This window comes from Hevea brasiliensis, chromosome 14 (assembly GCF_030052815.1).
Source record: "Hevea brasiliensis isolate MT/VB/25A 57/8 chromosome 14, ASM3005281v1, whole genome shotgun sequence".
NCBI classification, from domain to species: domain Eukaryota; kingdom Viridiplantae; phylum Streptophyta; class Magnoliopsida; order Malpighiales; family Euphorbiaceae; genus Hevea; species Hevea brasiliensis.
The window spans coordinates 41,704,803-41,776,891 of NC_079506.1; positions in this window are offsets into that span (position 1 = coordinate 41,704,803).

Genomic DNA, 72,089 nt, shown 5'->3' on the forward strand with positions numbered 1-72,089 from the left:
GTACTATGAAGAAAGAATATTCAAATAACATGTGAGAACAGAATTTAAAAACTAGCTCTGATACACTAAAACATGTCACACCCTACCCCTCTGTAAGGCATAACATGATCCCATAGTATACCTAATGAATTACCAACTTCGTCTACCGATAACCCATTAAATACACTACAAGGGATTTTAAGACTTTGCTTACTTCTTTTTACAGTGGTGAGCACTATTTACAGGTGTTAAAAAATTTTTTGAACTTAAGTGAAAGAGCTAAAACATTTGAATTATTAGGAATTTCTGTAAAAATTTTGGTGGAGTGCCCTCTGTATTTTGAAGAAAACAGTTCTTCAAAAACCTGTAAAAAGCACTTCAAATATATTTCTCAATCTCAAACTCCAAAATTTAATCAACACAATATATTTATCAACTCAAATCCACAATAACTTTTTAATATTTCCAAAGGATAAGATAAAAGAAATATAGTATAAATTTTTACAAGTCAAAATAACTCATAATTATTTTACAACTTCAATGTACAATTTTAATTTACAATTGCTCAAAACCAAGAACAATATATACATACAGTGAACATACATTATAGTACAAAGTACAATATGTGGTATACTCAATATACTCGATGATCTCTCACTGAATGCACTAGCAGCCTAGTCTGCTGCCCTGTCACTGCCTACTCACGACAAAGAATGAAAGCTATTCTTTGAGACAATGTCTCAGTGGTGCACAACATTAACCAAATACAACTTTAAATCACAAATCATAAGTGATAAAAATAGTGAATACGTAAACCATAGTTAAATTCAAGACAATGAATGTCATAAAGAGTTTGAATTCTATTTCACAAATTATCAAAGCTCATAATAACACAATTTAGTCATATGGTTTAAGAACACAGTGTTGCCAATTCATACACAACTTAAGCCATGACACAAATTTTCGATCAATACCGCGTTGTACACCACGACAAAGCAATCTACAACCCCACTAATCGAAATCAATGAGGGAGGAAGCTAGCTATATAATGAGTACTCATCCGATCTCAACCTCAACTGGCAAGCCAGAGAGGGAGGAAAATAAACGATTTCAACCCCATAAATGGAGGAGGAATAATGTGATACTGTCATGCTAAGTGTGAACACAAAATCAATTCCAAACATTTTATTCAAATGATTTATGAGAAATCCAATAAATTTCCAAAGTCATAATTTCATTCACAAGATTGCAACACAATTCATGCTAAATCAAATTTTCCATAGTTTCAAACCATTTACAATGCTTTTCAAGCAATAAGTATCCATTCAAACACATTTCCATAATTGAAAATAATGATATACAAATAGTCATAATTTATTTCAATTGAAAAATTAAAAAGAAATAACTGTTGTGCACAAACCTCTGATAACTGTCTCCTGGCCTTGACTCAATGTTTCTTTCCCTTTCCCTGAGTCTTTGCTAACTGGGAAACACAATTTGAAGTGTTTCAGTACTCATTTAAACTGTCTCTAACGATAATGCTTAATAATTAATTCACTGAATTCTATTATTTGCTTAGTCAACCTAATATGTCGACCCTCGATGCATTCTAGGTAAATTAAGTTTTAATGTTACTAATATGTCACATCCAATAGTCTTTTAGGGTTGCTACATTTTACCAAATTCATTTCCATGTATATCGCGTTTTCTTGCAATTTGCTGGATTCCGGGATACTAGTTTGACCTAGCCGGATGACCTAGTTTTCTCGATTTTCGGCTTTCAGTCAAAGCTAAAAACTTGTAGATCTATGTCTTATTGCACGCGGGGCAAAATTTCAGGTCATTCTGAGTTATGTAGACCAAGTTATGGTCATTTTACTATTGCTGGTCAAAATGCATCACAATTGGTCACTTTAGGTCATTTTAGGTTCGGCCAGTTTTTGGACCTGAACTTGTGCAAGCTGTTTGACTTGCTTATGGTCATTTCTGGGCTTTGGTGTCTTCATAAGACTTGTAGATATAGGTCTTAACTATTCATGGTCAAAATTTTAGGTCAATTGGACCTGTTTTGGGTGAGTTATGGCAAAAAAACTAACTGCTGCCCAAATAGTCAATTTTCAGGCCTTAATTGCACTAATCCGGATTTGGTCATTTTTCAAGTTACCTTACAAGTAGAATTTTGGTAAGCTTCCTTCATGAAAGTTGGCACATTTTGTGCCTAGTTTCACCTCCAATTGGTCTCATACCAATTGGAGTCACAAAAATTCATTCATAACCTACAATGTATACTGCCCTTACTAACCACACTTTGCATTAAAATTTTACATTTCTAATGGACACCATACACATTGTATCTAGGTCAATTGTCCAACAATAGTTTAATACAACCAATATCCATCCACAATATACTTAATCAAGTGTCCAGCAATTTAATCAATGTCCAAATACCAATTCAACTCAAGTAAGTCTCCATCACATTCAATTAATCAAATCCATATCTAACAACAATTCAATTGCTCAAACCTAATCTAACTAACCAAGATCAATAACATACAGCCCATTGTTCTTAATCAACATTAAATATACATGAAATTAAGGTCTTCCTAATCATATCAAGGCTATCCCAAAGTTGTCCAAATTTACACATATACATCAAGCTTCCAATTTCAATTCACAACCTCACTTCACATACACAATTCAAACTATACCTATGGTAATCAAACTCTTATACATTTAAACACTCTAATAAACATCATTCCCCAACAAATACATGTAAAAACAAACCAAACTCTTTTAATCACCATGGCTGCCAAAATTGAAGTCCACCAATTACCCATCTAATTCTTCAAATTTCTCCATAAATCAACTCATTACAACATTAACTCAAAGATTAATTAAGAAAGGGAAGGAAAATTAACACTAACCTTGATTTGAGCTTGACAAAACTTCACCAAATTTCTTCCTTTTTGTTCCCTATAATCTACCCAAGAGGTGTGGACCAAGTTTAATGAAGAGAATTTATGGTTTTATGTTGAAAATGGGAGAGAATTAAGCTTTGCATGGAAAATTTTCCATGGAGAATTGGGAGTGACAATCGGCCATTGTTGGAAGCTTGAAGGAAATGAGTTAGTTAGTGGAGAAATCTGCCTTAACATGTGTATTTATACTCCCACTAATAATGGTAATATTATTATAATAATCAAGTTTTAGTATTTCTAATTATACCCCCTTTATTTCCCTTAATGACACTTTATACATAAATTTCATTTCATTTCATTTTTTTTATGGCATTTTCAAGATTTTAACACTACTAATGTTTTTCATGGACATTTAGGTCAAAAGTCAACTCTAGGTGTCAAATGACCAAAATGCCCCTATTCTGGTTGTATTCTCGATTTTTCGGTAACACCGATTTTTGTTATTTTCTCGATTTCTCACTTTTCTTTGTACTAATTAATTAATATTTATCTGATATTTCTAATGGTATTTATACTTCAATAAGGGTCTATTTAAGTCCTAAAAATATTTTCTAGGGTTCCCCACAGTCCAGGGCTAGTCAACAGTCCACGCCGTGACTTCCCGGTGCGGTCACCCATCGCTAGGGTTCTCGGCTTGCTTAACTTGGTTACATTTCTTTGCTATTATTTTTCCTTTGGTTTTCTTGTATTTTCTTTTCTTGTATTTCATTATTTTATATCTCCTCACTCATATCGAAGTGTAGTTCTAGGCATCCTAGCTGTCCGGACAACACTGGTCACCGGAACAGTAGAATGCACTACCGAACATAGGGGTGTTACTTATTCCATCGGCACAGACAAAGAGATCGGCTCCTACTGCTTAAAGGGGTAGGAAGCTCGGGAGATATGAGGTAGTAGGGGGCACTGTGAGGCCTGCATCTGAGATAGTGGAAAGGCTAGATACACGAGTGCCAACACGTGCATATGACATTCGGGCCAAAGAGGAGTAGGATGCACCTGATGTCATAGGTGGTACATTTCTTTCTTTGACTCAGTAGTGCATGCATTAATAGACTCAGGCTCAACTCATTCTTACGTATGCACTGCCATTCCAGTAGAGAGGGGTTTAAAGGTTGAAACTATTAAGCAGGACATCCTAGTTACTAACCCTTTAAGCCTTATTGTGATGGTGAACAAGGCCTATAGGGATTGTCCCTTAAGGATTCAAGAGTATGAGTTTTTGGCAAACCTCATTAAGCTACCTTTTTATGAGTTTGATGTGATTTTGGGGATAGACTGGTTGTCACGTCACCAAGCTATGGTAGGTTGCCGTTTAAAAAGAATCACATTGAAGACTCCTGATAATAAGGATATCACTATTGTGGGTGAAAAGATAGATTATCTGTTTAATGTTATATTAGCCACTACTGCAAGGAGATTGATAAGAAAGGGTTGTGAGCCTACTTAGCACATGTGGTTGATGCTAGGAAGGCTAGGCCTGACCTTTATGACTATAACACCCTCATTTTCGTAGTTCGTACGTCCTATTATTTCGACGGTTAATGTCTGCCCCGAAAAGTCAGAATGTCTGGAATTACACTCCAGTGATAGTAAACAAACATAAAATAATGAAATATGAGATGAGAAAAATTAAGGAAAAATAAAAGAGAGAAAATGAAACTAAGTCAAACGAGCCGGCACCATAGTGATGGGTGACCGCACCGGGAAGGCCATTGCCGACCCTAGGACCTCGAGGAACCCTCGGAATTAAATTTTGGGATATAAGTAAAGGTTTATTGAAATGTAATTGACACTAGAAATTTCAAAGGAAAATTAATAAATTAGTACAAAAAAAAGCAAAAAAATTGAGAAACAAACAAAAATCGGTGTTACCGAAAAATCGGGAATATAACCCGAAGTGGGGCATTTTGGTCATTTGACACCTAGAGTTGCCTTTTGACCTCAATGTCCATTAAAAATAAATGATATTACACTTTGAAAATGTCATGAAAAATAAAAATAAGGTACATTATATAAATAGTGGAAGAAATGAGGTAAATGTGCAAATTATGGAACTTTAAGTAATTAAATCATTAATTTATGGTTAGTGCTCCACTAACTCAGATTTTACGACACAAATATAAGCCAATTTGGGACAGAAATGTTTATCTTCAACCTTGGAAACAAACCAGCCGAGAGAAACACCATGGAAATCCTCCATGGCCAAACCTCACTCCACCACCCTGCACTCATGATTCAAGCCTCCTTTCCACTTGGTTTCTTCATTAAAGCTTGCACACACACCTTGGGCAGCATGTTGGAAGCAAAAAGAAGAGGATTTGATGAAGTTTTGGTGAAGCTCAAAAAAAGGTTAGTGCTTATATTTCCTCCCTAGCTTTAGTAAACCTTGTGTTTAGGTTGAGGTGAGTACTTTAGTGAAGAGAAATGAAAAAAAATAGTGAGATATGAATTTATCCATTTTCGAAAGCCATGAAGGTTTGTGGTATTTGAGTTTTCTTACCTTTAATGGATGGGAATTAAGGTTGATTAACTCAAATAAAAGTTGTAGTAGGTTAATGTCCAAGTATGTGCATGTTAGTGCTTGAATTAAGGGTTTGAAATGGGACCTTGATGCTTTGGCAAACTGCCATGTTTGGCAGCTTATAATATCATGAATTTGTGTGTGTGAATATGAAGTTTATTAATGAAATATGATGGTGTTGAATTGTGGGCAGTTTGTATAATTTCCATGGAAGTGTATGTGTAAAATAAGTGTTGATGTACATTGAATTTGGGTGGATGTGAATGTTGGACTTTAATGGTGAATTGTGTGCATTGAGCACTTGAGTGTTCTGCCCAATATGCTTGCTGGAATTGTGTTTAGTATTTGTAGAAGTGCTATGAATGAATAATGAAGTCATAAGGAGGAGAAGGGATGTCAAATTGGAAGTGTAATTATCTTGTGCAGGTTGTGTGTTGTTGGCAGTACCTAAATTAGGTTATAAGTGCAAAATTGTGAACCCAATTGGTATGAGGCCAATGGGGGGTGAAACTAGACACTAAATAGGCCAACTTTCTTGTAGAAATGTTGCCAAAATTCTGCCTAGAAACTGACCTTAAAAATGACCAAATTCGGATTGGTGACTTGAAAGCCTGAAAATTGACCATTTGGGCAGTAGTTAGTGTTTTGGCCATAACTCACTCAAAACAAGTCCAAATGACCTGAAATTTTTACCATGAATAGACTAGACATAGAGCTAAAACTCTTATGAAGACACCAAAAGCAAAAAATGACCATAAGCAAGTCAAAAGGCTTGCACAAGTTGGGGTATAAAAACTGCCAGAACCAGAAATGACCTAAAAATGACCTAAAGTTGCCATTTTAGTGCAATCTGTTCAGCTTTAGTAAATTGACCATATCTTGGTCTATAAAACTTAGAATGACCTGAAATTCTGCCCCGAGTGCAATAAGACATAGAGCTACAATTTTGCTTCTTTGACCAGAAGCTAAAAACCAAGAGAAATAGGACTTTAAGCTAGACCAATTTAGCACACAAAAATTGAGAACTTTACATTTACATACAATGATGCTTGAAATAATTTGGCAATGAATTCCAACTTGTAAAAATGGTAAATTGCACTATATTGGTAGCATATTGAAATGCAAAATGTGACATATTGTTAACATTAAACCTAATTCACCTAGAGTGCATCAAGGTTCAACATTATAGGTTGACTAAGGAAAATAATAGAATTAAATAAATTAATTATTGAACCTTATTGACAGAGATAGTTTAAATGAGTACTGAAAGACTTCAAATTATGTGTTTTAGTTAGCAAAGACTCAGGAAAGGGGAAGGAAACACTGAGTCAGGGCCAAGAGGTTACTCTTCAGAGGTCTGTGCATAATACTTTTTATATTTACTGCTTTTACTAGAAAATTTATTTGGAGAAATGAGTTGTGAGTTTATAACTGTGACACCCCTTACCCGTCTACAGTGTAGCCGAGCAAGATATGCCACACAGTGTACCGGAACACCCTATTTTAATTCATTCATTTTTATTCTTCCTAATTTATTTATTTTTTTTTTCATAGTTATGGAGTTTAATTTGTGAAATATAATTCATTTCAGTCATTTATTAAAGTCATAAATTTATTTGAGGTTCCGCAAATTTTATAGAAAATCTGGCAGAGTACCGGCTAAAAATGGAGAAAACAGTTCTTCGGAACCTGTTAAAAACACTTCCAATAATCATTTCCAATCATTCTCAAACTCCAATAATTATCAAAATCTCAATATTTTCCACAACATTTCCATTTCTCAATCATCCATTTCTCAATCATTCATTTCTCATGGTATTCATATATAAGCGATAAATAAATACTATATTTCCATTCATAAACACAATTTTCACTATTTACATTAAAACCAAAATACATTACATAAGTTTCAATTACATATGAGAAAATAAAAGTTAATTACAAAATATCAAAATAAAATCTAGTGTCCTACCAATGCACTGACGTCGGTGAGGTGACACGGACACTATGCAGAGCTGCAGAAGGTCTCACCCAGTCTTTGGTCTACTGGGCTCTTGGTCGATCTCTCCAGAACCTACGCGTGGCAAAAGCAATGCGCTAAGCAATAATGCTTAGTGGTGCCAATAATAAAATGAAAAGAAATAACGTAAAATAAATATGCAGTGAATGTATTGATTTCTTATTGCAAATAAATTTTCGATGAGTATTTGTAGTCTTACTTATTTTGTACTTGTTATATTCATTATTTCATTAAATTTGTCCACTTTCATTTTTGGTTGCCCAAGTAACCTATAATGGACGACTGGACTGGATAAACAGGTAAACTGGCACTGGGTATCAAGTACCTCAGGCCGTCACACCATCGGTCACATATGTGTCTCCCAGTGTGCAACAGAACAGCTAATAAACTGTAATAACATTAGGCACAAGGCCAAGTATCAACATAATGTCAGAATGAATAAAAGCCATGAAATCACAGAATGGCATAATGCCATGTGCAGTACTGCTAACTGAACCCTATTGGCATGCCAAGCTATCCAAACCAATCTTGTTAGGTATACTAGGGCATTTCACACTTTTAAGTTTCATAATTTTTGGAATTTAAGTTTTAGTGTTACTATTCCATTCATTGGTCAACAAAAATGTTGACTTTTGCATAGGCAATAGGTACATTGGTTTTAATATCATCAACATACCACATTTTACGTTCAAAATTTGTTGGTATTGTTTGCCAATACCATTTCTAAGCTTAAAGTTAGTTGGGCAGAATTTTCAGTTTTTATGCTTTATTTTTACTGTTCCATTGGTCAATTTTGCAGTGGGAATTTGGCAAAATGATCAACATGAAAGTTGTTCCTTATTTTGTCTAGTTGAATTTCCTTTTTTGAATCACTCCATTTGGAGTTTTTTAGCTCAAGTTATGATCCAAAAACCACAACTGGCCGGATTGGAATTTTTCTAGACTGACCATATCTACAGTGCAGTGAACAGTGACTGTAACTCCCTTGTTGGATAGGTTCTGGTCATAATTTGGGATAGGTCTCTTCATGAAAGTTGTTGGTCTATATCTTAGCTTGTTGCTGGTAAAATTTCAGGTTAATTGGACCATTCTACATTGAGTTATGGCTAAATGAACAATCACTATTCATTTGGTCATTCTGCAGAAACAGATTGCAGGTCACCCGGATTGGGGCAAGCTTTTGGTCTACTTGGTTTGGTTTTATGGGCATGGTTTCTTCACCAAAGTTGTGACATTATGTGTCTAGTTTCATTTCCAATTGTCCAAACACTAATTGAACCTCTACAATTCATGTTATGGCTGCCCAAACCTGCTAGACTCATGTCCAATTCTGCAGGTCACCTAGGGCAACCACACTAAACCTAAATCCCATCACTAAACACACTTCATTTCTTGATTACCAATAACCAAATGGTCAGTAATTGATCATTAAAACTTTAGTTTATGTCCATTTTCATCCACCACCAAAATTAAATTTCAAAACCCTAACCCTAATTGACCAAGCCTCCAATTCATGCATCTTACTCCTAATTGCTATACTAATCATATAATTTATAAGAGGGGCAGCTAATATGTCACTTTAAACCAAAGAATTCTCCTAACTCTAACTCATGTCAAGGCTGCCAAAATTTCATGGAACATAACCATGCTTCATTAATTCAATTTTTATCAAATTTTCAACTTAACTTAACTCAAATTCATGATTAGAAAGATGTAAAAGCAAAGAATATGGCACTAACCTCTTTGGTGATTTTCTAAGCTTGTTCACACCTCACTTTCTTCCACTTTCTCTTCTTCTAATTGCTGCCCAAGTCTTGCTCTAGTGGTAAGGGAAATTTTTAGTGAAGGGAGGACAAGGTTTTGAGGTGGTTTGGTAGAGATTTGGAAGCTTGGGTGGAGTTTTTAATGGTGGAAGGGTGTGGGAAGTGAGTGACGCTGGAAGAAGGAAGAAGAAGCAAATTGTTTCTTCAATTTTTCTGTCCATTTTACTCATTTTAAATGGTTTATGGACATGTGTCACAATGTGATTGGGTGAGAGTGCTTAGTGACATAAGCATGAGATCAAAATTGCAATTTTAATTCATTTTCTTTTCTTTTCTTTGCTACTCATTTTCAATTTAATTTTTAGTAATATTTATTCACATTTTATGTCATAATAATTATTTACTTAACTGGACAAGTCGGCCAAAAATCACCTCTGAAGGCGAAATGACCAAAATGCCCTCCGTTTGGCTTAACGGACTAAAATTGTCTGTACCGATTGAAAATTTTTTCTAAGTATTTTCTTGGCATTCTAATGCCATAAGAACCTCAATGACCCTTCTCTGGAGTCCCAAAAATTATTTTATAATTTTTCCCCCGGGTCTAGGGCTCCTAGTTGCGAGAACTGCAACTTCTCACTAGGTTACCCATCACTTGGGCACCGGCTCATTTAACTTGGTTGTATTTTATTTCTAAAATTTTTTATAAATTTTTCTTATTAATATTTGAGTTAATTATGGTTCCTCACTTTAGTTTAAATATTTTTCCAGATGTTATAGCTGTCTGGAACAACACCGATCACCAGAACAGTAGAATGTACGGAATTGCTATAGGGAGGGTGTTACAACTCTTCCCCTCTAATTTAAATTTCGTTCTCGAAATTTACCTGATGTAAACAGTTGAGCGAACTGTTGCCTCATCGTCTCTTCACTTTCCCAAGTTGCCTCCTCGGTGTTGTGGTGCCTCCAAAGCACTTTCACCAGTGGAATCTGCTTATTTCTCAACTCTTTCACTTCCCGAGCCAGGATCTGTATGGGTTCTTCTTCATATGTCAAATCCGATTGTACTTCAATTTCTTCCATGGAGATGACATGTGAAGGATCTGAGCGGTATCTTCTTAGCATAGACACGTGGAACACATTGTGGATCATGTCCAGCTCTGGTGGTAAAGCTAGCCTGTAGGCTACTGGTCCCACACGTTCAATGACTTCATATGGGCCAATAAACCTAGGGCTCAACTTACCTTTTCTTCCAAACCTCAGTACCTTCTTCCACGGTGACACCTTGAGGAACACTTTGTCGCCAACCGCATATTCTATTTCTTTTCTCTTCAGGTCGGCATAAGATTTCTGTCTATCTGAGGCAACCTTCATATTGGCTTTGATTAGTTTTACTTTCTCCTCAGTCTGTTTCACCAAGTCGGGCCCTACCAATTTGTCTTCACCCAATTCAGTCCAGCACACTGGAGTTCTACATTTTCTCCCATACAGTGCTTCATATGGGGCCATTTGGATGCTAGCTTGGTAGCTATTATTGTATGCAAATTCTGCCAGTGGAAGATATCTATCCCAACTTCCCTCAAACTCAATGACACAACTCCTCAGCATATCCTCAAGGACCTGACATATATTTCATGTTATTATTATCATTTTAGTTCAATATTTGTATTAATTCAATTGGTTTCAATTATTTACCTAGATTACTCTTTCTGATTGCCCATCCGTCTAAGGATGGAAAGCTGTGCTGAAGTGGAGTTGCGTACCCAAGGACTCATGCAACTTCTTCCAAAATCTCGATGTAAACCTTGGGTCTCGATTAGATATGATGGAAAGTGGAATTCCATGCAGTCTAACTATCTCATTGATATACAATTCTGCTAACTTCTCCAGTGAGTAGTCAGTCCTAACTGGCAGAAAGTGTGCTGACTTCGTCAATCTATCTACCATCACCCATACTGCATCATGTTTCTTCTGGGTGAGAGGTAGACCACTCACAAAATCCATGGTGACCCGATCCCATTTCCATTCAAGTATGCGTATAGGCTGTAGCAAACCTGATGGAACTTGATGTTCTGCCTTGACTTGCTGACATGTTAAGTATTTAGTCACATAGTCAGCTATGTCCTTCTTCATACCAGGCCACCAATACTGAAGCTTTAGATCATGATACATTTTTGTACTTCCTGGGTGCATAGCATAAACACTGGCATGCGCCTCTTTCAGAATACTGGCTTTTAATTCCCTATTATCTGGTACACATACTCTTCCTTTGTAGTACAGACACCCATCTGCTTTCACCTCATAGTCAGTTGCTTTTCCCTCTGAGATTTTGCTCATAATAGCCATTAACTTTTCATCTGCCTTTTGCCCATCTAAAATCTGCTGTAGCAGGTTTGGCCTCACTTGTAACTCAGCCAAAATAGCTCCATCTCGAACCAAAGATAGATGGGCATTCAATGATCTCAAAGCTGTGATGGATTTTTTGCTCAAAGCATCAGCAACTACATTTGCCTTCCCAGGATGGTAGTCAATTACACAAGCATAGTCCTTCAGGAACTCAATCCATCGCCTCTGTCTAAGGTTGAGCTCCTTCTGGGTTGGCAAGTATTTCAAGCTTTTGTGGTCTGTGTAAATGTAGCACTTTTCACCATATAAGTAGTGCCTCCATATCTTCAATGCGAAGATAATTGCTGCAAGTTCTAAATCATGGGTAGGGTAATTCTATTCATGTGGCCTTAGCTGTCTGGATGCATAAGCGACCACGTTCCCCTCTTGCATCAATACACACCCTAACCCATTATGAGAGGCATCATTGTAGACCACAAAGTCCTTTCTTGACACTGGCTGTGTTAACACTGGTGCCTCTGTCAACATAGCCTTCAACTTCTCAAAACTAGTTTGACACTTGTCATTCCAATCAAATCTGACATTCTTGTGTAACAACTTGGTCATTGGAGCAGCTATTAAGGAAAATCCCTTCACAAATCTCCTGTAATACCTAGCTAGCCCCAAGAAGCTTCTGACCTCAGTTGTATTTCTGGGAGGCTTCCATTCCATCACTGCTTCTATTTTCTTGGGATCCACTCTAATCCAATCAGCTGACAGTATGTGTCCAAGGAATGCAATTTCATTTAACCAGAAGTCACACTTTGACAACTTAGCATACAGCTTCTTTTCTCTCAGGGTTTGCAGAACAATCCTCAAATGTTCATCATGCTCTTCCCTGGTCTTAGAATACACCAAAATATCATCAATAAAGACCACTATGAACCGATCTAGGTATGGATGGAAGATACGGTTCATAAGGTCTATAAATGCCGCAGGTGCATTTGTTAGGCCAAAGGGCATCACTTGGAACTCATAATGCCCATATCGGGTCCTAAATGCAGTCTTTGGCACATCTGCATCCTTCACCCTCAACTGATGATACCCTGATCTGAGATCAATTTTTAGAAAATACTCCTGCTCCCTTCAACTGATCAAATAGATCATCAATTCTAGGCAACGGATATTTGTTCTTCACAGTCACTTTATTCAACTGCCGGTAATCGATGCATAACCTCAAAGTCCCATCTTTCTTCTTTACAAACAGCACTGGAGCTCCCCATGGTGACACACTAGGGCGCATGAACCCCTTATCCAGCAACTCCTGTAACTGGATTTTCAGTTGCTTCAATTCTGTGGGTGCCATCCTATAAGGAGCAATAAATATTGGTGCTGTACCCGGTAGTGTCTCAATAGCAAATTCAACTTCCCTTTCTGGTGGCAAACCAGGCAATTCTTCAGGGAATACATCTGGGAAGTCCTTTACTGTGGGTATGTCACACAGATCTGGCTTAGCCTGCCTAGTATCCACCACATGTGCTAGGTAGGCTTCACAGCCTTTTCTCATCAGTTTTCTTGCAACTTTGCCTGAGATAACATTGGACAAGAAATCTGTCCTTTCCCCCACAACTGTAATCTCATTACCCTCAGGAGTTTTCAAAGAAACTCTCTTTAATTTACAATCAACTATTGCCTGATGACGTGACAACCAGTCCATTCCAAAAATCACGTCAAACTCATGGAAAGGCAACTCAATCAGGTCTACCAAGAATTCATACCCCTGAATCCTTAACGGGCAACCCTTGTGTACTTTGTTCACCACTACACTGTGGCCCAATGGATTAGTGACCAGAATGTCTTGGTCACTCTCCCCTACTAATATCCCCCTTTCTATAGGTAAGTTGATGCAGATGTATGAATAAGTGGATCCTGGATCCACCAATGCATGCACAGATGTATTGTAGAGGGAGAACGTACCCCTGATGATGTCCGGGGCATCTTGCTCCTCTTGAGCTCTCATGGCATAGGCTCTGGCAGGTGGTCTACCCTCAGGCCTCTCTGCTGGCTCAAATGCAGGCCTCTGTGATGGTCCCACTGTCTCAGATTTGCGAGATTTCCTACCCCTTTGTGGTGCAGGAGCAGGTCTGTCTGTTTGTGTTGGAGCAGCTGTAGTAGTTCTGCGTGGACAGTTCCTCAGCTGATGCTCTGTCGACCCACACCTTAAGCAGGCACCAGTCAATCTCCAACACTCCCCCTTATGCCATTTCAGACAATGTGGACATGCAGAAGATGCTGGGGCTGGTCCCCTGAAGCCCATCCCTGGAGAGCTGCCCACTGATGGTGTGGACTGACCTTTCCTAGGGGTAAACTGTGGCCTAGGCCCCTGAGACTGACCCTAACCTTGTGGTTGACCTGAACTCTGTACAGGTGGACCCTTGAACTTCTTCCCAGATGCAGGAGATGAACTAGACTGACCCGGGCCCCTCTTCTGCTGTCTCTCCCTTCTAGTCTGCTCACTTATTCTTACTTTTTCAACTTTTATTGCAGCTTCCACTAACTTGGTGAAGTTGGTGATTCCCAAGGCAGTGATCATGATCTTTATGTTGTCATTTAATCCCTCTTCAAATCTCTTACACCTTTCGGCCTCATTAGGGACTATCTCCCTTCCGTAGCGGCTCAATCTGACAAATTCCTTTTCATACTCGGCCACTGTCAACTGTCTCTGCCTCAGGTTAATGAATTCCCTTCTTTTCTCTTCTAGGTATACACTATCCACATATTTCTTCTTGAATTCAGAGAGGAAGAAGTCCCAAGTTATTACTTTCGGCTATACTTCACTGGACACCATATCCCACCATTCATATGCATCATCTTGCAACAGAGATACAACAGCTTCTAGATTTTGTTCAGGAGTGCAGTGGAGTTGTTTTAAAACTCTGCCTGTTCTGTTCAACCAATTTTCGGCTACAACAGAATCATCTTCCCTCTTGCCAAACAAGTCCACTGCTCCAAATTTTCTCAATCTTTCCAAGTGTGATTTCGGTTGTGGAGGTGGTGGTGGTGGTGGCATTACCCCAGCCATTTGTTTGAACAATTCGGCCATTTGCTAGAACATGGCCTGTGGAGGTTGAGCAGGCTCTGATGGAGCTGGTGGAGCAGGTTCTCCCCTACCCCCAGTCTCAGCTACTATAGGTGGAGCATGACTCTCCACTTCCTCCTCAACTGCCCTCTGAGATGTGGGGTCCATATCCTAATCAAAATAACAAAGACAAACAAGTCTGCATTAGTGTCACCTCGACTCTTACAAATGCAATGCATGGTATGGACTCAATCTAGGCCCAGAAACGCCTAAACCGTGCTTTGATACCACTAAATGTGACACCCCTTACCCGTCTACAGTGTAGCCGAGCAAGATATGCCACACAGTGTATCGGAACACCCTATTTTAATTCATTCATTTTTATTCTTCCTAATTTGTTTATTTTTGTTTCATAGTTATGGAGTATAATTTGTGAAATATAATTCATTTCAGTCATTTATTGAAGTCATAAATTTATTTGAGGTTCTGCAAATTTTATAGAAAATCCGACAGAGTACCGGCTAAAAATGGAGAAAACAGTTCTTCGGAACTTGTTAAAAACACTTCCAATAATCATTTCCAATCATTCTCAAACTCCAATAATTATCAAAATCTCAATATTTTCCACAACATTTCCATTTCTCAATCATTCATTTCTCATGGTATTCATATATAAGCGATAAATAAATACTCAATTTTTCCATTCATAAACACAATTTTCACTATTTACATTAATACCAAAATACATTACATAAGTTTCAATTACATATGAGAAAATAAAAGTTAATTACAAAATATCAAAATAAAACCTAGTGTCCTACCAATGCACTGACGTCGGTGAGGTGACACGGACACTATGCAGAGCTGCAGAAGGTCTCACCCAGTCTGTGGTCTACTGGGCTCTCGGTCGATCTCTCCAGAACCTACATGTGGCAAAAGCAATGCGCTAAGCAATAATGCTTAGTGGTGCCAATAATAAAATAAAAAGAAATAACGTAAAATAAATATGCAGTGAATATATTGATTTCTTATTGCAAATAAATTTTCGATGAGTATTTGTAGTCTTACTTATTTTGTACTTGTTGTAACATCCTTATTTTAGCTAGTCCGTACAGTCTACTGTTTCGGTGACCAGTGTCGGTCCGGACAGCTAGAACGTCCAAAAAAATAAATAAATAAATAAATAAATAAATAATATATATTTAAACTAAAGTGAGGAACTATAATTAACTCAAATATTAATAAGAAAAATTTAGAAAAAAATTTTAGAAATAAAATACAACCAAGTTAAATGAGCCGGTGTCCTAGCGATGGGTAACCTAGTGGGAAGTTGCGGTTATCGCAACTAAGAGCCCTAGACCCGGGGAAAAATTCATAAAATAATTTTTGGGACTCCAGAGAATGGTCATTGAGGTTCCTATTGCATTAGAATGCCAAGAAAATATTTAGAAAAATTTTTCAATCGGTACAGACAATTTTGGCCCGTAAGCCAAACGGAGGGCATTTTGGTCATTTCGTCTTCAGAGATGATTTTTGGCCGACTTGTCCAGTTAAGAAAATAATTATTATGATCTAAAATATGAATAAATATTGCTAAAAATTAAATTGGAAATGAGTAGAGAAGAAAAGAAAAGAAAATGAATTAAAATTATAATTTTGACCTCATGCTTATGTCACTAAGCACTCCCACCCAATCACCACTTGACAAAATAAATAAAAGGGATAAAAATGAAGCAAAAATGAGATAAAAACAAAAGAAACCAGTAGTTTCCTTCTTCATACGGGCTGAATCAAGAGAGAAAGAGAGAGAAAAGGAAAAGAAAGAAAGAAAGGAAGAAGGAGAAGGAGATGAACGATGAGTGAGGGGTTCAACAGGGCAGCATGTTTCTCTTCCGTCCAGGTGAGTTTGGCTCAACATCTACGGCTGATTTTTGGATATGTTTGAGGTATGTATGTGTGGAAGTTATGGTTAAAATTTGGTGATTGTTCAACGGTTGGATTTGAATTCTGAATTTTGGCTACTAAAATTTGAGAAAAATAAATAGTTAGGATGCTTATAAAATTATGAAATTTGGTACAAATGATATTTGGGATGTTGAGGCTGCTGGGTTAAAATTTGGTGAATTTTAGACTTGTGGTTTATGAGATATAAATTGTTTTGCATGAGCTGTCTGAGTAAGACTGATTTCTGCAAAAATTTAGATTTTGAAGGGTTGAATGAATGTTTTGATATCTCACGATATAGAGATTATTTGATGCTAAAATTTTTACTGATATTATATAGGGATGTCTTGAATATATGGTTAAAATTTGGGATTTATCTAACGGTTAGATCATTATATATAAATTTGACTGCACAAGCTGCCAGATTGAGTATTAATGGGTGGTTGTGGATTTAAGATTTATGATAGGAGTTTAGTCCAATTTAAGGGGAAATGCTGTTGAATTTTTATTGGATATTTAATTTAGGAAAGTGAAGTTATAATTGATTATGATTATTATGGTTCTAGGAGAAATCTTGAAGAATAACAAGCTCAAGGTTGGTTTCAAAAAGGTTAGTGCTAATTCATCCTTAAAACTTTATATATATATGTGGAGTATGAAATGAGGGTGAAATTAAGAGAATTGAAACAAGTTTGCATGAAAAAATTCCACCAATTTTGGCAGCCTTAGGATAAATTAGGGTTTCATTGATTAGATTGAGTTATAGTTGTACATGGCTGCCATTGAACATAAATTAGATACTTTGATTCATTGATTGCATGTATATGGAGAATTGAAATGGTAGAATTAGGGTTTGGGCACAAATTTGAGATTTTGTTTATGTAATGATGGAAGTGAGTTTTAATGGTCAATTAGTGACCATTTAGTTATGTGTAAACAAGAAATGAGGTGGGTTGATTAATGGGAATTGCAGTTGGTGTGGCTGCCCATGGTGACCTGCAGAATTTGACATGAGTCCAGCAGGTTTGGGCAGCCATATCTTAAATTTTATGGGTTCAATTGGTACAAGGCCAAGTGGACATGAAACTAGACACATAATGGCACAATTTTGGTGAAGAAACCATGCCCAAAAGACCAAAGCAAGTGGACCAAAAACTTGCCCCAATCCGGATGTCTTGCAACCAGATTCTGCAGAATGACCAAATGAACAGTGATTGTTCATTTGGCCATTACTCATTGTAGAGTGGCCCAATTGACCTGAAATTTTTACAGCAATAAGTTAAGATATAGACCAACAACTTTCATGAAGAAACCTACCCCATGTTATGACCAGAACTTATCCAACAAGGCAGTTGCAGTCACTGTTCACTGCACTGTAGATATGGTTAGTTCTGAAATTTTTCAATCCGGCCAGTTGTGGTTTTTGGATCATAACTTGAGATACAAAACTCCAAATAGAGTGATTCAAAAAACGAAATTCAACTAGACAAAATAAGGAACAACTTTCATGTTTATCATTTTCTCAAATTCTCACTGCAACAGTAACTAATGGAACAGTAAATTTAGGGTATAAAAACTGAAAATTCTGCTCCATTAGTTTTAAGCTTAGAAATGGTATTGGTGATTAATGCCAACAAGTTTTGAATGTAAAATGTGGTATGTTGGGAGTGTTAAAACCAATGTACCTATTTTCTATGCAAAAGTCAACATTTTTGTTGACTAATGAAGTGAATAGTAACACCAAAGCTTGAAAGTCAAAAATTACAAAATTCAAAAGTATCAAATGCCCTAGTATACCTAATAGGATTGGTTTGGATAGTTTGGCATGCCAATAGGGTTTTGATAGCAGTACTGCGTATGATGTATGGCTTCATTGCCATTATGTGATGTGATAGCCTATGGCTATACTGATTATGATGTTTTACTTGACTTTATGCCTTATTGCTCTTATGGCTTATTAGCCATTCTGTTTGCACACCGGGAGACACATTGTGACCGATGGTGTGATGGCCCGAGGTACCTGGTACCCAGTGCTAGTTTACTCGTTTATCCAGTCCGGTCAATTTGTATAGGTTACTTGGGCATGGAAAAGTATAACTGTAATTGAACTAATTATTAAAGAAAATACGAAAATTAAATATCAGGAATGATTACAATAAAATACAAAGAAGCTCAAGATCATGGAGAAAATAATTAACAAAATACATGAAGAAGTTAATATCATAAAACATAATTAGCCCTCGACTAAACAATAAGTTAGTAATTATTCATTTCTTATGAACACAATAGCTAGGAAATTATTATTTTTATTTGCATATTATATTTTCTTGTATTATTGGCACCACTAAGCTTTATGCTTAGCGCGTCGCTTTTGCAACGTGTAGGTACTGAAGATTTGGACAGAGGGCCCAGTAGACCACAGATAGGGTAAGGCCGTTCACAGTTCTGCATAGTATCCATGTCACCTCACAGACTACAGTGCATTGATAGGACACTAGGTCCCATTTTGTATTTTATGATTTTTTGTAAATTTTGTAATTAAACTCTTATTTTATCATGTGTATTTGAAACAAATGTAATATAATTTTGTATTAATGTAAGTACTTGTAATTTGTGATTATAAATAACATATGAGAATTTATTTATGATTTGAGTCTAATGATGATTTGAAATGAATGAATGACAAATAGAGGAATTGTTAAGAAATTGTTGTAAATTGATGAGATACAAATGGAGCTTGTGAATGATTGGAAATTATTGGAAGTGTTTTTAAACAGGTTCAGAAGAACTGTTTTTCCAATTTACAACCGGCACTCTGCCGGATTTTCTATAAAAATTGCGTAAAAATTTAGATTTATCAAAAATTGTAAATAAATGATTTAAAAGGGATAAATTGTAATAGAACTATGAATTGGTGCTCCGACACACTGAGTGGCATAACTTGCTCGGCTACACTGTAGTCGGGTAAGGGGTGTCACACTTGTTATATTCATTATTTCATTAAATTTGTCCACTTTCATTTTTGGTTGCCCAAGTAACCTATAATGGATGACTGGACTGGATAAACGGGTAAACTGGCACTGAGTATCAAGTACCTCGGGCCATCACACCATCGGTCACATATGTGTCTCCCGGTGTGCAACAGAACATCTAATAAGCTGTAATAACATTAGGCACAAGGCCAAGTATCAACATAATGTCAGAATGGCTAAAAGCCATGAAATCACAGAATGGCATAATGCCATGTGCAGTACTGCTAACTGAACCCTATTGGCATGCCAAGCTATCCAAACCAATCTTGTTAGGTATACTAGGGCATTTCACACTTTTAAGTTTCACAATTTTTGGAATTTAAGTTTTAGTGTTACTATTCCATTCATTGGTCAACAAAAATGTTGAATTTTGCATAGGCAATAGGTACATTGGTTTTAATATCATCAACATATCACATTTTGCATTCAAAATTTGTTGGTTTTGGTTGCCAATACCATTTCTAAGCTTAAAGTTAGTTGGGTAGAATTTTCAGTTTTTATGCTTTATTTTTACTGTTCCATTGGTCAATTTTTGCAGTGAGAATTTGGAAAAATGATCAACATGAAAGTTGTTCCTTATTTTGTCTAGTTGAATTTCCTTTTTTGAAGCACTCCATTTGGAGTTTTTAGCTCAAGTTATGGTCTAAAAACCACAACTGGCCGGATTGGAATTTTTACGGGTGACCATATCTACAAGATCTGATGAGCAGTGATTGCAACTCCCTTGTTGGATAGGTTCTGCTCATAATTTGGGGTAGGTTTCGTCATGAAAGTTGTTGGCCTATATCTTAGCTTGTTGCTGGTAAAATTTTAGGTTAATTGGACCATTCTACACTGAGTTATGGCCAAATGAACAATCACTGTTCATTTGGTCATTCTGCAGAAACAGACTGCAGGTCGCCGAGATTGGGGCAAGCTTTTGGTCCACTTGGTTTGGTTTTATGGGCATGGTTTCTTCACCAAAGTTGTGCCATTATGTGTCTAGTTTCATGTCCAATTGGCCAAACACCAATTGGACATGAAACTAGACACATAATGGCACAACCAATTGAACCTCTACAATTCAAGTTATGGCTGCCCAAACCTGCTGGACTCATGTCCAATTCTGCAGGTCACCTAGGGCAGCCACACTAAACCTAAATCCCATCACTAAACACACTTCATTTCTTGTTTACCAATAACCAAATGGTCAGTAATTGACCATTAAAACTTTAGTTTATGTCCATTTTCATCCACCACCAAAATTAAATTTCAAAACCCTAACCCTAATTGACCAAGCCTCCAATTCATGCATCTTACGCCTAATTGCTATACTAATCATATAATTTATAAGAGGGACATCTAATATGTCACTTTAAACCAAAGAATTCTCCTAACTCTAAATCATGTCAAGGCTGCCAAAATTTCATGGAACATAACCATGCTTCATTAATTCAATTTTTATCAAATTTTCAACTTAACTTAGCTCAAATTCATGATTAGAAAGATGTAAAAGCAAAGAATATGGCACTAACCTCTTTGGTGATTTTCTAAGCTTGTTCACACCTCACTTTCTTCCACTTTCTCTTCTTCTAATTGCTGCCCAAGTCTTGCTCTAGTGGTAAGGGAAATTTTTAGTGAAGGGAGGACAAGGTTTTGAGGTGGTTTGGTAAAGATTTGGAAGCTTGGGTGGAGTTTTTAATGGTGGAAGGGTGTGGGAAGTGAGTGACGCAGGAAGAAGGAAGAAGAAGCAGATTGTTTCTTCAATTTTTCTTTCCATTTTACTCATTTTAAATGGTTTATGGACATGTGTCACAATGTGATTGGGTGAGAGTGCTTAGTGACATAAGCATGAGGTCAAAATTGCAATTTTAATTCATTTTCTTTTCTTTTCTTTGCTACTCATTTTTAATTTAATTTTTAGTAATATTTATTCACATTTTATGTCATAATAATTATTTACTTAACTGGACAAGTCGGCTAAAAATCACCTCTGAAGGCAAAATGACCAAAATGCCCTCCGTTTGGCTTAACGGACTAAAATTGTCTGTACCGATTGAAAAATTTTTCTAAGTATTTTCTTGGCATTATAATGCCAGAAGAACCTCAATGACCATTCTCTGGAGTCCCAAAAATTATTTTATAATTTTTCCCCTGGGTCTAGGGCTCCTAGTTGCGAGAACTGCAACTTCTCACTAGGTTACCCATCACTTGGGCATCGGCTCATTTAAATTGGTTGTATTTTATTTCTAAATTTTTTTATAAATTTTTATTATTAATATTTGAGTTAATTATGGTTCCTCACTTTAGTTTAAATATTTTTCCAGATGTTATAGCTGTCCGGACCAACACCGATCACCGGAACAGTAGAATGTACGGAATTGCTACAGGGAGGGTGTTATAATAACTTAGGAAAATTTATTTGAGAAAAGTTTATTGCCTATTTTGGAAATTTGAAATGAGGTTTGTTTGATTGTTGCCTGAATTATAATTGAACATCATAGTTTTAAATTGTGTCTATGCACAATACTTTCACCTCCCTCATTGATTTCGATTAGTGGGGGTGAGTTTGTCTTGTCGTGGTGTACAACACGGCATGTTCGAAAAAATTTGTGTCATGACCTAAGTTGTGTGATTGATTGGCAACATTGTGTTATTCAATTGTTTGATCAAATTTGTGTTTTATGAGCTTTGAAAATTGTGATATGAAATTGTAAATTATTTGAATTGTCGATAAATGTTTTATATACCGCATTTTAAATTGTTATTGTGCACCACTGAGTAAATTTTACTCAGCGATAGCTTTTTTATTGCTGTCGCAGGTAGATAGACAGATAAAGCAGCAGAGTAGGCTGCTTGTGCTATGCTTTTGGGATTTCGCTGGGTATATTGAGTATACCACTTTCTTGTAATTATTATTGTAATATATGTGCACTGTATATATATATTGTACTTGGTCTTGAGCAGTTGTAAACTAAAGTTATAAATTATTTTGGCCTGTAAAAATGTTGTACTATAATTTTCTTATCTCAGCTTTGAAATACTTAGTCATTTTGCATTCTATTTTTGAAACTACTGAAAGTAATGTTGAATTGAGTTTAACTTATGTTTGAGAAAATTGATTTGTGTTGAGCCATATTGGAGTTTGGGACTGAAACAAATATATTGGAAGTGTTTTCTATAGGTTTTTGAAGAACTATTTTGCTCCAAATACAGATGGCGCTCTGCCGAAATTTTTATAAAATTTGTGGCTATTTTAGACCTAATATGTGATTTAACTTCGATAATTTTTTTTTTAACACATGTCAAAAGTGCTCACCACTGTAAAAAGATATAAGAAAAGGTTTAAAATCCCTTGTAGTGTATTTAATGGGTTATAAATAGACGAAGTTTGGTAATTCATTAGGTATACTACGGGATCATGTTACATCTTACGGAGGCGTAGTGTGTGACATGTTTATTAGTATCAGCGCCTGGTTTTAAAGTAAATTTTGAACTGTGAATTTGAAATCTTTTTGTCAGTAAATACAACTGCTTAAATGTTTGATACATACAGTACATTACATCATAAATATGATCTAATGGAGAGAAATCTCCTTGTGTTGGTTGTATAAGAAATAGGAAATCCTGTGAAAAGGTATGGAAGAGAAGAATAAGACAATAGAATAGTTTGTGATGGCGAAAGTACAAGGTGAGGCCCCAGCCCCTCAGAGAGTTAGAAGTCTGACTTTATCAGCCCTACCTATACAAATTACTGCACAAATGGCACAACAAATGACCACTTTCTTTCAACAAATGGCTGATACTCTGTCAGCCCAAGCTCAAGTACAAACCCAACCCCACAAGGGCAATGTGAAATAGAGAAGAGGGAGAAACCTATGAGTCAGAGCTCGAATAGTCATCTGGAAAATAAAAGCAAGACATAAAAGAATAATTTCCTTTCAGGAAATGGGGCCAAACAGTGGCTACAAACTATCCAAAGTGATATGCAAAGTTAAAATCTCGAAATTGAACCTAAAGAAAGGTTCTTGAAAAACATTATTGGCTTATCCCTACTAAGTCACTATATACTAAATTACTTGAAACAGGTATGTGGGACCCACTTTCCCATTGTACATTGACATGGAAATTTCGTTATCACTACATGCTAAATAATATGAAATAGTGATGTGGGACCCACCTTTTCCACAATACATGGACATTAAAATTTTGTTAAACAATTGATGCTCAATTGCTCAAAGTAAACCTAGGCTTATGTATATTATATGAATCAATTAGTATACCAATTAGGGATTACAAATAGCAGTACTGCCTATATCGAAAGTCATGGATTGATAATATATGGTTGATATGATTTTAAAAGACAATGAATATCGGTATCAGGGGGCTTGCAGGGATGGCGATACGTAACGCCTGCAAAGTGCTCTGATAGGTACCACCCAAGGGCTTGCAGGGACGGCGATATGTAACGCCTGCAGGTGCTTTGATAGGTACCTTTAATTGCCACCAAAAACAAAGAAAGGGCTTGCAAGGACGGCGATACGTAATGCCTGTAAGTGTTTTGATAGGTTACTTAGACATAAATATAAGTAATGAGTTTTAAATTTAAATAATTATATGAAGAGACCACCGATATGACTTTAAAAGACAGAGAAGGAAATAAGTGTACAAGTAAGATGTTAGAAAACCTAGTCCATGAGGTTATAACGTAGTGACTATGTAATGTTCTCGATGTTTGTATTGTAAGCTGCAGATTATAGTACCGACATAGGATTATTGTGTAGAGTTACATGCTTCCTCATAGTACAATAAACTAAGAATATTTGTAAGTAATCTATAATTTGATACAGTTACGCCTGAATAGAGTACTATTACGGGAAATAAATGTGAAAATTCTAGTCAGAAATCTAAAACTTCAGAACTAGCCTATCGAAAGACTACACTTGTAAGGTCGCTAGAGTCAGCGACTCGGTTCCATTAATGTGAACTACCTGTACCACAGTAATTGCTATAAGCTTAGAGATATCAGTACAACTTATCATCCTCAGACGGATGAACAATTGAAACGAGTAATTAAAGCATGCACACACACCTTGGGCAGCATGTTGGAAGCAAAAAAAAGAGGATTTGATGAAGTTTTGGTGAAGCTCAAAAAACGGTTAGTGCTTATTTTTCCTCCCTAGCTTTAGTAAACCTTGTGTTGAGGTTGAGGTGAGTACTTTGGTGAAGAGAAATGAAAAAAATACTGAGATGAATTTATCCATTTTCGGAAGCCATGAAGGTTTGTGGTATTTGAGTTTTCTTACCTTTAATGGATGGGAATTAAGGTTAATTAACTCAAATAAAAGTTGTAGTAGGTTATGTCCAAGTATGTGCATGTTAGTGCTTGAATTAAGGGTTTGAAATGGGACCTTGATGCTTTGGCAAACTGCTATGTTTGGTAGCCTATAATATCATGAATTTGTGTGTGTGAATATGAAGTTTATTAATGAAATATGATGGTGTTGAATTGTGGGCAGTTTGTATAATTGCCATGGAAGTGTATGTGTAAAATAAGTGTTGATGTACATTGAATTTGGGTGGATATGAATGTTGGACTTTAATGGTGAATTGTGTGCATTGAGCAATTGAGTGTTCTGCCCAATATGCTTGTTGGAATTGTGTTTAGTATTTGTAGAAGTGCTATGAATGAATAATGAAGTCATGAGGAGGAGAAGGGATGTCAAATTGAAAGTGTAATTGTCTTATGCAGGTTGTGTGTTGTTGGCAGTACCTAAATAAGATTATAAGTGCAAAATTGTGAACCCAATTGGTATGAGGCCAATGGGGGGTGAAACTAGACACCAAATAGGCCAACTTTCATGCAGAAATGTTGCCAAAATTCTGCCTAGAAACTGACTTTAAAAATGACCAAATCCAGATTGGTGACTTGAAAGCCTGAAAATTGACCATTTGGGCAGCAGTTAGTGTTTTGGCCATAACTCACTCAAAACAGGTCCAAATGACCTGAAATTTTTACCATGAATAGATTAGACATAGAGCTACAACTCTTGTGAAGACACTAAAAGCCAAAAATGACCATAAGCAAGTCAAAAGGCTTGCACAATTTCGGGTATAAAAATTGCCAGAACCAGAAATGACCTAAAAATGACCTAAAGTTGCCATTTTAGTGCAATCTGTTCAGCTTTAGTAAATTAACCATATCTTAGTCTATAAAAGTCAGAATAACTTGAAATTTTGCCTCGAGTGCAATAAGACATAGAGCTACAATTTTGCTTCTTTGACCAAAAGCTAAAAAGCAAGAGAAATAGGACTTTAAGCTAGACTAATTTAGCATACAAAAATTGAGAACTTGACATTTATATATAATGATGCTTGAAATAATTTGGCAATGAATTCCAACTTGTAAAAATGGTAAATTGCACTATATTGGTAGCATATTGAAATGAAAAATGTGACATATTGTTAACATTAAACCTAATTCACCTAGAGTGCATCAAGGGTCAACATTATAGGTTGACTAAGGAAAATAATAGAATTAAAAAAATTAATTATTGAACCTTATTGACAGAGACAGTTTAAATGAGTATTGAAACACTTCAAATTATGTGTTTCAGTTAGCAAAGACTCAGGGAAGGGAAAGGAAACACTGAGTCAGGGCCAAGAGATTACTCTTCAGAGGTCTGTGCACAATACATTTTATATTTACTGCTTTTAATAGAAACTTTATTTGGAGAAATGAGTTATGAATAATTTTTTATTGTTTTAGCTTTGGGAATTTTATTTGGAAATTATAGTATTGCCTACTTTTCAAATGGAAATTTTGAGATAAATTGTGTTTAGTGTTATCAGAGCAAAGTAGGGATGGCGATATGTAACGCCTACGATTCTTGGGAACTCTCACGCGTGAACTCAAGAGCTTGTAGGGACGGCGATATGTAACGCTTGCAAGTGCTCTGATAGGTACCACCCAAGGGCTTGTAGGGACGGCGATACGTAACGCCTGCAGGTGCTTTGATAAGTGCCCTTAAATGTCACCTCTCTCATTGATTTCGATTAGTGGGGTGAGTTTATCTTGTAGTGGTGTACAACACGGCATGTTCGGAAAAATTTGTGTCATGACCTAAGTTGTGTTATTGATTGGCAACACTGTGTTATTTAATTGTTTGATCAAATTTGTGTTATATGAGCTTTGAAAATTATGACATGAAATTGTAAATCATTTGAATTATGAATTATTGATAAATGTTTTATATACCGCATTTTAAATTGTTATTGTGCACCACTGAGTAAATTTTACTTAGCGATAGCTTTTTCATTGCTGTCGCAGGTAGACAGAGAGATAAAGCAGCAGAGTAGGCTGCTTGTGCTATGCCTTTGGAATTTCGCCGGGTATATTGAGTATACCACTTCCTTGTAATTTTTATTGTAATGTATGTGCACTATATGTATATATTGTACTTGGTTTTGAGCAGTTGTAAACTAAAGTTATAAATTTTTTTGGCCTGTAAAAATGTTGTACTATAATTTTCTTATCTCAGCTTTGAAATACTTAGTCATTTTGCATTCTATTTTTGAAACTACTGAAATTGATGTTGAATTGAGTTTGACTTATGTTTGAGAAAATTGATTTGTGTTGAGCCATATTGGAGTTTGGGACTAAAACAAATATATTGGAAGTGTTTTCTATAGGTTTTTGAAGAATTTTTTGCTCCAAATATAGACGGCGCTCTGCCAAAATTTTTATAAAATTTGTGGCTATTTCAGACCTAATATGTGATTTAACTTTGATAAAATTTTTTTTAACACATGTCAAAAGTGCTCACCACTGTAAAAAGAAAGAAGAAAAGGTTTAAAATCTCTTGTAGTGTATTTAATGGGTTATCAGTAGACGAAGTTTGGTAATTCATTAGGTATACTACGGGATCATGTTACATCTTACGGAGGCGTAGGGTGTGACAATGACATACTCATTGTATGTGATTTTCCAGATGTCTTCTTTGAAGAGTTGCCTGGTTTGCCACCAGAGAGGGAAGTGAAATTTGCTATAAAGGTTATGCCTAGTACAACACCAGTGTCCATTGTTCCCTATAGGATGGCACTCACAAAATTGAAGGAGTTAAAAATTCAATTGCAGGAGTTGCTAGATAAAGGGTTTATACACCCTAGTGTGTCGCACTGGAGAGCACCAATATTATTTATAAAGAAGAAAGATGGGACACTTAGACTGTGTGTAGATTACAGACAGTTGAATAAGGTGACTGTGAAGAGTAGATATCCTTTACCAAAAATTGATGACTTGTTTTATCAGCTGAAGGAAGTGGGTGTTTTCTCCAAGATAGATTTTAGATCGGGATATCATTAGCTAAGGGTAAAGCAGTATAGTGTGCCTAAAACTACATTCAGAACCCGGTATGGACATTATGAATTTTTGGTTATGCCATTTGGGCTAACCAATGCACCAGCAGCATTCATGGATCTGATGAACCATATCTTCCATCCTTATTTAGATCGGTTAGTGGTGGTATTTATTAATGATATACTAGTGTATTCTAGAGATCGGGAAGAGCATTTAAAGATTATACTACAGACTTTAAGGGAGAAGCAGCTATATGCTAAGTTATCTAAATGTGAATTTTGGCTGTATGAGATTTCTTTTCTAGGCCATATTGTGTCAACTAATGGGATTAAGGTGGATCCCAAAAAGATACAAGCTATTGTGGATTAGAAACCATTGAAGAATGTGACAGAAACTAAAAGTTTCTTAAGGTTGGCTAGCTATTATAGGAGATTTGTGAAGGGATTCTCTCTCATAGCATCACCATTGACTAAATTGTTGCACAAGAATGTTAAATTTGAGTGGGATAATAAATGTCAAGCAAGTTTTGAATGGCTGAAAGTGGTGCTTATAGAGGCACTTATCCTTACCTAGCCATTATCGAGGAAAGACTTTGCGATATATAGTGATGCCTCTTATAATGGATTAGGGTGTGTACTAATACAGGAAGGGAAGGTAGTTGCTTATGCTTCTGGGCAACTTAAGCCATATGAGAAGAACTACCCCACACATGATTTAGAATTTACAGCGATTGTGTTTGCATTGAAGATATGGAGCCATTACTTGTATGGTGAGAAGTGTTATATGTACATAGATCACAAGAGTCTCAAATACTTACCAACTCAGAAGGAGCTTAATATGAGACAGAGGAGGTGGATAGAGTTCCTAAAGGATTATGATTGTATTATTGATTAACACCCTGGAAAGGTGAATGTAGTAGCAGATGCTTTAAGCAGAAAGTCTATAATAGCCTTAAGATCTTTAAGTGCCTGTTTGAGTTTAGCATAAGATAGAGCTATTATAGCTGAGTTGCAAGTGAAGCATAGTTTGCTACAACAAGTGCAAGAGCCCCAGAAACAAGATGAAAAGCTAGCAACCATTGTAAGGCAAATACAAGAGGGGAAGGAGAATGAATATGAGATTAAGGAAGAAGGGTATTTGTATTATAAAGGAAGAATATGTGTACCCAATGATGAGGAAATTAAGAAGAGCATTCTTAAGGAAGCACATAACAGTTTCTTTGCCATATATCTAGGGAGCACAAAGATGTATCAGGATTTGAAAATTCATTACTAGTGGCCTGGTATGAAGAAAGTTATTATAGATTATGTGGCTAAATGCTTGATATGTTAGCAAGTAAAGACAAAGAATCAAGTTTCATCAGGATTGTTGCAATCAATAGTAATACCAGAGCGGAAATGGGATCGCAGCACCATGGATTTTATTATTGGTCTCCCTCTTACACAGAAGAAGCATGATGCTGTATAGGTAATAGTTGATAGATTGACTAAGTCCGCCCATTTTTTACCGGTTAAGACTGACTACTCATTGGAGAGATTGGCTGAGTTATACATAAATGAGATAGTTTGGTTATATGGAGTGCCCACATCGATCATTTTTGATAGACATCCATAGTTTACCTTGTGATTCTAGAAGAAGTTGCATGAAGCTTTAGGTACTCAGTTGCATTTCAGCACTGTTTTCCACCCTCAAACGGATGGTCAGTTAGAAAGAGTAATCCAGATACTTGAAGATATGTTTAGAAGTTGCATCATTGATTTTAAAGGGAGTTAGGACTGATATCTTCCATTGATGGAATTTGCCTACAATAATACTTATCAATCAAGCATAAAGATGGCACCATATGAGGCTTTGTATGGAAGGAAATATAGAACACCTGTCACACCTTACCCCTCCGTAAGGTATAACATGATCCCGTGGTATACCTAATAAATTACTGAACTTCGCCTATCGATAATCCACACTAAGTATACTATTAAGGATTTTAAACCAATTCCCATTCGTTTTTGAAGTGGTGGGAAATTTTCAATAGGTAATAAAACCTTTAATTGAAGTTAAATCATATATCAAATTTTCATTCAATTTAAAGATTCCGTAATTTTTACAGAAAATTCGGCAAAGCACGGTCTATATTTGGGAAAAATAGTTTTTCAAAAACCTGTAAAAAGACTCCCAATAAATTTATTTCAACCCCAAACTCCAATATAGTTTCAACTCAACTCAATTGCAACAACAAATTTATGCAATTTAAAGTTGAAGGAGCGAAAGCATGAAAAACACAAGTTTATACCATTGAATTCAAAAATTTTCACCTAGGGTCACATGCATCATGCAAGATTTATTTTTATCTATTTGATTTCAATGATAAACAACATATTAAAACTCTTTTAATATGTTTTTGGATCTGTATTTGCCATTTAAGATTTTAAAATTAATCAGATTAATTTTAGAACCCTAGATTAAATCAAGAACGATTACACTAACCTCTTGATGCACTACAGCGTGTCTGCGCCCTTGAGATTCGTCTTCAGGACACCAGATGTTGTCCCTCTAGCTTATCCACACCAAGTTCACCTATGGCAGCCCTTGAACAGCTTCTAAAGCTTTTTATATTAATTAGAAAATCAAGTTTTGCCTTATGAGAGATTAAAGATCTAAACAGGACACTAGAAACAATTTCTAGTATTTTTAATTCAAGAGATTGTTTGCTAATCTCTTGGAATAGATAAGAGAAGAAGATGAAGAGGAGGGAGAGCTTCCTGGGTGGCAGCACCAAAGATATCAGCTACTGGTTGTATTGTTTTCTTTTTCATAATAACACTTATATAGCTAGGTCAACACATAAAACTCTTGCCACATGTCACCCTCTGATTGGTTCTAGGTTTAATTGACCCAATCACTTTGTGCCAAGTGTCAAACCTATATTTAATCTTAATTTTAATCATCTTATATGATTAAAAGACATTTGGCAAGCTTATGTGTAGTGCCATGTGTCACCATCTTATGGTATAACATGTCACCTTGTGAAATGACCAAAATGCCCCTGTATCTTAATTTTGAGTTCTCAATCCAAAATAATTATTTCTCTTCTTCTAATCAATTTATATCAAATATAAATTAATTAATTAATCTCTATTATTTAATTTCTCATTAATTAAATTTATATTTAAACACTTTAAATATAAATTTAACTTATACTATATATCCAATAACCTAGATTTGGTTTTAAGCTATGCTAGGGACTTTGCAATCTAATTGCAAACCAAACCTATTTAATTAATCAATTAAACTCTTTAATTAATTAATTAAATCATATTTAATTGGGTGATTACTTGTGTATGTGTATGACTTAATAGGCTCATCACTAATTGGTAATGAGACATGATATCAACTCTTAATATCATCAGAACTCTTTCTTACCATAAATGATTTCTCTAAATCATTTTATGCACCTCATAGACCATGGTTAACACCTAGCATAGCATGCCATGGCCACCCAATCAGTAATAAGGTTTACCTTAAATGAACCTATAATAATATGTTACCACGCACTAGAATCTCTCTGTTACAAAATCCCAATTTAAGCTGGAGTCATGGTTTATGTCAAACCGCATTTGCTATAAATATTATGTTCTCTTTTAATTCCAGTTCTTGATTAAAAGATTTTCTCATCAGAAACTCTTTTCTGATTAAATCTATCTGTCCTGACCAGAAACTTGAAACATCAAGAAAAATTAAATGAACATAGGATTTTATCCCTATTTACTTAGAGGAATAGATTCCATCTTGATCAACACCTACCTCCATATATAACTAGTAGGAGCCAACACATGCCCATATACCCATACACAGTACAAGTATGAAAGTAGTATCAAACTCAAACCACCTATATACAAGATAACTGTGCTATCTCAGGTCTAAAGATTATATGCACTGATATGATTTATGACAATACATTGACAAGTGTAAACTCCATGTGCTTGTCATAAATGTCATTGGTTCGACCTATTTATCATGTATAAGTGTCTATCATGTTTGTCATATGGCATGAGACTCACCATTCCATCTTATTTATATCTCATATAAATAAATTGGGAACAAATATGAATACAATTTTTCTGGATAAGTCATGTCCTTATTGTGAAGTATCCGCGATTGGGAACCTATTTATGATACCTTGTGCTAGAAATACTGTCACTCATATTCTTAACAACCTAAGAATAATATTTCTAACAAAATATCAATGGACCGTTTCTATTACACATAAATATATTATGTAAACGAAAAAGTGGAAATTCCTTTTATTAATAAAAATATGTACAAGATACATACTAAATGATATGCTCTAGGGTATACTACTAACACAAGTAACTCATCACTTCAAAAAAAAAAAAAAAATACAAAACAAAGAGCTTAAACATTTCATTATTAAGGAATAATAAGTTTACAAATTTTTACAATAGTCAAAATAAAATTCTCCAAATTTAACATACAACTACTCAAGTTCATTATGTACATACATACAGTTCATATACATCAAAATCAAAATTTATAAAGGGGTATAATCTATATACCCAATAAAATCCAAAATGCAGTCACTTCTAGTCACAAGCAGCCTACTCTGCTGCTTTATCTATCTCTCTACCTGCAACAGTAATAAAAAGCCATCACTGAGCCAATGTCTCAGTGGTGTACAACATTAAGAGAATGATAATTTTTGTCACACCTTACCCCTCTGTAAGGCATAATATGATCCCGTAGTATACCTAATGAATTACCGACTCCGTCTACCGATAACTCAATAAATCTACTACAAAGGATTTTAAAACAAATTTCTTACTTTTTGAAAGTGGTGAGCTTTTATATCAAGTATTAAAAACATTTAATTGAAGTTTAAAAACTATTTAAAATTTTTGTCCATTTTTATTTTTATGTAAATTTTGGAAAAATTTCGGCAGAGTGCCGTCTATATTTGGGAAAAACAGTTTTTCAAACACCTGTAAAAACACTTCCAATAGCTCATCTCATCAAAATCAACTACTACCACAACACAAATCAACATCATTATTCCCAACTCTATAATTCAAAATAATTCTCAATTGTCTTCAAAAATAATACTAGATAACTCCATTCATTTTTAATTAAAGTAAAATCAATTTACATTCATCAACCCTAATTTACATTAGAAAATCCAAAATATCATTATTACAAAATCTATACAACTGCTCAAGACCAGTTTATACATGTACATACAGTTACATACACAAATATAAACATTACAATTATGGTATAAAATTATACCCGATAAAATCTCAAGGGTGTAGCTCCAAGATCCTCAGCAGCTCACTCTGTTGCTCCTCTAGTTTCTCTATTTGTGACAACAATAACAACCATCATTGAGTACTATCACTCAGTGGTGCACAACATACTAAAATAACATTTTATGCATAATTCAAATTACATTTATTCAAGTATGGTATTGAACATGAAAGACAGATGCAAAACATGATTTTTAAATTTTTAGTCCAAACAATCTCATTTAGAAAATCTCAAAACGAATTTCATAAAAACACGCAGTTATATCATGCCATTCAGAATAATATTCATCTCAATAGCAGGAGGCTTATGAGAAATCACTAGGCTAGCTAGCTCAAACTATGGGTACCCATTCAATTTCTTCCTCTACTGGCACACACCTCAATACTTTAACCAGAGAAGGAATCAAAATTCAAAACTAATTCCTCCCACTAGTCATGATAGTGAGGCATTCAAATATATGGTCATGACACTGTAGTTTCAAAACTGTCTTAGCAATTTACTAAACATTTATTGCCATTTCAAACACATACAATTAAACTTTCAACAATTAAAGTAAAAAGCATAATATACATTTCAATCACCATTTTGCAATATAAGTAAATTACAATTCATTTCATACACTTTGCAAAGAAATTTTAAAGAATATTTATGTTGTGCACAAACCTTATGCGAGTTGCCTCTTGGCCTTGACTTGATGCCTCAAGTTCTTTCCCGGTATTCTTTTCGACTGAAATACACAATTTTACAGTGTTTCAATATCATAATTTATCATAAGTCCAAAAATAAATTCAAATCTATTTATATCTAGCTTTAATATGCTAAACTTGATGTTTTTTAAAATTTACTGTGACACCCCTTACCCGTCTACAGTGTAGCCGAGCAAGATATGCCACGCAGTGTACCGGAACACCCTATTTTAATTCAATCATTTTTTTATTCTTCATAATTTATTTTTTTTTCATAGTTATGAAATACAATTTATGAAATATAATTCATTTAAGTCATTTATTGAAGTTATAATTTATTTAAGGTTCTGTAAATTTTATAGAAAATCCGGCAGAATACCAGCTAAAAATGGAGAAAACAGTTCTTCGGAACATGTGAAAAACACTTCCAATAATCATTTCCAATCATTCTCAAACTCTAATAACCATCAACATGGTCTCAACATTAGCAATCATTTCAAATTCTCAACATTAATCCACAATTTCATTCAAATTCAAAATCAACTAAAATTTCATGAAGATATTCTCAAATTATATTAATTAAAAAAATTCTTCAAAATATGTACATCAACATATGATTACATAAATTTACTATTTGTATGAGTTCATAATTTACAAATCACAAACTACTACCTATTGCAAAATGCAAAAACATAATTACAAAATGCACTGTAGATGAGAGGTGACTCTGACTCTAGGTAGATCTGTGACCTCACCCAGTCTGTGGTCTGCTGGGCTCTCTGTCTGTCTCTCCAGAACCTACGCATGGCAAAAAACTACGCGCTAAGTAATAATGTTTAGTGGTGCTAATAATAAAATAAAAAGAAATAATAGAAAATAAATATACAGTGCATGTTCTAATGTCTTATGCAAATAATTTTTCGATCATTATTGGTAATCTTATTTATTTTGTACTCATTATATTCATAATTTCATTAAATTTATTCACTTTCATTTTTTGGTTGCCCAAGTAGCCTATACTGGATGACTAGACTGAATAAATGGGTAAACTGGCACTGGGTATCATGTACCTCGGGCCGTTACACCATCGGTCACATATGTATCTCCCGGTGTGCAATAGAACAGCTAATGAGCCATAATAAATATTGGGCACAAGGCCAAGTATCAACATAATGACAAAATGGCTAAAAGCCATGAAATCACAAAATGGCATAATGCCATATGCAGTACTGCTAACTAAATCCTATTGGCATGCCAACCTATCCAAACCAATCTTACTAGGTGTACTAGAGCATGTTACACTTTTAAACTTTATAATTCTTGAAATTTTAGTTTAGGTGTTACTATTCATTTCATTGGTCAACTAAAATGTTGACTTTTGCATAGACAATAGGTACATTGGTTTTAATACTCCCAACATACCACATTTTGTATTCTAAAATTGTTGGTATTGGTTGCCAATACCATTTCTAAGCTTAGTGTTAGTTGTTCAAAATTTTCAGATTTCAAGCCTCGTATTTACTATTCCATTAGTCATTTTTGCAGTAGGAATTTGGCAAAGTTGTCTTCATGAAAGTTGTTCCTTATTTTGTCTAGTTACATTTCCTTTTTTGAATCACTCCATTTGGAGTTTTGTAGCTTAAGTTATGGCCTAAAAACCATAACTGCCTGCGTTGGACAAAATCTAAAATTCTGGGCAAAACTAGTTCTGCCAGATTTGGTAACCTAAGTTTGGTTGGCAATTTGACTAGGTTATGGTCAGAATTTGGATTTGTATTCTTCAAGAAAGTTATAGGTCTATGTCTTAGAGTTTTGCTGGTAAAATTTCAGGTCATTTGGACCTTTTTACACTGAGTTATGACCAAATGAATAAATACTTTTCATTTGGTCATTTTGCCTAGGCAGAATGCAGGCCATCTAGATTAGGGCAATTTTTAGGCCAACTTGATTTAGTTTTCTGGGCAGGGTTTCTTCACCAAAGTGGTGCCATTATGTGTCTAGTTTCATTTCCAATTGGCCTTGCACCAATTAAACCTCTACAACTCCATTTATAACTGCCCAAACCTACTGGACTCATGCTCAGTCCTGCAAGTCAGCCAAGGCAGCTCACCCATACACAAATGCCAAGCCTCAACTCACTGCATTTCCTCATCATACACATTCAAATGGCCACTAATTGACCATTACAAGGTAAATGAATCATCACATGAGCAAACCCTAAAATTGTTCAAGTGTCCAATTTTTTTTCATTTCCCACATGCACAATTCTTGCATTTCATTTACTCAATTATGTTCAATCCCTCATCCACTACCAAAGGATGCTCATAACCATTTTTCTATCAAGGAAAATCATCAAACCCTAGCTAAACCTAACTGCCAAAATTGTAGGGTGCACACACACACTTGTTTATTTTATTTTCTTACCTTTCTTACACAATTCATGCCCTTAAACATGAATTAAAGCAAAAGGAACTAAGATTAGACACTAACCTTGAATGGAGTAAATTCTAATCTTGCAACAGCTCTTCTTTTTCACTTCTTTTTGCTCTTAAAAGCTTCACTAAGATGAATTATGAAGTTTTTGTGTTGGGAATTTAGGGCTTAGTAGAAGAAAAACCAAGAAAACAAAGCTTTGTAAGCTTGGCAATGGAGGGCAATGGAGGATATGGTTCGACACACAAGGAATTTGAAGAAGAAAATGACTTTTTCTTTCTTTTTTTTTGCCCATTAGGTCATTTTAAATAAGTTAATGCCATGTGTTAAAGTTTGGTTGGGTGGGAGGATTTTAATGAAATCATAGTGATGTCATAATTCTAATTTCTTTTATTTTCTTTCCTTTTGTTGTCTACTTAATTTCAATTTAATTTTTAGCAATATTTATTTATATTTTGTGTCATAATAATTATTTACTTAACTGGACAAGTCGGTCAAAAATCATCTCTGGAGGCGAAATGACAAAAATTCTCTCCGTTTGGCTTAACAGACCAAAATTGTCTGTATCGATTGAAAAAATTTTCTAAGCATTTTCTTGGCATTCTAATGCCATAGGAACCTCAATGACCCTTCTCTGGAGTCCCAAAAATTATTTTATGAATTTTCCCTCGGGTCTAGGGCTCTTAGTTGCGAGAACCGTAACTTCTTACTAGGTTACTCATCGCTAGGGCACCGGCTCATTTAACTTAGTTGTATTTTATTTCTAAAATTTTTCCTAAATTTTTCTTATTGATATTTGAGTTAATTATGGTTCCTCACTTTAGTTTAAATATTTTTTCGGACGTTCTAGCTGTCTGGACCGACATTGGTCACCGAAACAATAGAATGTACAGAGTTGCTACAGGGAGGGTGTTATATTTACACTTCGGGGTTACTATGCACGACACTATTCAAGTCAAATTATTGACTTTCTCATGCTTAATAGGTATGAGAACTTCAATTTCACCCACATATCACATTTTGGTTACCTAATTTGCTGGTTTTGGTTGTTTCCTCAAATTTTAAGTCTCTTAGGTGAAATTTCCAAATTTCAGATTTGGTGCCCTGTTTTGCACTATTCCATTGGTCAAGTTGTTGTTAAAAGTTGGCTAAGCTTTCTGCATAGAAGTTGTTCTTCATTGTCTTAACTTTATTTTCCTTTTTGAATCACTCCATTTTGAGTTTTGTAGCCCAAGTTATGGCCATTTGAACATGGCTGGCCAGATTTGGTGTTACCCAGAATTCTGGGCATTTCCTGGATTTTGGCAATTTTTGTACACTGACTGCAGATGACTTTTTGGATAGGTTATGGTCAAAATTTGGGTTTATTTTCTTCAAGAAAGTTGTAGGGCTATGTCCCAGCTTTCTATCAGTATAAAATTCAGGTCATTTGGACCTTCCTAGACCATGTTATGGTCATTTACGTAACTAATGTTCATTTGGTCATTTTTGTACAGAGCAGTGTGCCCAAATCTGGATTTGGCCTAATTGTTCACTAAGTTATAGTCATTTTCTAGGTATGATTCCTAAATGAAAAATGGTCCATTTTGTGTCTAGTTTCATTCCCAATTGGCCTCACTCCAATTGGGTTGGTAAATTTTTAGTTTTGATCCCTGAAATGGACCTAGGTCAAGCTGTCTGCATATTGACCCTCACCAATCAATATTGAAACTTATTTCTAACAATTCACACACACCACAAATGGTCACAATTGACCATTTCTCAACTCAAATAAGGTCAATAGCATCAATTGACTGATTCTCAACTTTTTCTCCAATTTTTTAAAATGCTCAAAACCCTAATTACATAGAGTTAAAATCTAATGCATTCAAAACAAATATCAATACTTCACATACAAAACTCAACCTAAACTACCATTCAAACACCTCAAACTCATTCATTTCAAACCCTAACTAAGGCTGGCTGAAATTCATCTTTGGTCCCTCAATAATTGTTTTCTTTTAATTTTAAGTTAAGATCTAAGTTACTTACACTAAAAACATAAATATTAAACATAAATCTTCAATTCAAACCACTAACCTTAAACTTTGAAGTTCAACTCTTCAATATCTTCCTTTTTTTCTTTTCTTTCCTTCCTCTAAAGCTTTCTCAAGTTGAACTAACAAATTTTTATAGTTTAATTTGGGGTCAAAGTAGGGTTAAGTGGTTGAAAGAAAGCTTGGTTTCAAGCTTTCATGGAGTTTTCATAGTGGCTAGTGAGAGAGAGGAGGGGTGGCACACTTGGGTGAAGAAGAAGGAAATAATTTTCTTTTTAATTTTATGTTTATTTATGTCTTTTAGTCTTAGTTGACTTTGTCAATTATGTAGGAAAAAATCAAATATCCTTTATGATGTCACAATAGTGATGTAAGCATGATGTAGTTAAACTTTTTCCTTTTTTTTTCTTTTTCTTTTGTATTTATTTTTTCACTAGTTTTTTAATTTAATTCTTGATCCTGAGATTTTCTTTTCTCTGATTTTATTAGACAGTTAGGTTAGGAGTCAGCACTAGGGGTGAATTGACCAAATTGCCCCTCGCTAGTTCAATCCAGTTTACAAGTTATTCGATATTTCTTCCGGATCCTTGATCTAATTATTTGACCTGCTTAACAACTCTTTTTCATGATTTTCTCTTTTCCACTATGTTCGCAATAGTCCTAAGGACCGCAGCATCACATTTTTTGATTCGAAATTTGAGTTTAGACTGACCTCGCAATCACTTCCCGGGAAGGTCACCCATTACCGTGACTCTCGGCTCATTTAACTTTTTGTGTTCTGTTTTTCTTATTTATACTTAACTATTTGGCAATTATTAATTATTTGCGTTCAAGCTTACCTAGGTGTCTTAGATGTGGTTCTAATTCTCTTAATTGTCCGGATCAACACTGGTTACCGGAACAGTGGAATATACTAGGCTATGCAAATAGGGGTGTTACAATTTTAAACAATAAATAAATCACAAGTAAATCACTTGATGTGTGGATACATAAAATTATGCTTAATTTTGAAAGACAAAAAATTTCTTAAAGAAATTAAATTTCTTTTCATAATTCACCAAATATTAATTCTAACAAGTCACAAATAGCTTAATCCTGATACCAATGTCCAATTCGTTTCAATAGCCAATGGCTAATGAGGAATAACATAGCTAGCTAGCAAAATATATGAGTACTCATCCAATTCGTCCTCAACTGGCACACACCTCAACACTTCAGCCAGAGAGGGAATTCAAAACCAATTCATCCCACTAGGCAAGCTAGTGAGGAATTCAATCACATAATCATGATCGCTGTGGTTTGAAACTATTTTACAATTTTCAAGCATCAAAACATTCATCAAATTACATTCAAATAAATTTCTCAACATTTAGGCCAATATTAAACAATTGGTGTTATTCAAAACTTTCGATAGCAATTAAAGTCATAAATTAATTTTCACCATTAAATCAAATTAAAAAGTCAATTGAAAATCAACAAGAACTAGTCGTTATGCACAAACCTTTTATGAGTAGTCTCTTGGCCTTGACTCACTTTCTCTTTGTCCTTTCTAATGTCTTTTTCTACTAAAACACATAATTTAAAGTGTTTCAGTATTCATTTAAATCATTTCTAATAAGAAATTTCAACAATTAAATTTTTGCAGACTTATTCTACCCACTACAGTTTAAAAATTATGGTCCTTTACATTTTTGTTTATGGAAGTACTATTCATTACACTATTCAAGTCAAAATATTGACTTTTTCATCTTTAATAGGTATGTTATTCCTAAATGCACTCACATACCACATTTTGAGTGTCAAATTTGTTGGCATTGATTGCCACTCAAAATTCAAAGTTTCCTAGGAGAATTTGTAAATTTTCAGTTTTGGGTCACTCATTTCTACTGTTCGATTGGACTTTTTACAGTGGGAATTTGGATAAATATTCCTCATCAAAGTTGTTCCTTATTGTATCTAGTTTAATTCCCTTTTTGAATCACTCAATTTGGAGTTTTGTAGCTCAAGTTATGGCCATTTAACTATAACTGGTCGGATTGGTTACAACCCAGAAATTTTGGGCAATTTAGGGTTTTGGCAGATTTAAGGACCTAGATTTGGTTGGCAATTTGACTAGGTTATTGTCAGAATTTGGGTTTGGTTTCTTCATAAAAGTTGTTCTACTATGTCATAGCTTTCCAATTCCATAAAAATCAAGTAATTTTGACATTTCTACACCAAGTTATGACCATTTGAACAAGTACTGTTCATATGGTCAATTCTATACAAGGGTAGGGTGTCTAATCCGGATTCAACTCAAATTTACTCTAGCTTATGGTCAATTTTAAGGCAAGGTTTCTACACGAAAATTGTTTCATTAGGTTTTAATTTTCATCCTTAATTAGCCCCACACCAATTGGAGCAACAGAATTCAATTTCTAGCCACCTAAGTGAATGAAGGTCAAACTGCCCAGATTGGGGCAACACCACATTCACCATTTCAATCCAATCTATGCATTAAATCACACTCCAAATGACGCCAATTGACTAATTTAAACATCAATTTGGTCAATTTACATCAATTCACAAAACCCTTAAATTTTCCCCAATAACCCTAATTCCTCAATTTATCACAATCCATGAAATCAAAGTGTATAAAGCTCACTTACATACTCAATTAAGCATGAATACCTCTTTAATTCCTAAAATTTTCACCAAACCCTAATCATGCATAGGCTGGCCAAATTTCATGAAGTTTCACGCATGAGTAGTTTCTTGATTTTCTATGTAATTTCCTACTTATTCAAGTTCATTTCTATGCATTTTACTCAAATTAAGTTGAAAAGAGGGACTTATTAAGTAGAATTTGGAACTCCCCTATCTCCTCAAATTCTTGGTTTTAATGGCAGCCAAGCTTCCTATCAAGATCCAAGGACAAACTTTTGTTTAAGTAACTTGAGGGTTTATGGTGGAAAGGAGAGAAATTTGGAGCTTAATGTGTATAACAATGGAGGTTTTGTGAAAGAAAAGAGAGAGAAGAGAGAAAGAGGAAAAGGATGGCAATTTGTGTAGAAGAAGACTACACTTTCATTTCTTTTTAATTCTTATTTATTTATGTGTAATTATCCTAAATTTTCACAATTTAAAGTTATAAATTTATAAGGTCATGCTTACCTTACTTAAGTGATGTCATAAAGCTTTATTTTAATTTTTTTAATTTTCTTTTCTTTTCTTTTCATACACCTTTCCTCTTTTGTTATATTTTTCAAAATATTAATTTCCTATATATTATTAGAAATTTAGGCCAAGAGTCACCTCTAAGGGTGAATTAACCAAATTGCCCCTTACCGATCTGATCCGGTTTGCCAATAGCATTGTATTGCTTCCTGAACTCTGATATAATTATTTGACCTGATTCTCAATTCTTTTCTGTGGTTCTCTCATTTCCACTAGCTTCACAATAATTCTTAGGCCTGTGGTATCACAATGTCTCATACAAAATTAGGGTTACGACTGACCTCGTAATCACTTCCCGGTTCGGTCACCCATCGCTGCGGCCTTGGCTCATTTAACCCTTTATGCTTTGTTTTTCTTATTTATACTTTACCTTCATGTAATTGCTATTAATTTTTGTTCATGGCGTGTCTAAGTGTTTTAAATATGGTTTTACATATTCCAACTGTCCGAGCAGACACTGGTCACCAGAATAGTGGAATGTACTAACCTAATGAACATGGGGGTGTTACAACACCTCTATGCTAGACTGAACTTGGTGAGGATAAATTGATAGGCCCTAATTTGGTGAGATAAACTGAGGAGGAGGTAAATCTCATCAAGAATAGTTTGAAAGCCACCTTAGATAGACATAAGTCTTATGCAAATTTGAAGAGGAAAGATATTGAGTACGAGGTCAGCGATAAAGTCTTCCTGAAGGTATCACCATGGAAGAAAGTTTTCAAATTTGGGAAGAAAGGTAAGTTGAGCCTTAGGTTTTTTGGTCCATATGAGATCCTTAAAAATGTGGGTCCGGTAGTCTATAGGCTAACATTACCAGCAGAGCTGAATAAGATTCATAATATGTTGCATGTTTCGTTACTAAGAAGATATAGATCAAACCTTCACATGTCTTATCAACAGATACCATTGATGTGAAACCTAATTTGACATATGAAGAAGAACCAGTAAAAATCTTAGCACGAGAAATCAAGAAACTGAGAAATAAGAATGTAACAACCTCACTTTAGGTAGTCAGTACATTCTGCTGTTTCGGTGACCAATGTCTGTCCGGACAGCTAGAATGTTTGGAACTATATGTAAACTAGAGTGAGGAGTCATAAATAAACCAAATAATGGTGAGAAAAATTAACAAAAAACTCAAGCAACAAAATACAATAAGGTTAAATGAGCTGGTGCTCCGGTGATGGGTGATCTAACGGGAAGCGACTGTGAAGACAATTAGCGACCCTAGACCCCTAGGGAAGCCCTGTGAAATAATTTTTGGGACTTCAATAAGGAGTTATTGAGACTTAGATGGCAATAGAATGCCAAGAAAATGCTAAGAAAAGTTTCTAGATCGGTATAGACAATTTTAGCTCAATAAGCAAAATAAAGGGCATTTTGGCCATTTCACCTTTAGAGATGATTTTTGACCAACTTCTCCATTCAAGTAAGAGAGGTATATGACATAAAATGTGAACAAATATTGAAGAAAAATTTATTAAAAATAAGTAAAAGAGAGGAAAAGAAAATGAAATAAATGAAAATGGAAATCTATTTTATGACATTATATTATGTCATTAAATAATTATCCACTAATCAAAATTAAACAAGCTTGGGAATAAAAGCCAAAAGAAAAAAAAATTAAATTAAAAAGCCATTCCCATCTTCTTCCTCCCTTGTGGCCAAACCATTACTCTCTCTTTTTTCCTTCTATTTTTGTCTTCAACAAAACTCAATTTTCCTTAGCTTTTCTTCATCAAAACCCCAAATTTGCAAACACTAAACCTCAATATTTCATCAAGGAGAAGAAATTGGTGGAAAAAGGAAAGAGAAAAAGTGAAGATCTGGAGCTCTTGAAAGCTACTACAAGAGGTAAGTGCATTTAACTCTAAAATTAGGTATTTAAATTGAGTGAACTAGTTGAATTGAGTTGCAATTATGAAAAAAAAAAAATGAAGAAATCATGGGTAATGGCTGAAAAGGGAATTCGGCCAGCTTGAAGGAAAGGGGAATTAATGTGTTTCATTAAGTTTAAACTTACTTACTAATGGTAATCAACATATGTATGTGTGAATTTTTAATGGAAGTAGCATGTATTGCATGACTAAGAGACTTGGAGAATTAGGGTTTTGAGTAAAATTAGGGTTTTTCTCATGTAGTGGTGAATAAATATTTTAACGGTCAATTAGTGATCATTTGGTAAGGTTTGACCACAAAATGAAGTGAATTGTGGCATTAGATTAGGGATTTGGTATGCTGCCCTATTGTGTCAGCAAGTCTGAACTTGAGTCCAGTGTGTTTGGGTAGCCATAACTTGGTTTGTGTACCAATGGTTTGTGTGCCTTCAATTGGTACATAACAATTGGAGGTTAAACTAGGGTCATAATGCCACAACTTTGATGAAGGGACCTTGCCCAGAAAACTAACTTAAGTTGACCTAAAAATTGCCTAAATTCGGGTACCATAATTCTGGATCTAGAAAATTGACCAAATGAATAGTGTTTGTTCAATTGGCCATAACTTTGTGTAGAGAGGTTCAAATGACCTGATTTGTGAACTCATAGAAAGCTAAGATAATTTCGAACAACTTTCATGAAGAATAGAAATCTAAATTCTAACCATAACTAATTCAAATTGCTAGCCAAAGTCAGGACACTAAAACTGCCAGAACCAAATCCTGCCCATAAATTCTAGACATGGACCAATCTGACTAGTTATGGTAAAAATGCCATAACATGAGCTACAAAACACCAAATGGAGTGATTCAAAAACAGAATTAAAGAAGACACATTAAGGAACAACTTTGATGAAGAAAATCTAGGCAAATTCTCACTGTAGATTAGTCTAATAGAATAGTAAACCTAAGTGACTAATTTTGAAAATTTGAAATAACCTTTAATGAGCTTTAAATTGAGATTGGCAACTAATGCCAACAAGTGTACAATCCAAAATATGGTATCTTAGTGCAATTAGAACTTACCTACCTATTAAGTATGAAAAAGTCAATATTTATGCATGAATAGTAAGGTAAATAGTAATCACCAAACATTAAGAGCAAAGAATTAAACAATTAATTTTGTAATATGCCCTAGTATGCCTATAATGATTGGTTTAGATAGGTTGGCATACCTATAGGGTTCCGATAGCAGTACTGCATATGGCTTTATGTCATTCTGTGATTTGTGGTATTTTATGCCATTTTATGTTATTATGGCCTATGGCCATTTTGCTATGCTTGACACACTTGGCCTTGTGCCCGATGTTTATTATTGCTTGTTAGCCATTCTGTTGCACACCTGGCAGACACTTTGTGATCGATGGTGTGACAACCTGAGGTACTTGGTACCCAGTGCCAGTTTACCCATTTATCCAGTCCAGTCATTGGTATAGGTTACTTGGGTAACCAAAATAAGTCTTAATAAATTATAAGCAAATAATAAACATAAAAAGGTACTAAATGAATAATATTACAACTAATTACTAAGAATTTAGTCTTCATAAAATAATAATACAATTTCTGCATATTCAATTATTTTAGTTTATTTTTTTTTATTTTATATTGGCACCACTAAGCTGTATTGCTTAGCCCGTCGCTTTTTGCCATGCGTAGATACTGGAGATACCGAGCGAGAGCCCAGCAGACCTCAGACTGGGTGAAAGTCCTGATCTGCATAGAATCCGGTGTCCCCTCCACATCTGCAGTGTTTTGGGTAGGACACTAGGCTACATCATGTATTTTGTATTTTGTAGTTAGACATTTATTGTCATGTAAATATGAATTTATGTAATTCTGTATATTATGTTAATTAATAAAATTTGAGTGCTTCTTTATAAAATTGAGCTAAAGTATGCTATGAATGGAATGTATGAAATTGAGCTTGAAATATTGAGATTACATGGGATTGTGTTGAGGTTTATTGGAGTTATAGATATGATATGTATATTAGAAGTGTTTTTAACAGGTTTTTGAAGAACTGTTTTTTCAATTTTTAGCCGACACTCTGCCAAATTTTCTGTAAAATTTTTGCAACTTCAAACTAGTTAAACTTTCAATTCATGATATAAACTTCACTTAAAAGCTTTTTAATAAATAAATTAAGATAGGGGAATTGTAATAAGATAAGTTAAAATGCTCCGGCACCATTGTGACATGCTTTGCTAGGCTATGCTGTAGACGGGTGAGGAGCGTCACATTTAGTGGTATCAGAGCACGGTTTAAACATTTCTGGGTTTAGATAGAGTCCATACCATGCATTGCATCTGCAAGAGTCGAGGTGACACTAATGCAGATCTGTTTGTTTTTGATTATTTTGATTAGGATATGGATCTTGCTTCTCAGAGAGCAGTAGAGGAAGAGGTGGAGAGCCATGCTCCACCCATGGCTGAAGCTGGAGGCAGGAGAGAACCTGCTTCACTAGCACTAGAGGCTGGACAGCCTCAGTTTGCCATATTTCAACAAATGACTGAATTTTATAGACAGATGATGGGGGCTGTCCCACCACCACAACCACAGCCACAACCTCCCCTACCACCACAGAAGTCTCATTTAGAGATGATAAGAAAATATGGGGCTATGGATTTCTTGGGAAAGGAAGAAGATGATCCTTCAACAGTCGAGAACTGGCTAGATAGAACAGAACGGGTATTGAGACAACTTCACTGTACCCCAGAGTAGAACCTAGAGGGTGCTGTGTCCCTGCTTCAGGATGATGCTTACTAGTGGTGGGATACAGTATCCAGGGAGGTGCAGCCAAATCAGATAACATGAGAATTCTTCCTAACAGAGTTCAGGAAGAAGTATGTTAGAAATGTGTACCTAGAGGAGAGGATAAGGGAATTCCTAACAGAGTGCTGTGTCCCTACTTCAGGATGATGCTTACTAGTGGTTGAAAAAGAGTTGAATGATAACATTAAGATTATGATAACAGCTTTGGGGATTACAAACTTCACAAAATTGGTTGAAGCTGCATTAAAAGTAGAAAGAGTCAAAATTAATGAGCAGAGGTCCGAGTCAGACTAATTCATCCTCTACACCTGGTAAGAAGTTCAGAGGTCCTCCTGCTCAGAGTGTTAGTCAGCCACAATGTCAGGGCCAGTCCCAAAGGCCTAGATCTCAGTTCACACCGAGGAGAGGCCAGTCCACACCATCAGTGGGTAGCTTTCCAGGGATGGTGTTTAGGGGACCAGCCCTAGCAGCCTCTTCAGTGTGTCCACACTACCATAAGTGGCACAAGGGTGAATGTTAGCAGATGACTAGGGGTTGCTTCCAGTGTGGGTCTTCAAAGCATTAGATCAGAGATTGTCCAAGGAGGACTATTACAGCTGCTCTAGCACCAACAAATAGGCCTGCCCCTGCAGCTCAGAGGGGTAGAAGGCTAGGTAAATCTAAGGCAGCTGGTACATCACAGAGGCTAGCAATAAAGTCAGCTGAGATGCTAGAGGCCAGGGCACTAGCAAGGGCATATGCCATGAGAGCTCAAAAGGAGCAGGATGCTCTAGATGTCATCAGGGGTATGTTCTCTTTATATGACATACCTGTACATGCATTGGTGGATCCAGGATCCACACATTCATACATCTGCATCGAGTTACCCATGAAAAGGGGAATTCAAGTAGAGGAAAGTGACTAAGACATTTTAGTCACTAACCCACTGGGCCACAGTGTGGTAGTAAATAGAGTGTGCAAAGGTTGCCCATTGAGGATTCAGGGGTATGAGTTCTTGACAAACCTGATTGAATTGCCTTTTTATGAGTTTGACGTGATTTTGGGAATGGACTGGTTATCACGTCATTAGGCAATAGTGGATTGTATAAAGGAGTGGAAGCATGGTGATTAGTTCATTAGAGCATTGAATTTCAAAAATTTTCTTCTAGGGTTACATGCATCATACCACATATCTTATGTGTCTAATTAATTTCAATGCTCAATTGCATATTAAATCATTTTTAATTTGTATTAGGATCTATGTTTGCCATTCAAGATTGTGAATTAACAAATTAATTCATGTAAACCCTAGTTTAAATGAGGAGTTAGAGCACTAACCTCTTTGATGCACTATAGATGTAATTGGCACCTTTAGGAAGCACCTAGAACCCCAAGTGTTGTCCCTCTAGCTTGTCCACACCAAGATCACTAATGGGCAGCCCCCAATTTGCTTCTCAAGCCTTTGCTAACTAATTATAAATTGGGATTTTGCCTTTAGAGAGGTTGTATGTGTGTATAGGACACTAGAAATAATTTCTAGCAATTTTAATTCAAACGGAATGGAGTGATTCTCTTTGAATTGATGAGAAAAGATGAAGAAAAGAGAGGGAGAGAGGTGTGCCACCACACCACACATAAGAGAGAAAGGAGAGGTGGCTGATTTTTTTTCTTATAACTTCTCTTTATATAATTAGGTCAAGTAATCAGTTAAACCCTATGCCACATGTCACCACCACATTGCATCTTATTTTTAATTGACTTAATCACGATAAGCCAAGTGTCAAAGCTAGACTTAATCTTGACTTTGATCAACTTGCATGCTAGGAAGACAAATGGTAAACTTATATGATGCCATGTGTCACCATCTCATGGTGCCACATGTCACCATGTGAAATGACCAAATTACCCTTATGTTGTAATTTTGAGTTCTTAATCCAAAATAATTATTTCTCCTCTTCTAATCAATTTATATCAAATATAAAATAATTAATCTCTATTAATTAATTTCTTATAATTAAATTCATATTTAAACACTTTAAATATAAATTTAACTTATTCTATACATCCAATAACCTAGATTTGGTTTCAAGTCATACTAGAGACTTTGCAATCTTATTGCAAACCAAACCTATTTAATTAATTAATTAAACTATTTAATTAATCACTTAAATCACATTCTACTTGGTGATTGTCTTGTGTATGTGTGTGACTTACTAGGCTCATAACTAATTGGCAATGAGATATGATATCAACTCTTAATATCATCAGAACTCTTTCTTACCATGAATGATTTCTCTAAATTATTTTAGGCATCTCATAGACCATGGCTGACACCAAGCATAGCGTGCCATGTGTAACATCCTCACATTAGCTAGTCCGTATAGTCTACTGTTCTAGTGACCAATGTCGGTCTGGGCAACTAAAATGTTTGAAATTATAAATAGACTAGAGTGAGGAGTTATAAAGAAACTATAAAATGCTCATAAAAATCAAGGAAAATTTTTAGAAATGAAATACACTAAGGTTAAACGAGCCAAAACACTAGGGATGAGTAACCCGAAGGGGAAGTGATGGTGAAGGCCTTTAGCAATCCTAGACCCGGGGGAAAAATTATAAAATAATTATTAGGACTCCAGAGAAGGGTCATTGAGGTTCTTATGACATTAGAATACTAAGAAAATGCTTAGAAAAATTTTTCGATTGGTGCACACAATTTTGGCTCGTTAAGCCAAATAGAGGGCATTTTGGTCATTTTGTCTTCAGAGATGATTTTGACGGACTTGTCCATTTATGTAAATAATTTATATGACATAAAATATGAATAAATATTGTTAAAAATTTAATTGAAATTAAATAGACAAGAAATGGAGAGAAAATGAAAGAAAATGGAATTATGACATCATCATGATGTCATTAAAATTCTCCCAACCAATCCAATGTTGACACATGGCATAATCTTATTTAAAAGAGACCAAATGGGCTGAAAAATGAAAAAAAAAATCAGAACTCTCTTATTCTTCTTCTCTTTGCCGTCACACTCCCACCATTGCTAACCATAAACAAGCTTTTCAAAGCTTGATTCCCTTAACTTTTACCCAATAAAACCCTAACCTAGCAACACAAAAAAGTGTTCTTATACCTTGGAGAGTCTTTTGAGAGCAAAAAGAAAAGGAAAGGAAGAATCCTAGCAAGTGGGAAACTTCACTCCATTAAAGGTTTATGACCTAACCTTGGATTTCACCTTAAATTTATGTTTAGGGACTTTGAATGAGTGTAAATTACAAAGAAAAATTGTTTAATACCATTTGTATGCCAACCCATAATTTCGGCAGCCTTGGTTAGGGTAATATGATGATGATTTTTGTGGAGCTAAAAGGGTAGTAAGGCTGCCCTTAATGTGTATCGCTTAAGTGAATTGATGAAATGCAATGATAATGAATGATTTGTAATGTTTGAGTTAGAGTTTGGGTGAAAAATGAGACTTTGATTATATGATAATGGAAGTAGGTTTTAATGGTCAATTAGTGACCATTTGGTTCTGTTTAAATAAAAAATGAAGTGAATTGTATAGTGGGATTGGAGTTTGGTGTGGTTGCCCTTGGTGACCTGCAGGACTGGGCATGAGTCCAGCAGGTTTGGACAGCAATAACTGGAATTGTAGAGGTTCAATTGGTGCAAGGCCAATTGAACATGAAACTAGACATATAATGGCACAACTTTGGTGAAGAAACCATGCCCAGAAAACCAAACCAAGTTGACCAAAAGATTGCCCTAATCCGGGTGACCTGCATTCTGCCTGGGCAAAATGACTAAATGAATAGTATTTAGTAATTTGTCCATAACTCAGTGTAGAAAGGTCCAATTGAACTGAAATTTTACCAAAAATAAGCTGAGATACAGACCAACAACTTTCATGAAGAAACCTAACCCAAATTATGATCATAACATATTCAAAAAGTGACATAAAGTCACTGCTCCTAAAACTGTAGATTTGGTCAGTCTAGAAATTCTGGAAAAATTTCAATCCGGCCAGTTGTGGTTTTTGGGCCCTAACTTGAGCTACAAAACTCCAAATGGAGTGATTCGAAAAAAAGAAATGCAACGAGACAAAAAAAGGAACAACTTTCATGTTGATCATTTTGCCAAATTCCCACTGCAAAAATGACTAATGAAACAGTAAACACAAAGCTTGAAAACTAAAAATTCTGTCCAATTAACATTAAGCTTAGAAATGGTATTGGCAACCAATAACAACAATTTTAGAATGCAAAATGTGGTATGTTGAGAGTATTAGAACCAATGTACCTATTACCTATGCAAAAGTTAACATTTTAGTTGACTAATGAAATGAATAGTAACACTAAAACTTGAATTTCAAAAATTATGAAAATTAAAAGTGTTAAATGCCCTAGTAGGCCTAATATGATTGGTTTGGATAGGTTGGCATGTCAATAGGGTTCTGTTAGCAGTACTGCATATGGCTTCATGCCATTCTGTGTTTCATGGCTTCTCATGCCATTTTGTGACATAATAGCCTTTGGCTATGTAATTTGAGTTGTTACACTCGGGTTTTATCCCTGATAATTATTACAGCTTATTAGCTGTTCTGTTGCACACTGGGAGATACAATGTGACCGATGGTGTGATGGTCCGAGGTACTTAGTACCCAGTGCCAATTTACCCATTTATCCAGTCCAGTCAACTAGTATGGGTTACTCGGGCAATGATAATAAACCTTACCAAATTTTAATCGAATAATACTGCAACAAATATTAAAAATCAAGTCTACCCAAAAAAATGTAAACATATATTCTGCATACTTATTTTTATTTTATTTTGTTTTATTTTATATTGTCACCACTAAGCAGAATTGCTTAGCGCGTCGCTTTTGCCACGCGCAGGTACTGGAGACCTAGCTGGGGAGCCTAGCAGACATCAGACCGGGTGAGCCTTAAGATTTGCATCCGGAGTCCGGCGTCACCTCACATCTTTAGTGCATATGGTAGGACATTAGGACCTTGGGGTAGCACTTTGTATTTTGCATTTTGTATTAGTTTGGATTGTAACTATAAACTCTTGTAATTATTTAATAGTGTAAATATATGAAATTTCATGATATTGAAATTTTTTGTATAATGCATGTTGATAAATGAAATGTTGAGAAATATTTATGAATATGCTTTAAGAGATGAAGTGAACAGAAAATTTCTGAAATTAGTATTGAGATTTTGAGATTGAGTTGAGATATGTGTGTATAATGGAGTTTGGATTTGGAAATTATATTGGAAGTGTTTTTAAACAGGTTCAGAAGAACTGTTTTTCCAATTTATAGCCGGCACTCTGTCGGATTTTTTATAAAAATTTCGAAAAAATTCAGATTTATCAAAAAATTGAAAATAAATGAATTTGAAAGGGATAAATTGTAATTGAAACTTGAATTGGTGCTCCAGCAAACTGAGTGGCATATCTTGCTCGGCTACACTGTAGACGGGTAAGGGGTGTCACATTTAATGGTATCAGAGCATCGGTTTAGGTGTTTCTAGGCCTAGATAGAGTGCATACCATTGCATTGCATTTGTAAGTGTTGAGGTGACACTAATGCAGATCTATTTGTTTTCTTATTTTGAATAGGATATGGATCCTGCTTCGCAAAGAGCAGTTGATGAAGAGGTGGAGAGTCGTGCTCCACCAAGGGCTGAATCTGGGGGTAGGGGAGAATACGGTCCACCAGTAGCTGAGGCACCTGCCCAACCTCAGTTTGCGCTATTTCAACAAATGACCGAATTCTACCGACAAATGATGGGGGCAATTCCACCACCACAACCACGGCCACAACCCCCACCAGCACCACTAAAGTCCCATCTGGAGAAACTGTGAAAACATGGGGCTGTGGATTTCTTTGGGAAGAGGGAGGATGATCCCATGACAGTAGAAAACTAGTTGGACAGAACCATCAGAGTGCTAAAACAACTTAACTGCACCCCCGAGCAGAACCTGGAGGGTGCTGTGTCCCTACTTCAGGATGATGCATATCAGTGGTGGCACACAGTAACCAGTGAGGTGCAACCAGAATGGATCACTTGAGAATTCTTCCTCACAGAGTTCAGGAAGAAAATATGTTGGCAAAGTGTATTTAGAAGAGCGAAGAAGAGAATTTATCAGTGTGAGAGAGAGGCAATTGTCAATGGTTGAGTATGAACGTGAGTTTGTCAGACTGAGCCGATATGGGAGGGAGATAGTCCCTACAGAGGCAGAGAGGTACAGAAGGTTTGAAGAAGGAATCAATGACAATATCAAAGTCATGATCACAGCATTGGAGATTACTAATTTTGCTAAATTAGTAGATGCTGCATCAAAAGTGGAAAAGGTCCGAATCAATGAGCAAACTAAAAGGGAAAGACAGCAGAAGAGGGGTCCGGGTCAGTCCAGTACATTTTCCTCTCCCAGTAAGAAGAGTAAAGGTCCTCCTGCTCAGAGTTTAGGACCACTACAGGGTCAAGGTCAGTCTCAGGGGCCCAGACCACAGATCACACCTAGGAGAGGCCTGTCCACACCATCAGTAGGCAGCTCTCTAGGGATGGTGTTTAAGAGACCAACCCCAGCATCATTTGCCTGTCAGTACTATTAGAAGTGGCATAAGGGGAATTGTTGGTGAGTGATCGGTGCATGCTTACGGTGTGGATCGACACAACATCAGATCAAGAATTGTCCGAAGAGGACTACTACAGTTGCTCCAACACAAGCTGGCAGACCTGTTCCTGCACCACAAAGGGGTAGGAAGCTCGGTAAATCCGAGGCAGCTGGTCCATTGCTGAGGCCTGCATCCGAGTCAGCTGAGAGGCCAGACACTAGAGTACCTGCCAGGGCCTATGCCATCAGAGCTCAGGAGGAGCAAGATGCCCCGAATGTCATCAGGGGTACGTTTTCCCTCTACAACACTTCTGTGCATGCATTGGTGGATCCAGGATCCACTCATTCCTACATTTGCATCAAACTACCCGTAGAGAGGGGAGTTCCAGTAGAGGAGAGTGATAAAGACATTCTGGTCACAAATCCTCTAGGCCACAGTGTGGTAGTGAATAAGGTGTATAAAGGTTTTCCGTTGAGGATTCAGGGGTATGAATTCTCGGCAGACCTAATTAAATTGCCCTTCCACGAGTTTGACGTGATTTTGGGAATGGACTGGTTGTCACGTCATCAGGCAATAGTTGATTGCAAATTGAAGAGGATTTCTCTGAAAACTTCTGACGGTAATGAGATCATTATTGTGGGTGAAAGGACAGATTTCCTGTCCAATGTTATCTTAGCCACAGTTGCAAGAAGATTAATGAGAAAGGCTGTGAAGCTTACCTAGCACACATGGTTGATACTAGGCAGGCTAAGCCAAACCTGTGTGATATACCCACAGTAAGAGACTTCCCAGATATATTTCCTAAAGAGTTGCCTGGTTTACCACCAGAAAGGGAAGTCGAGTTTTGCTATTGAGGTAATGCCGGGTACAACACCCATTTCTATTGCTCCTTATAGGATGGCACCCATTGAATTGAAGGAGTTGAAAATTAAGTTGCAGGAGTTACTCGATAAGGGGTTTATACGCCCTAGTGTGTTACCATGGGGAGCTCCGGTGCTGTTTGTGAAGAAGAAGGATGGAACTTTGAGATTGTGTATTGATTACCGGTAGTTGAACAAAGTAACTATAAAGAATAAATAACCGTTGCCTAGAATTGACAATCTGTTTGATCAGTTGAAGGGATCCAGTGTTTTTTCAAAAATTGATCTCAGATCAGGGTATCATCAGTTGAGGGTAAAGGATGCAGATGTCTCAAAAACTGCATTCAGAACCCGGTACGGGCATTCTGAATTTTTAGTGATGCCGTTTGGGTTAACAAATGCACCAGCAACATTTATGGACCTTATGAACTGTATCTTTTATCCATATCTAGATCGGTTCCTAGTGGTCTTTATTGATGATATTCTGGTGTATTCCAAGACCAGGGAAGATCATGATAAACGTTTGAGGATTGTTCTTCAAACCCTGTGAGAAAAGAAGCTGTATGCTAGGCTGTCCAAGTGTGACTTCTGGATGAGTGAAATCTCCTTTCTTGGACACATAGTATCAGCAGAGGAGATTAGAGTGGATCCCAAAAAGATAGAAGCAGTGATGGAATGGAAGCCTCCCAGAAATACAACTGAGGTTAGAAGTTTCTTGGGGCTAGCTGGGTATTATAGAAGATTTGTGAAGGAGTTCTCTCTTATAGCTGCTCCAATGACTAAGTTGTTGCACAAGAATGTGAAATTTGGCTAGAACGACAAGTGCCAAGCCAGTTTTGAAAGGCTGAAGGCTTTGTTGACAGAAGCACCAGTGTTAACATAGCCAGTGTCGGGAAAAGACTTTGTGGTCTACAAAGATGCCTCGCAGAATGGGCTAGGGTGTGTATTGATGCAAGAGGGGAAAGTGGTCGCCTATGCTTCCAGGCAGTTAAGGCCACATGAATAGAATTACCCTACTCATGACCTGGAGTTAGCAGCAATTATCTTTGCACTGAAGATATGGAGGCATTATTTGTATGGTGAAAAATGCTACATCTACACAGACCATAAGAGTCTAAAACATTTGCCAACCCAGAAAGAGCTTAATCTTAGACAGAGGCGATGGATTGAGTTCCAAAAGGATTATGATTGTGTGATAGATTATCATCCTGGAAAGGCAAATGTAGTTGCTAATGCTTTAAGCAGGAAGTCCATCACAGCTTTAAGATCACTAAATGCCTGTTTGTCCTTAGCTCAAGATAGAGCTATTTTGGCTAAGTTGTAAGTGAGGCCAAACCTGCTACAGTAGATACAAGATGGGCAGAGGGCAGATGAAAAATTAATAGCCATTGGGGGTAAAATTTCAGAGGGAAAGGAAACTGAATATGAGGTGAAAGCATATGGGTGCCTGTACTACAGAGGAAGAGTGTGTGTACCATATGATGGGGAATTGAAGACTAGTATTCTGAAAGAAGCACACACTTATGTTTATGCTATGCACCCGGGAAGCACAAAAATATATAATGATTTGAAGCCTCATTATTGGTGGCCTGGTATGAAGAGGGATATAGCTGACTATGTGAGTAAGTGTTTGACATGTCAGCAAGTTAGTAAGTGTTTGACATGTCAGCAAGTTAAAGCAGAACATCAAGTTCCATTAGGATTGCTACAGCCTATAAGCATACCTGAATGGAAATGGGACCGGGTCACTATGGATTTTGTTAGTGGTCTACCTCTCACCCAAAAGAAGAATGATGCAGTATGGGTGATAGTGGATAGATTGACGAAGTCAGCACATTTTTTGCCAGTTAGGACTGACTACTCACTAGAGAAGCTAGCAGATTGTATATCAGTGAGATAGTTAGACTGCATGGAATCCCACTTTCCATCATATCTGATCGAGACCCAAGGTTTACATCGAGATTCTAGAAAAAGGTGCAAGAAGCCTTGGGCACACAACTCCGTTTTAGCACGGCTTTTCATCTCTAGATGGATGGACAGTCAGAATGAGTAATCCAGGTAAACTTAAGAATTAATTGAATTTTCATAGTTAATGAATTGAAATGATAGTAACAATGTGAATTATGTGATAAATCCTAGAGGATATGCTAAGGAGTTGTGCCATTGAGTTTGAGGGGAGTTGGGATAGATACCTCCCACTGGCAGAATTCGCATATAACAATAGCTACCAAGCTAGCATTCAAATGGCTCCGTATGAAGCACTGTATGGGAGGAAATGTAGAACCCCAGTGTGTTGGACTGAATTGGGCGAAGATAAGCTGGTAGGACCAGACCTGGTGAAACAGACTCAGGAGAAAGTGAAGATAATCGAAGCTAACTGGAAGGTTGCCTCAGATAGACAGAAATCATATGCCGACTTAAAGAGAAAAGAGATAGAGTGTGCAGTTAGCCATAAAGTGTTTCTCAAAGTCTCACCATGGAAGAAAGTACAGAGGTTTGGAAGGAAGGGTAAGTTAAGCCCTAGGTTCATTGGCCCATATGAAGTCATTGAACGTGTGGGACCAGTAGCCTATCGGCTAGCTTTATCGCCAGAACTGGATAAAATTCATAATGTTTTCCATGTTTCTATGCTGAGAAGATATCGCTCAGACCCTTCACATGTCATTTCCATGGAAGAGATTGAAATCCAACTGGACTTGAAATATACAGAAGAACCTATACAGATCCTAGCTCGGGAAGTGAAGGAACTAAGAAATAAACAAATTCCACTGGTGAAAGTGCTTTGGAGGCACCACAACACTAAAGAGGCAACTTGGGAAAGTGAAGAGATGATGAGGCAACAGTTCCCTCAACTGTTTGCATCAGGTAAATTTCGAGGACGAAATTTTTCTTAGAGGGGAAGAGTTGTAACATCCTCACTTTAGCTAGTTCGTACAGTATACTGTTCCGGTGACCAATGTGGGTCTGGGCAGTTAGAATGTTTGAAATTTTAAATAAACTAGAGTGAGGAGTTATAAAGAAACTAAATAATGCTCATAAAAGTCAAGGAAAATTTTTAGAAATGAAATACACTAAGGTTAAACGAGCCGAAACACCAGGGATGAGTAACCCGAAGGGGAAGTGACGGTGAAGGCCGTTAGCAATCCTAGACCCAGGGGAAAAATTATAAAATAATTATTGGGACTCTAGAGAAGGGTCATTAAGGTTCTTATGGCATTATAATGCCAAGAAAATGCTTAGAAAAATTTTTCTATTGGTACACACAATTTTAGCTCGTTAAGCCAAACGGAGGGCATTTTGGTCATTTCGTCTTTAGAGATGATTTTTGACCTACTTGTTTATTTATGTAAATAATTTCTATGACATAAAATATGAATAAATATTGTTAAAAATTTAATTGAAAATAAATAGACAAGAAATGGTGAGAAAATGAAAGAAAATGGAATTATGACATCATCATGATGTCATTAAAATTCTCCCAACCAATCCAATGTTGACACATGGCATAATCTTATTTAAAAGATACGAAATGGGTTGAAAAATGAAAAAAAAATCAGAACTCTCTTCTTCTTCTCTTTGCCGTCACACTCCCACCATTGCTAACCATAAACAAGCTTTTCAAAGCTTGATTCCCTTAACTTCTACCCAATAAAACCCTAACCTAGCAACACAAAAAAGTGTTCTTACACCTTGGAGAGTCTTTTGGGAGCAAAAAGAAAAGGAAAGGAAGAACCCTAGCAAGTGGAAAACTTCACTCCATTAAAGGTTTGTGACCTAACCTTGGATTTCACCTTAAATTTATGTTTAGGGACTTTGAATGAGTGTAAATTACAAAGAAAAATTGTTTAATACCATTTGTATTTGGAAAAATTTCAATCCGGCCAGTTGTGGTTTTTGGGCCATAACTTGAGCTACAAAACTCCAAATGGAGTGATTCAAAAAAAGAAATGCAACTAGACAAAATAAGGAACAACTTTCATGTTGATCATTTTGCCAAATTCCCACTGCAAAAATGACTAATGGAATAGTAAACACAAAGCTTGAAAACTGAAAATTCTGTCCAATTAACATTAAGCTTAGAAATGGTATTGGCAACCAATACCAACAATTTTAGAATGCAAAATGTGGTATGTTGGGAGTATTAGAACCAATGTACCTATTATCTATGTAAAAGCCAACATTTTAGTTGACTAATGAAATAAATAGTAACACTAAAACTTGAATTTCAAAAATTGTGAAAATTAAAAGTGTTAAATGCCCTAGTAGGCCTAATATGATTGGCTTGGATAGGTTGGCATGCCAATAGGGTTCTGTTAGCAGTACTGCATATTGCTTCATGCCATTCTGTGTTTCATGGCTTCTCATGCCATTCTATGACATAATAGCCTTTGGCTATATAATTTGAGTTGTTACACTCGGGTTTTATCCCTGATAATTATTACAGCTTATTAGCTGTTCTGTTGCACACCGGGAGATACAATGTGACTGATGGTGTGATGGTCCGAGGTACTTAGTACCCAGTGCCAGTTTACCCATTTATTCAGTCCAGTCAACTAATATGGGTTACTCGAGCAATGATAATAAACCTTACCAAATTTTAATCGAATAATACTGTAATAAATATTAAAAATCAAGTCTACCCAAAAAAATGTAAACATACATTCTGCATACTTATTTTTATTTTATTTTATATTGTCACCATTAAGCAGAATTGCTTAGCGCGTCGCTTTTGCCACACGCAGGTACTGGAGACCTAGCTGGGGAGCCCAGCAGACATCAGACCGGGTGAGCCTTCAGATTAGCATCCGGAGTTCAGAGTCACCTCACATATGTTGTGCATATGGTAGGACATTAGGACCTTGGGGTAGCACTTTGTATTTTGCATTTTGTATTAGTTTGGATTGTAACTATAAACTCTTGTAATTATGTAATAATGTAAATATATGAAATTTCATGTTATTGAAATTTTTTGTATAATGCATGTTGATAAATGAAATATTGAGAAATATTTATGAATATGCTTCAAGTAATGAAGTGAACAGAAAATTTCTGAAATTAGTATTGAGATTTTGAGATTGAGTTGAGATATGTGGGTATAATGGAGTTTGAATTTGGAAATAATATTGGAAGTGTTTTTAAACAGGTTCAGAAAAACTATTTTTCCAATTTATAGCCGGCACTCTATCGGAATTTTTATAAAAATTTCAGAAAAATTCATATTTATCAAAAAATTGAAAATAAATAAATTAAAAGGGGTAAATTGTAATTGAAACATGAATTGGTGCTCCAGCACACTGAGTGGCATATCTTGCTCAGTTATACTATGGATGGGTAAGGGGTGTCACATTTTTAGTGGTATCAGAGTATCGGTTTAGGCGTTTCTGGGCCTAGATAGAGTGCATATCATTGCATTGCATTTCTAAGTGTTGAGGTGACACTGATGCAGATCTGTTTGTTTTTTTTATTTTGAATAGGATATGGATCCTTCTTCGCAAAGAGCAGTTGATGAAGAGGTGGAGAGTCGTGCTCCACCAAGGGTCAACTGGGGCGGGGAGAATCGCTCCACCAAAGAGTCGAGGCACTGTCCAACCTCGCCATGCTATTTCAGCAAATGATCGAATTCTACCGATAAATGATAGGGGCAATTCCACCACCACAACCACGGCCACAACCCCCACCAGCACCACAGAAGTCCCATCTGGAGAAACTGCGAAAACATGGAGCTGTGGATTTCTTTGGGAAGAGGGAGGATGATCCCATGACAGTAGAAAAATAGCTTAACTGCGCCCCCGAGCAGAACCTGGAGGGTGCTGTGTCCTTGGTTCAGGATGATGCATATCAGTGGTGGGACACAGTAACCAGTGAGGTGTAACCAGAACAGATCACCTAGGAATTCTTCCTCACAAAGTTCAGGAAGAAATATGTTGGCAAAGTGTATTTAGAAGAGCGAAGAAGAGAATTTATCAGTCTGAGACAAAGGCAATTGTCAGTGGTTGAGTATGAAAAACTGCATACAAAACCTGGTATGGGCATTATGAATTTTTAGTGATGCCATTTGGGTTAACAAATGCACCAGTAGCATTTATAGACCTTATGAACCATATCTTTCATCCATATCTAGATCGGTTCCTAGTGGTCTTTATTGATGATATTCTGGTGTATTCTAAGACCAGGGAAGAACATGATGAACGTTTGAGGATTGTTCTGCAATCCCTGCGAGAAAAGAAGCTGTATGCTAAGCTATCCAAGTGTGACTTCTGGATGAGTGAAATCTCCTTTCTTGGACACATAGTATCAGCAGAGGGGATTAGAGTGGATCCCAAAAAGATAGAAGCAGTGATGGAATGGAAGCCTCCCAGAAATACAACTGAGGTTAGAAGTTTCTTAGGGCTAGCTGGGTATTACAGAAGATTTGTGAAGGGGTTCTCTCTTATAGCTGCTCCAATGACCAAGTTGTTGCATAAGAATGTGAAATTTGGCTAGAACGACAAGTGCCAAGCCAGTTTTGAGAGGATGAAGGCTATGTTGACAGAAGCATTTGTGTTAACACAGCCAATGTCAGGAAAAGACTTTGTGGTCTACAGTGATGCCTAGCATAATGGTCTAGGGTGTGTATTGATGCAAGAGGGGAAAGTGGTCACCTATGCTTCCAGGCAGTTAAGGCCACATGAACAGAACTACCCTACTCATGACTGGAGTTAGCAGCAATTATCTTCGTACTGAAGATATAGAGGCATTATTTATATGGTGAAAAATGCTACATCCATACAGACCATAAGAGTCTAAAATATTTGCCAACCCAGAAGGAGCTCAATCTTAGACAGAGGCGATGGATTGGGTTCCTAAAGGATTATGATTATTTGATAGATTATCATCCTAGGAAGGCAAATGTAGTTGCTGATGCTTTAAGCAGGAAGTCCATCACAGCTTTAAGATCACTAAATGCCTGTCTGTCCTTAGCTCAAGATGGAGCTATTTTGGCTGAGTTGCAAGTGAGGCCAAACCTGGTACAGTAGATAAAAGATGGGCAGAGGGCAAATGAAAAATTAATAGCCATTATGGGTAAAATTTCGGAGGGAAAGGAAACTGAATATGAGGTGAAAGCAGATGAGCGTCTATACTATAGAGGAAGAGTGTGTGTACCAGATGAGGGGGAATTGAAGACTAGTATTCTGAAAGAAGCACACACTAGAATTTATTCTATGCACCCGAGAAGCAAAAAAATGTATAATGATTTGAAGCCTCATTATTGGTGGCCTGGTATGAAGAGGGATATAGCTGACTATGTGACTAAGTGTTTGACATGTCAGCAAGTTAAAGCAGAACATCAAGTTCCATCAGGATTGCTACAGCCTATAAGTATACCTGAATGGAAATGGGACCGGGTCACTATGGATTTTGTTAGTGGTCTACCTCTCACCCAAAAGAAGCATGATGCAATATGGGTGATAGTGGATAGATTGGCGAAGTCAGCACATTTTCTTCTAGTTAGGATTGACTACTCATTAGAGAAGCTAGTAGAATTGTATATCAGTGAGATTGTTAGACTACATGGAATCCCACTTTCCATCATATCTGATCGAGACCCAAGGTTTACATCGAGATTCTGGAAAAAGTTGCAACAAGCCTTGGGCACACAACTCTGTTTTAGCATGGCTTTTCATCTCCAGACGGATGGATAGTCAGAACGAGTATTCCAGGTAAACTTAAGAATTAATTGAATTTTCATAGTTAATAAATTGAAATGATAGTAACAATGTGAATTATGTGATAGAACCTAGAGGATATGCTAAGGAGTTGTGTCATTAATTTTGAGGGGAGTTGGGATAGATACCTCCCACTGGCAGAATTCGCATATAACAATAGCTACCAAGCTAGCATTCAAATGGCTCCGTATGAAGCACTGTATGGGAGGAAATGTAGAACCCCAGTGTGTTGGACTGAATTGGGCGAAGATAAGCTGGTAGGACCAAACCTGGTGAAACAGACTGAGGAGAAAGTGAAGATAATCAAAGCTAACTTGAAGGTTGCCTCAGATAGACAGAAATCATATGTTGACTTAAAGAGAAAAGAGATAGAGTATGCAGTTGGCGATAAAGTGTTTCTCAAAGTCTCACCGTGGAAGAAAGTGCTGAGGATTGGAAGGAAGGGTAAGTTAAGCCCTAGGTTCATTGGCCCATATGAAGTCATTGAACGTGTGAGACCAGTAGCCTATCGGCTAGCTTTACCTCCAGAACTGGATAAAATTCATAATGTATTCCATGTTTCTATGCTAAAAAGATATGGCTCAGACCCTTCACATGTCATTTCCATGGAAGAGATTGAACTCCAATCGGACTAGAAATATACAGAAGAACCTATACAAATCCTAGCTCGGGAAGTGAAGGAACTGAGAAATAAACAAATTCCACTGGTGAAAGTGCTTTGGAGGCACCACAACACTGAAGAGGAAACTTGGGAAAGTGAAGAGATGATGACGCAATAGTTCCCTCAACTGTTTACAACAGGTAAATTTTGAGGATGAAATTTTTCTTAGAGGGGAAGAGTTGTAACATCCTCACTTTAGCTAGTCCGTGCAGTCTACTGTTCTGGTGACCAATGTCGGTCCGGGCAGCTAGAATGTTTTAAATTATAAATAGACTAGAGTGAGGAGTTATAAAGAAACTAAATAATGCTCAGAAAAATCAAGGAAAATTTTTAGAAACAAATAAACTATGGTTAAACGAGCTGTGTCACCAGGGATGAGTAACCCGAAGGGGAAGTGACGGTGAAAGCCGTTAGCAACCCTAGACCTGGGGCAAAAATTATAAAAAAATTATTGGGACTCCAGAGAAGGGTCATTGAGGTTCTTATGGCATTAGAATGCCAAGAAAATGCTTAGAAAAATTTTTCTATCAGTACACACAATTTTGGCTCGTTAAGCCAAACGGAGGGCATTTTTTTCATTTCGTCTTCAGATATGATTTTTGACCGACTTGTACATATATTTAAATAATTTCTATGACATAAATTATGAATAAATATTATTAAAAATTTAATTGAAATTAAATAGACAAGAAATGGATTGAAAATGAAAGAAAATGGAATTATGACATCATCATGATGTCATTGAAATTCTCCCAACCAATCCAATGTTGACACATGGCATAATCTTATTTAAAAGAGACCAAGTGGGCTGAAAAATGAAAAAAAAATTAGAACTCTCTTCTGAAGGAACGGAAGTGTGAAAAACACAAGTTTATACCATTGAATTCAAAAATTTTCATCTAGGGTCACATGCATCATGCAAGATTTATTTTTATCTATTTGATTTCAATGATAAACAACATATTAAAACTCTTTTAATATGTTTTTGGATCTGTATTTGCCATTTAAGATTTTAAAATTAATCAGATTAATTTTAGAACCCTAGATTAAATCAAGAACGATTACACTAACCTCTTGATGCAATCGCAGTATGTCTGCGCCTTTGAGATTCGTCTTGAGACACCGGATGTTGTCCTCTAGCTTGTCCACACCAAGAACACCTATGGCAGCCCTTGAACAGCTTCTAAAGCCTTTTCTATTAATTAGAAATTCAAGTTCGCCTTTTAAGAGATTAGAGATAAACATGACACTAGAAACAATTTCTAGTGTTCTTAATTCAAGAGATTGATGGCTAATCTCTTTGAATTGATGAGAGATGAAGAGAAATAGCTGGAGAGGCTCAAAGTGGCGTGAAAATTGAGAGGAGAGGCTGCTGGTTATGTTTTCTTTTCATAACCACACTTAAATAGCTAGGTTAACACATTAAACCCTAGCCACATGTCACCTTTTGATTAACTCTAGGTTTAAGTGACCCAATCACATTGTGCCAAGTGTCAAACCTATATTTAATCTTGATTTTAATCATCTTACATGATTAAAAACATTTGGCAAGCTTATGTGTAATCCCATGTGTCACCATCTCATGGTGCCACGTGTCACACTGCAAAAATGACCAAAATGCCCCTGTTTCTTAATTTTGAGTTCTCAACCCAAAATAATTATTTTTCTTCTTCTAATTAATTTATATCAATTATAAATTAATTAATTAATCTCTATTAATTAATTTCTCATTAATTAAATTCATATTTAAACACTTTAAATATAAATTTAACTTATATTATACATCCAATAATCTAGATTTGGTTTCAAGTCATGCTAGGGACTTTGCAATCTAATTGCAAACCAAACCTATTTAATTAATCAATTAAACTCTTTAATTAATTAATTAAATCATATTTAAATAGGTGATAACTTGTGTTTGTGTGTGACTTACTAGGCTCATCACTAATTGGCAATGAGACATGATATCAACTCTTAATATCATCAGAACTCTTTCTTACCATAAATGATTTCTCTAAATCATTTTATGAACCTCATAGACCATGGTTAACACCTAGCATAGCATGCCATGGCCACCCAATTAGTAATAAGGTTTACCTTAAGTGAACCTATAATCATATGTTACCATGCACTAGAATCTCTCTGTTACAAAATCCCAACTCAAGCTAGAGTCATGGTTTATGTCAAACTCCATTTGCTATGAATATTATGTTCTCTTTTAATTCCAGTTCTTGATTAAAAAGATTTTCTCATCAGAAACTCTTTCTCAATAAATCTATCTGTCTGCCAGAACTTGAAACATCAAGAACAATTAAATGAACATAGGATGTAATATCTATTTACTTAGAGCAACAGATTCCATCTTGAGCAAAACATCCCTCCATAAATAACTAGTAGTAGCCAACACATGCCCATATACACATAACAACTAAAAGAATGAAAGCAGTATCACACTCAAACTACCTATATACAAGAGAACTGTGCTATCTCAGTCTAAAGATTATATGCATTGATATGATTTATGACAAAACATTGACAAGAGTAAACTCCATGTGCTTGTCATAAGTGTCACCGGTTCGCCTACTTATCATTTATAAGTGCCTATCATGTTTGTCATATGGCATGAGACTCACCATTCCATCTTATTTATATCTCATATAAATAACTTGGGAACAAACATGAATACAATCTTTCTGGATAAGTCATGTCCTTATTATGAAGTATCCTCGATTGTGAACCTATTTATGATACTTCGTGCTAGAAATATTGTCACTCATATTCTTAACAACTTAAGAATAATATTTCTAACAAAATATCAATGGACCTTTTCTATTACACATAAATATATTATGTAAACGGAAAAGTGGAAATGCCTTTATTAATAAAAATATGTACAAGATACATACTAAATGATATGCTCTAGGGCATACTACTAACAATCTCCCACTAGCACTAGAGCCATTCATTACAATCCCTTAGACCCATCTTCTCAAGATGTCACTAATCGAGCTTGTGACAAAGGCTTAGTGCATGGATCACCTTAATTTTTCAGCTGATGTTATTTTTCTGCATGGCTATATCGCCTTGCCCAACTATATCTCTGATAATGTGGTAGTGCCTTTCTATGTGTTTGGATTTTGGGTGAGACCTTAGTTCCTTAGCCTGTATGACTGCTCCATTGTTGTCACAGTGTAGTGGAACCGACTCAATGGAAGGAACTACCGTAAGTTCTCACACGAACTTCTTTATCCAAACAAATTTCCTTTGCGAGATCCGATGCAGAATATACTCGACCTCGAGTGGAATCTGCAATGCGTGCTCGCTTGGAACTCTTCCAACCGATCGCACCTCCATTACAAATGAACACATATCCAGAGGTAGACTTTCTATCATCGATATCCGATTGGAAATCGAATCGGTATAACCATCCAATTGCAAGTCTTCCACTCCATAAATCAAGAATAAATCCTTAGTTCTTCTCAAGTACTTAAGGATATTCTTGATACTATCCAGATGTTCCAAACTGGATTGGATTGATACCGCTAGTCAAACTAATAAAGATATGCGATATCCAAATTTAGTACACAATATTGCATACATTAAACTTCCAATAGCCGAAGCATATAGAATCCTGGCCATCTTATCTCTTTCTTCAGGTGTCTTTGGAGACATCTATTTAGAAAGGTGGATACCATGTCTCATTGGTAACAATCCTCTCTTGGAATCAAGCATGTTAAACCTCTTTAACACCTTTTCCAAGTATAGACTTTGGGATAAACCAATTATTCTTTTCGCTCTATCTCTATAGATGCGAATCCCAAGAATATAGGTTGCCTCCCCTAAATCTTTCATGGAGAATGTATTTGACAACCATACCTTTATAGTCGTCAACATACCTGTGTCATTACCCATCAACAGTATGTCATCCACATATAAGACAAGGAAAGTGATAGCACTGTCACTAACCTTCTTATATACACATGGCTCATCCTCATTTTTTGATAAAACCAAAGGATTTAATGGCTTCATCAAAACGGATGTTCCAACTCCTCGAAGCTTGTTTCAACACATAAATGGATCGCTTTAGCTTGCATACCTTGGAACCATCTTGGGATTCAAATCCCTTAGATTGTTCCATGAAAAAGTTTTCTTCAATGTATCCATTGAGAAAAGCTGTTTTGACATCCATATGCCAAATCTCATAATCATAGTACGCAGCTATTGCTAATAAAATCCCAATTGATTTAAGCATGACAACAGGCGAGAAAGTCTCCTCATAGTCAATTCCTTGCCTTTGGCGAAACCCTTTCGCTACTAGCCTTGCCTTATAGGTCTCTACCTTTCCATCAGAACCAATTTTCTTCTTGAAAACCCATTTGTTCCCTATAGGTACAATACCTTCAGGTGGGTCAACAAGATCCCAAACTTGATTCTTATACATGGAATCAATCTCGGATTTCATAGCTTCAATTCATTTTGAAGAGTCTATATCTGATATAGCTTCTTCATAGGTAAGTGGATCATCCCCATGATCTACTTCTTCATGAGTAGACAACTCTTGTTCTTCTTCATGAAGAAAACCATATCTCACTGGTGGGTGAGATACCCTGGTTGTTCTACGAGGAACAGCTGTAGATGTTTCATGAATGGGTATAGATTGACTAGATGGATCTATATCCATCTAATCTGTTGGTTGGTCAGAATTCTCCAATTCTAACTCTATTTGCCTTCCTTTGCCTCCTTCTTGAACAAACTGTTGTTCAAGAAATGTGGCATCTCTACTTATCACAACCTTTTGTGAAGTAGGCAAATAAAAATAATATCCAAAACTATCTTTTGGATATCCAACAAATCGACCTCTTTCTGATCTGGTCTCCAATTTATCAGTGTTCAGCTTTTTGATATAAGCTGGACAACCCCAAATCTTAACATGCTTAAGACTTGGTTTTCTTCCATGCCATATCTCATAAGGTGTGGAAGAAACTGATTTTGATGGAATCCTATTCAGAATATATAAAGTTGATTCTAATGCAAATCCCCAAAAGGAGATTGGCATATCAGTATAGCTCATCATACTACGTACCATATCCAATAGGGTACGATTTCTCCTTTCAGATACACCATTCAGCTGTGGCGTTCCTGGAGGAGTCAGCTGAGAAACAATGCCATGATCTCTAAAGTATTCATCAAATTCAGTACTCAAATATTCACCTCCACGATCTGATCGAAGAGCTTTAATATTCTTTCCTGTTTGATTTTCTACTTCAGATTTAAATTCTTTGAACTTTTCAAAAGATTCATGTTTGTATTTCATCAAATACAAATACCCAAACCTTGATTTATCATCAGTAAAGGTAATAAAATAATGAAAACCCCCTCTAGCCATTTCTTTAAATGGACCACATACATCACTATGTATTAGCTCTAAAATATTTTCAGCTCTTAGCCCCTGTCTAACAAAGGGTGATCTAGTCATTTTGCCCTGAAGGCAAGATTCACAAGTTGGAGTAGGCTCAGAGCCCAATGAAGATAAAATCCCCATTTTCTCCAGTTTTGCAATCCTATCTTCTGCAACATGACATAACCTTAAGTGCCAAATATATTTTGAACTTGAGTTGGTTTTCACCATGGCATTGCATTCATTTAGATTGCTATACTCTGGCTAGTGGAAACACTTTCTTACTGGCAATGGAAACACTTTCCTGTTGGTAATGGAAACACTTTCCTATTGGCAATGGAGACACTTTCCTTTGCCTTTATCAGCTTTAGTCTTCCTTTTCTATTTAGCTATTTTCTTGGAAGGACCAGGAATCTGAGGTTTCTTTTTCGTATTGCCCTTCTTCTTGTTGGACTTTCCAGCAGAAGAAGATGCAACCAAAGCTACCTCTTTTCCTTTATTGCCTAGCATATTCTTTTGGGCAATAACCAGCATGTTGAGTAAACTAGCTAAGGTGCATTCCTGTTTAGTCATATGGAAATTTGTCACAAAATTCCCAAAAGACTCGTGAAGGATCAAGGATCAAATCCGTCTGTAGTTGGAAATCCATGTTGAAGTCAAGATATTCCAACTGCTCAATCAGCCGAATCATCTTGTGGACATGATCCCCAACATTCTCGTCCCTCGACATCCTCATGCGAATACCGCCTAGATATCTCATGCCTAGCATTCCTGCTGTGCTCACCATACAACTCTTGTAGGTGAAGGAGGATCTCACTAGCACTCTGCATGTTCTCATGTTGCTTCTGTAACTCATTACTCATGGAAGCAAGCATGCAACACTTAGCTCTCATATCATACTCCTTCCACTTGTCCAAAGTTTCATGTTCCTCTTGTGTGGCCTCTGGAGGTAAGGGACCAGGAACATTTGAATCTAGAACATATCCTATTTGTTCAAGGTTCAGGACAAGTTTCAAATTTCTTAGCCAATTAGATAGATTAGGTCCTGTCAACCTATTGTGATTAAGTATGCTTGCAAGGATATTGGATGGTGGTGGTTGTTCTGTGCTCATTATTATCAGAAAATTAATTTCAGAAATAACCAGATTAATTAGTAAATGTATCATGTAATTAACCAAATATGATTATGGTCTTTTAATCAAATTGGTCCTCCCACTAACTTAGCGAATCCTACACTTCCAAAGTAGAAAATGGAAATCCTAGTTGGATGGATTTCTAGTGGGTGATTGAATTCTTATAATTCTATTGATCATCCTCAGGTACATCCATTATTGGAATTACAATAAACTATAAGTGAGCAACTCCTTGCCCATCACATCTCATGTGAGGTTTAATCCTTTACCTAGCCCTTAATGCTCAAAATCTCAGGTACATCCATTATTGACTTATCTTGCATTAGTTAAGTTGATCCCATTGAGCCAGTAATTATGCAAATAATTTTAATGTCCTCAGGTACATCCAATATTGGCCACTAAACCATTTACATATTTACAACATCTCATGCTTAACAATTATTCTTAAGAAAATCTCTTAAATAAATTGCATCTTATGCAACTATTTAAAATTTCTTAAAATAATTGCCCCAATGGAGGGCCTATGTTATAATTACTTTAATTATAGCATTTCCAACTTAATCATTTGTTTGGAAGATTTTATGGTCATTCTATTTACTATTAAGGTCTCACTTTGCACATTATCCATTTAGCATGCATATATCATATAATTGCATACATTCGCATACATCTCATGCATTCATGGATAAGCAGTAAATATGGTATGATCATGGACTTTCTAAGGGATTCAATTATGAGCCACCAAGAATTGAATCAGGGCATTCCTAGGTGCATTTCATTCATTCATTCATTTTACAAGAGTTGCTGAAGGAGTACATAATCAACACTTGATCTTGAATTCCTCCCACTGGTCCCACCAATGCTCTTAACCTCCTTGAACTTCTTGCAATCCAATATTACATGGTAATCCTTGGCATACCAAGGCGAATTTACAAGAACTTAAATAAATGAAATTACAACCCAAAAATTATTACAAACTTAATAATACATGCCCAAAATAAATTAAAATAAATTAATTAATTTACAATCCCAAAGAAACATAAAAGAAATAAATCCAATTACATTGGTCTTTTATAGTCCATGATCATCCATCATGCATATCACTATTTAACAATTAAATAAAACATACATACTTAAATTAAATTGAATATCTCATATTCAACTTAAAAATCCAGATTTGAATATGATTCAAATAAATTTAAAAATTCAGATTTGAATCTCATTCAAACAAATTTAAAAATTCATATTTGAATCACATTCAAACAACTTTAAAAATTCAGATTTGAATCACATTCAAACATTTTTTAAAAAATCAGATTTGAATCACATTCAAATATTTTTTAAAAAATCAGATCTGAATTTTATTCAATCAATTTTAAAAAATCAGATTTAAATATGATTCAAACAACTTTAAAAATTTAGATTTGAATCACATTCAAACAACTTTTAAAATTCAGATTTGAATCACATTCAAACAATTTTTAAAATTCTGATTTGAATCATAATTTAATTGTGTGATAAAAATTCTAATTAAACAATTTAATTAGACATAAAATGGATCTTAAAACATACAACAATTGCACATTCACCATCCATTTACCTTTGCACACCATTGTGATGCATCAACCATGCGCACCATGGTGTTCATCATTTGTGCCGCCAGTTTGACTTTGCAACCAGCAATAAACTCTTGATCTCATGATCAAACACACAATTAAATCATATAAACATCAATCTAAATGGCAAATATAGTGGCTCTGATACCAATTGAAGGAACGGAAGCGTGAAAAACACAAGTTTATACCATTGAATTCAAAAATTTTCATCTAGGGTCACATGCATCATGCAAGATTTATTTTTATCTATTTGATTTCAATGATAAACAACATATTAAAACTCTTTTAATATGTTTTTGGATCTGTATTTGCCATTTAAGATTTTAAAATTAATCAGATTAATTTTAGAACCCTAGATTAAATCAAGAACGATTACACTAACCTCTTGATGCAATCGCAGCGTGTCTCGCGCTTTGAGATTCGTCTTCGTGACACCAGATGTTGTCCCTCTAGCTTGTCCACACCAAGAACACCTATGGCAGCCCTTGAACAGCTTCTAAAGCCTTTTCTATTAATTAGAAATTCAAGTTCTGCCTTTTAAGAGATTAGAGATGTAAACAGGACACTAGAAACAATTTCTAGTGTTCTTAATTCAAGAGATTGATGGCTAATCTCTTTGAATTGATGAGAGATGAAGAGAAATAGCTGGAGAGGCTCAAAGTGGCGTGAAAATTGAGAGGAGAGGCTGCTGGTTATGTTTTCTTTTCATAACCACACTTAAATAGCTAGGTTAACACATTAAACCCTAGCCACATGTCACTTTTTGATTAACTCTAGGTTTAAGTGACCCAATCACATTGTGCCAAGTGTCAAACCTATATTTAATCTTGATTTTAATCATCTTACATGATTAAAAACATCTGGCAAGCTTATGTGTAATCCCATGTGTCACCATCTCATGGTGCCACGTGTCACACTGCAAAAATGACCAAAATGCCCCTGTGTCTTAATTTTGAGTTCTCAACCCAAAATAATTATTTTTCTTCTTTTAATTAATTTATATCAAATATAAATTAATTAATTAATCTCTATTAATTAATTTCTCATTAATTAAATTCATATTTAAACACTTTAAATATAAATTTAACTTATATTATACATCCAATAATCTAGATTTGGTTTCAAGTCATGCTAGGGACTTTGCAATCTAATTGCAAACCAAACCTATTTAATTAATCAATTAAACTCTTTAATTAATTAATTAAATCATATTTAAATAGGTGATAACTTGTGTTTGTGTGTGACTTACTAGGCTCATCACTAATTGGCAATGAGACATGATATCAACTCTTAATATCATCAGAACTCTTTCTTACCATAAATGATTTCTCTAAATCATTTTATGAACCTCATAGACCATGGTTAACACCTAGCATAGCATGCCATGGCCACCCAATTAGTAATAAGGTTTACCTTAAGTGAACCTATAATCATATGTTACCATGCACTAGAATCTCTCTGTTACAAAATCCCAACTCAAGCTAGAGTCATGGTTTATGTCAAACTCCATTTGCTATGAATATTATGTTCTCTTTTAATTCCAGTTCTTGATTAAAAGATTTTCTCATCGTAAACTCTTTCTCGAATAAATCTATCTATCCTGGCCAGGAACTTGAAACATCAAGAACAATTAAATGAACATAGGATTTTATCTCTATTTACTTAGAGGAACAGATTCCATCTTGATCAACACCTACCTCCATATATAACTAGTAGGAGCCAACACATGCC